General features: G+C 43.4%; 4 protein-coding genes across 11 annotated transcripts in view; 2 read left to right on the top strand and 2 right to left on the bottom strand.

Annotated features, from left to right (window-relative positions):
• Positions 1-485, bottom strand: part of LOC123428868 — a 6,209-nt gene extending 5,724 nt beyond the window's left edge. The window contains exons 1-2 of the mRNA XM_045112982.1: positions 330-485; positions 111-216 (exon numbers count right to left, since the gene is read on the bottom strand). Coding sequence (XP_044968917.1) covers positions 111-216; positions 330-485 — 262 coding nt within the window. The remainder of the gene's footprint in view (positions 1-110; positions 217-329) is intronic.
• A 3,157-nt stretch (positions 486-3,642) lies between these two features.
• On the bottom strand, positions 3,643-7,884 carry LOC123428182. 6 transcript variants are annotated; one of them, XR_006622507.1, is made up of 4 exons: positions 7,014-7,877; positions 6,564-6,669; positions 4,566-4,725; positions 3,643-4,061 (listed from the first exon to the last, which is right to left on the bottom strand). XR_006622507.1 is itself a non-coding variant. In XM_045112365.1 (4 exons), exons 2-4 carry the CDS (start codon positions 7,270-7,272, stop codon positions 4,630-4,632), a joined length of 444 nt encoding a protein of 147 aa, XP_044968300.1. In that variant the 5' UTR covers positions 7,273-7,602; positions 7,705-7,884; the 3' UTR covers positions 4,251-4,629. The 6 variants fall into 6 exon arrangements, 3 of the variants coding, with proteins under 3 accessions (XP_044968300.1, XP_044968301.1, XP_044968302.1); XR_006622506.1 differs by having other exon boundaries at positions 3,643-4,115; positions 7,014-7,876; XM_045112365.1 differs by lacking the exon at positions 3,643-4,061 and having other exon boundaries at positions 4,251-4,721; positions 6,564-6,656; positions 7,014-7,602; positions 7,705-7,884.
• A 40,375-nt stretch (positions 7,885-48,259) lies between these two features.
• Positions 48,260-54,477, top strand: LOC123428180 (probable cyclic nucleotide-gated ion channel 5). 3 transcript variants are annotated; one of them, XM_045112361.1, is made up of 8 exons: positions 48,260-48,438; positions 49,011-49,210; positions 49,938-50,511; positions 50,800-51,012; positions 51,457-51,755; positions 53,109-53,220; positions 53,296-53,532; positions 53,612-54,477. In XM_045112361.1, the coding sequence occupies exons 2-8, from the start codon at positions 49,182-49,184 to the stop codon at positions 54,293-54,295; spliced, it is 2,148 nt and encodes a 715-aa protein (XP_044968296.1). In that variant the 5' UTR covers positions 48,260-48,438; positions 49,011-49,181; the 3' UTR covers positions 54,296-54,477. The 3 variants fall into 3 exon arrangements, with proteins under 3 accessions (XP_044968296.1, XP_044968297.1, XP_044968298.1); XM_045112362.1 differs by having other exon boundaries at positions 48,994-49,210; XM_045112363.1 differs by lacking the exons at positions 48,260-48,438; positions 49,011-49,210 and adding an exon at positions 48,494-48,658 and having other exon boundaries at positions 49,937-50,511.
• Positions 54,478-54,583: 106 nt separating this feature from the next.
• On the top strand, positions 54,584-56,667 carry LOC123428181 (pentatricopeptide repeat-containing protein At1g80550, mitochondrial-like). The gene has a single exon (XM_045112364.1). It carries the CDS (start codon positions 54,778-54,780, stop codon positions 56,095-56,097), a length of 1,320 nt encoding a protein of 439 aa, XP_044968299.1. The 5' UTR covers positions 54,584-54,777; the 3' UTR covers positions 56,098-56,667.
• Positions 56,668-71,637: the final 14,970 nt, after the last annotated feature.

Here is a 71,637-nt window from a genome sequence, read left to right as displayed (position 1 = left end):
CTGCCTGGTCATGACATTGCCACTCTCTCTCTTCACAAACTTCTTAGACATGCTGGTTGATCCATTCATGTAATGAAGCTCTTGTGCATTCAGAAGTTGCTCCCTACGTTCCTCAGCCGCACCAATAGCATCCACAGCTGCATCGCCAACCAGATAGTGATTGTCAACCAGGTACTGCACGTACTCCAATTCCCAACGCCAGAACTCACAACTCACCTATCCCAAAAATACATGCCAAGGTCAAAAAAAGTTCAATCTTTCCATCCAAAACGGAATAGAATCCATGGACAGGACATAAATCGAAGAGATAAATCCATGGAAACACTAACCCCATGATTTTGGCACTTGTAGAAGACCCATCCATCGTGCTTCTCAGTGGTGGACACAAACATGCGCACTTTCTCCTTGCAGCCTGCGCAGCGGATCAGCGGCAGCGCCAACGCCCGGTGGTGGACAGCAGAGGAGGACGAGCTCGTGAGAGACATGACCGCCAGAGCTTGCGGGGGACAGCGCCAGAGCGACGGTGGTGGCCGAGCAGAGCGACGGAGGCGGAGTACAGCGAAGGAGGGTTAGGGATTTGAGGGGGACACCGCGGGTTAGGGATTTGAGGGATTGGGGATTTTGGTTCTTTTACAAAAAACCCCTTCATGAATCGTTGGCCGAATGAGAGACCAGTACGTGGCGGTCAACAATAGGTCAAACTAGGCCTGTACGCACCACATACGTGCTACAGTGACCGTACATTCACGTCCCATCGTATACAGTGACCGTAACGAGCGTATTCCAATGGCCAGTGACCGTATCGTGCTTTCGTCCCAAATACAGTGACCATGAGTGTATTTATCTCCTTTATTATTAGGAAGAGATTATAAAGGTAGAGATTATTTTATATACCTTACTAGCAAAAGGGCCCGTGCATTGCAACGGAAGAAAAAAACACCATCTTCAATGACGATGACCACATTATGTTAATATCCCATCCCACGACTTTGAAAATTTGTTCACAAATGCACAAAAATATTTCTTCTTTTAAATTTATTCACAATTCACAAGTTGAAACAATGTTCATATTTTGAAAAAAATATCATGGTTGTCAAAAAACTTGGTAAATCAAAGAATTATTCTGAATTTCAAGAAACATTATTTAAAATATACTATAATATTCCGATCCACCCGACAATTAAATCTTTAAAATTCACTCAGGTATATGATCAGAAAGACTCAGACGCATTACTGTTTAACTACATACATTCAATCATTGGTGAACATTTTTACAAATTTGGGCACATTTTTAAAATCGAGATTTTTTTACTATTTATAAATATACTTTTTAAAATTCCAAACAATATTTTATATTACGAACTAATTTCAATTATTTTTCTTGTAAATTGGCGAATAATTCATTTTTTGAATTATGAATCATTTTTTCATTGCATTAAAGAATTTGCTCAAAATGATAGACTTTTTTTGATTCACGAATGTTTTCTCCAAATTACGACTTTTTTAATATGCAAACATTTTTACAAAATCCCGAACAATTTTTGAACCTGCAAACATTTTATGTTTTATCAAACATTTATGTAAATATAATATTTTGAATTGAGAAAGTTTTTTTGATTTATTTGAATTAGAAAAAATAAAAAGCAACAGATAAATAATAATTAAAAAAACTAAAAAACAAGCCCCCGCCCATGGCCTGCCCAAACGGGCGTGCTTTTTATTTTCCAGCGAGCTGAGCGTAGTATAGCTGGTCCCTATACTTGCGCCGGCCCATGCGAAGATTCCCTGCAAAACGTTTTTTATAATTTATAGATGGCATTGGTGGGTAATATTAGACAATTTTGAAGGCAATTTTAATGACGTACCACAAAAGTAATATGTGCTTTATTAATAGGTAAAGATTACTAATAAAAAAAGGTGATACTTCCTCCGTAAATTAATATAAGAGCATTTACATAACAAAAGTAGTGATCTAAATACTCTTATATTAGTTTACAGGGGGAGTATTTTTTATTTCGTCCCGCCTAGGTGTAAAAACCAGCTTCAGATAGAATTTTACCTATCCAAGGTGATACTGAAATTGTGTGTTCCACTGAAATTGTGCGTGATTAGGCTTTGAAAAAAGCAAAAATATTAGTGTCCACAGATCAAGCGATTGCTAGGTCATTCGGCCATATGAGGGGTAGTTCAGTTGTAAATTATCCCTTTAATAGGGGTATTCTCATATTTGAAATGTTTCTTTTGTGGGAGTTACCAAAATCTTGATATTTTGTGAAAATCTAACTTTTGGGGGGTTTTGGATTGCATTAGGATTCTGTAGAATCCTCTTGAGATTTTGAAAAGCAAATCGAGTTCTTTTCACTCAGGATTTTTAAGGACGAGATTCTCCATAATTCACTCAAAAGAAATTCACACAGCATGTGATGGCGCCATCAAGAAAAAGGAGCAGAGAATTGTGTATCAAACTTCACAAGAACAACATCCCAAGTGGGCAGTTGTCGTCATTTTTCATGATGACGTGGGAAGGTACCTTGGGTCATCAGCAGGAGCCCTTGATAACTTTATTGATCCGGTTACCCTGGAATGTGTAGCATGTTGCAAGGCCTTTAGCCCTTGCACATGATCCAAATTTGTAGGAACTTGTAATCGCATGTGATGCATCCATCGTAGTAAGAACATCAACGGAGGGAGCATGTGCGCATACACCTCAATGCTTGTGAAATCAAGGAACGAGCAAGTTCCTTTACTTCAGTAAGGTTTATTCATGAGGGTGGAGTATCGAACTATGAGGTGCATAATCTTGTAAAGAGTGTTCTGTCCCTCGATCATGGTTGTTATATTTGCTTCTTTATCCATGGGATCCTTCTATTGTACTCCTTACTAGAGTATAGAGCAATAAATTAACCATGTGATTCTAAAAAAAGGACACCAGGATCGACTTGCCTCTAGCAAGTCACGCTACAACTTGGCCCCCTCTATCCGACGTCCATCATATATATATCCAATGGAAGGGATTGGCCCCCTCTTTCCGACGTCCATCATACATATATCCGACGTCCATCATACAATAACACACACTTCGCTGATTTGAGCATCAAATTTCTTATGAGAAACACATGGCAACACTCCGGGTTGCGCCGCCGGGGAGAGGGTTAAGGACGAGCGACCCAACGGAGGAGGGGGAAGAGGTTGGGTATGTCCAACCGTGGAGGAGAAGAAGGCGAGCATCACTGTCATTGGGGAGCAGTAGGCTAAAGGTTGCAAGATCGTGCCGTGGAGGGCCGACAATGTCAGGATTGAGGAAGGAGAGTCGGCACATCCGCGGATTCCATTCCTATTATCTGCCACACCGCTCGATTCCATTGTAAAGCCAGTAGCAAGCTCTTCATATTTAAGGATGTCAAATTGCATAATTTGTCAGTGCTTTCTAATCGTTAGTGTCGTGAAAATGGTTGGTGCAACAAGGATTGTGCCACCAAGTAGTCAGCTTGGTAAACTATCAACAAAAATTGCAAGCTAGTACTACAATTGTGCCACTATTCTGAATTTTTATGCTAAGTGATAAAGAGCTGCTATGCTAAATGTTTCTGAATTTTAATGACAGGTGCTATTGAATTATTCAGTTTTTGCTTCTTTAATATGTTCCTGCATAATGGGTTCAGTTATCCTTTTTATAATTTATTTTTGAGAATCTAAATATGAAGAGTGCTCAGTGCATAGCTTTTGTTGCCCGTGCTGTTGAAAACTACAAGTGCGGGCGTCTCTGCTGAAAACTGACAATCTGTGGGCTGTCTTACCCTTTGGCCAATTCCCTCCGTCAGATCTTGGACGTCAGATAAAGAGGTGCAAGCTACAGCGCGACTTGTCAGAGCCGCCGCCGCCTCCGCCGTTGTCTCCGTTGCAAGCGCCCCCTTTGATTCGGTGGAACTGGAGGGGAAGACACTTGACCCGTCCGCCGCAGGTATTGCTCCTTATTTATACTAGTACAAATGCCCGTGCGTTGCACCGGGCGAAAAATTCGTCCAACGAGCTCTTCCTCAAACCTCCATGTGTAGTTAACTCTACCGGGAGAAGGGGACACGTTATAAGCAGGTAAAACTTTGCTCTTCTACAAGCTACAACAAAAGATTATGAAAAGTTTATTAATCCAATTATTCAATAGAAGATAATGGTACAGTTGTGGGTAATGGAACATACACATTCTATATATTACCCTGATTTTTTAATTTGGAGGCAATTGACAAAAGAAATTTGAGATAAACATGACCATTTTGTGTAAGCAAAATAACACAAATAACAGGAAGAAATAGGATACAGAGATTACCACAATGTCAGTACACAATCTGACTTCATCTACCAAGACTAATTAGTTGTTCTCTTTTAGTGATAATCTTCTATCTGTGAGAGCTGCAGACTTGTTCGTAACAAAAAAAAATAATTTTTCTGAATCATTAATTCTATGCACCATCTATCATTCAAATAGGAATATGCAGCACTACGATTGAAGAATAGTGAACCTGCCCGAAAAGGTTGGATGAGTCAGAGTTTTGTTGGGGCTAGAGTACCTCCATGAACCCACATCATAACCATATTATGTCATTCAGTAATCGAGCAGTCTGGTTGAATCCATCATAATCGATGTCCTTGTTGTTGGGTCCATGCCTTCCCGCCTAGAGGGACCCCATCGTGATAGAAGTTTTCGCCGTTGAATTCATGCCTTCCTGCCTACACGACAACACGTTGATATGAAGTTCTGGATAATATACTCTTAGAGTGACATTTTTCTTTCAAAAATATTAACCAAGTAACCCTAAATCTAAATGCAGAGTTGCAGAATATACATAAACAAAGCATATTCTGATCACATGTCTATTTAAACAAATCATTTTCCATGTAAAAAGTCTACTTCAGTAAAATAACATTTTTTGCTCAGTACAATAGTAAAACCATCTTACAGTTTCATCAGTTGGCTATGGTTCAGCTGGCCATGCCAATATAAATATTATGCGGTATTTTAATGTTATAGAGTACCTCTTTAAGCAATTTGGCTTCATAATATATTTGTATTATGACATATTTTTCTCGAGCACATTTCATGGTAACACAAATTTTACTATATTAGTTCTAAAATAATGTTGCTAGCTTGATGTCATTCTCTAGTGCAAAATGATAAACCAGTGAACAACTTACACTTTACTCAAGAACAACAATAATATATAATGTATCATGTCCCACAGAAACACCCACTATGTTGTCTTCTTTATTGTGTTTTTCAACCAACACAGATTTAACTTTTCTCGGACTAAGGGCTAAATAATCCATTCCTTGTCTTAGGTTCTGGTACTTCAGAGTGTATTCAATGTCTGCTAGTGCATCAACACTGCCAATTGTCTCACTCTTGGATTTCATGACGCCCAACAACTTGCCACAAAGACAGCTAGTATCTTCAAGTAACGATAAGCCTTGCATCTGCAAGTTGTCCACTCTAGTGTGAAGTTCCAGGACAAGACGATGTGAGGATAAACTTAATCCATTCCCACTGCTTTGTAGACGGTTTAAAATCCCTATGTTCTCTTGCTGAAGAGACTCTACTTCAAGGTTACAGGACTGAATTTCTTTTCTCAGCTTTTGCTCAACTCCAGTAAGTCCCAAAAGTTCCATTTGCATCCTGGTGATGCTTTCGCTACTTCCAACAGATCTATTTTCTAATTCAACACTAAATCCTTGCCTGAGCCCATTTATTTTTTTTCCTGCTCATTAGATGCCCCTTGTAACCTTGCAATCACCTTGTGCAGTGCCCTACTGTTATCTTCTTTGGATTTTAAGCATTCTTGGATTTGGTCCCTTTCTTCTGCAGCTTTTGTAAAGCTATCATGCAACTCTACTAAGGATCTACATTCAGTTGCATATGGGTGGCTTCTAGGGGTGAAATCAAAATTAAAGAAGGCCCACTGGTGTTATGCGCATGATGTGAACATACAGGGTGAACTCAGGACTACTGACATAATATCTGGCAAGAAATGCCTTGCTTATATCTCATTCAGAACACAGAGCATTGATTCCGGCTCAACAAAAAGAACAGGGAGCACTCCAATTAATTTACATGAAAAATAAAATCCAAGAGACACCTTGGAATTATCAAGCCATACAAAAAGCATATCAATTTATAATTTGTTGCTTAATCGACCTTCATTTTTATTTTCTATTATTAGGCTACATGGAGAGGACCTAATCCAGTTAGTGTACCATGGATTGGATTCGTATCTTTCAAGCTATCTGCAACCTACTACCTATCCATCAAATGTACAGACTACAGAAGTACATGCTGCAACTAACATGACAATCATATGAACTGATCAACCAGGAAAGAAATGGAGGAAAAATGATGGAAAATGATCACTTGCTCTAGCAGATACAAAATTTTCACAGAAGTCAAGAGGACAAAGCATGTCCATTTACTTATGAGAGATGGCAATGGTGACCTGAATTTTGATTCTATAGTACAGAGTGCCTTATGGTAGCTGAAAAGAGAAAGACCACCCTTACTTCTAAGGCAGACTTACCTAATGGAAGTGATAGCCCAGCCCTCATAACCGCAGCTGGTATTGACAATGGGTCTGTGTTAACAAATAGCTGCTTCGGGACACCAACTTTACCTGCAAAAATCAACTGCACCGTGGTGATCAAATCAGCCTTTGAGAAGGTTCCAAGAACCAACCCATTATATCCAAGCTACTGACAGTGCAGGAAATAGTTGATGAAAGCAGATAAAAGTTCACTGCAAATTTAAGTGTATAAAGATAAAAGATAAACAATAGAAAAGGATCACAATCTTCAACAGTCATTGGTAAAGGGGTCAACATGAGAACAAATATGATAGCTCAGGTGACAAGAGAATAAAGGGCTCTTGACGGCCAAATGTACAGTAGAGTAGAACACATTGCCTAATACTACATTTAATAGCATATCATATACCCTTAACATATCCATATCACTGCTTTTGGTGTGCTCACCTTTAACTTTCTCCATCTCATCATTCAGTTGTTTGTTTTGCAATTCCAAACTTCTAATCTTGTTAGAAGCCTCAACTTGTTTCGATTCAAACAAAGTAACTTCTCTCTGAAATGACACATTCTGCTCTGCTAGCTCCATTACTCTATCCCGTAGTCGCTGTTCTTCGGCTTGAAATCTTGCCAGCCTGGCTGACCAATCATTTGACCTTCTGTCAAGCTCCCGTTCCATCAGTCTTCTCATTCTCCACGCTTCTAACATTCGCTTTTGAGCTTTTGACAATTCTTACAGAACTATGCCACGCAGGAACGCTGGTGAACAAGGCGGAGGACATGCTGCTCCATCGCCGGATCCTCGCCGAGTGCGCCGACCCCGACAACCGTCCCGTCTTCCACGTCTGATTCCTAAGGGTAAATTCATCCATCCATTAAACTCATGAAATCTTCCCTGCACACTGTCGCTTACTGTATTATCATGCTCCTCTGCTTCCTTGTGCAGTACCTTCAGCAGGACAAACCTCTGGCTCCAAATCAAAACAGTAATTGTGGGGGATCCCTGGTTTCCATGCTCACGTCGAGGTCGATGTAGTGGCTGCATCCCCGGTGGGCGCGGACACAGACAGACAAACAGAGAGAGAGGCGTTGGTGAGGTGAAAACGCGGGCGTGGACGGGGGGTGGGCGGAAAGGACGGACCTTGCTGGGAGGCGTTGGTAGTTGTCCTCGAGCACGCGGTTGAAGAAGGGGTCGGCGAGCGCCTCCTGGTTGCCGACGGCCCGCAGGCGGTCGTAGATCTCCCTCCTGACGTCGGACAGCAGCACCCCGCCGCCGCCGCCGTGGCCGGAGTCGGCGGTGGCGGGGGTCGGCCAGCAGCTCTCGCTCGCGCCCTCCCCGACGCCGCCGCCGTGGCCGGAGTCGGCGGTGGCGGGGGTCGGCCAGCAGCTCTCGCCCGCGCCCTCCCCGTCGCCGCCGTCGGCCATCCGGCTGCCCGCGCGCGGGGGGCTACGCGGCAGCCTTTATGGCCGAGAAGGGAGTAAGGGGAGACGGGGTCGAGGTGGATGGTGACGACGGCGACGTACGGCAGTGGGTTTGGGATGGGGTGGGGGTGGCGGGCGGGGCAAGGGGTGGCGCGGCGGATTGTCGGAGAGAGGATCCCGCGGTGGAGGACGGCGTGGATAAGGTGAGCTCGAGGTGTTTTTCTTTTTAATCAGTGAAACGTTTTTCTTCTTCACTTAAATCTGGATGGCGGGTTGAATACCAGAAAACATAAGGACTTTTTTGCAAAACCGCCAGCGACGGACGGCAGAAGCGTTGCGCGCTTTATTATTAGGGGAGATTGCCTGTTGGACGTTCGTCTTTTATTTCCCTGTCCGATCTTGTTTGTTTCCATGGAAGTGCTTGGTCTCTGGGGGATCAGTCGTCATCTAATTCGATCGTGATGATCCCTCTTTGGTAGGACTAGGAGTGGTGAGCGATGAAGGCGCGGCAGTTCATCAACGTTGTGATGCAGAGGTATCGCGGTGACAGCGGGTACACGTTGAGCCGCATCAAGGCCGCGGAGCAACTCTTCTACGGATCCACGGAGGAAGCACGGGCGGCAGAAAAATCCAGGGTCAATATGGACTGGCCATCATCAGCCATGGTGCCACCGTGGATGGACACCGTCTCACGGATTCCTCCGCCCAGGCTCAGACTCCAACGGTCAGTCTCAGCCAAGGAAAGAACGGATTTCCTGCCCTTCCATGAACGAAGCAGCGGTGCTGCAAGCAAGGTCCTCTGCGTGGACGCCGAGGGGCACACCGTGCTATGCGACGTGGACGCCGGCACGCTCCAGCTAATTCTATGCCTCAGAGCAAATACAATAGAGCTGACACTAGTGGGGACGAGGCCTTTAGCCCCGGCCCGTAAGGGGCTTTAGTCCCGATTCACCAACCGAGACTAAAGAGGCGGGACTAAAGGCCTAACCTTTCGTCCCGGCCCTCCTACAAGCCGGGACTAAAGGTGCTCCACGTGGGCGTCTCGTAGCGCCTTAGGGGCAGGCCCTTTAGTCCCGGTTCGTTACACGGACCGGGACTAAAGATTTTCAGATTTTGCTGGTTTTGGGTTTTTTTTTTTGAATGAAATTATTTTTGGGTTTTAGGGTTTAGGTGTTCAGGAGATTATGCCTCGTTTGATGTTCGGGAATTAGTTTTCATATGATTTAAATAGAAATAATTATGTATATATATATATAAGATTAACTTATCTTACAAGCGATCATATATATACAATTATATAGAGATCTGAATTATCGGGACTAGAGCCCGTCTATTCGATTACATGGACGAACATCAGTAATGACCCTTAGCTACACTAAATCGTCTTTTGTCTTCTATAGCTTCCGTCCTCAGAAATCCCGCAAGCTCCTCTGCAACAGCAATCGCGCGTTTCTCTAGTAGGACCTTCGTCCTCATGGCCGTGTGCTATATAAAAAGAGGAGATGAATATGAATATCAATCATGATAACAAAGAATGACGGGTAAAACTAGAGGTGTGAATGTTCATTGCTTACGTCGAATCTGTGATCCTTGAACTCAGAGGTAAACGTGTGAATGGTCTCGCAAACATAGTATCCGCATAGATGCGTTCCCCATGGCTGCTGGACGCACTTTACGAGAATAGAATATATATAATCAAAATAATAATCTAGCATCATAAATGTATTGAAAATTAATAGAAGTATATCATACTACTACTTACCTGAGCCGCTCTAAAGGTCAGCTTCTCAGGAAAGTTACCGGGAGTCACGCACTTGAACCGCTTCCAAACCCTGCCCGACAAGGATAATGATTTGCTAAGTTTTTCATTAATTGATATATCAGAAAATTATCGAAAGAGACCGATAAAGCGCAAGAATTATTAAAATTACCCTTGGAGCATGTCCTGCAGGCTTTGGAACTGTTCCAAGGGTCTCGATAATGGATCGAAGGCATCAACTCTTCCCTTATCAATTTGAATGTCCAACAGAATCCAATAAAAGCTGCACATGTATATATATATATATATATATATATATATATATATATATATATATATATATATATATATATATATATATATATATATATATATATATATATATATATATATATATCGTAACTTATCAATTACACTTATAAGTGAATGGACACAACAGAGTAAAGACCCTCACCTGAAGTTGTATGGAAACAGTATGTGGTCACAGAAATTTTGATCTATTAGAAACCTTAGAAGATTTTCCTCCGTCTCCTTGGATTTGTCAGTTAGCGTCGCTATATGTATTTTATTTGGGTCAATAAACCCAATATTTAGGATGCTCTTACTTTTACAATCCAGAATCTTCATTCTGCATAATAGAGTACAAGTTATATATAGACAATGAATTAAAATAACTAAACAATTTATATGTAGACAACGAATTGAAAAACTTACACACAATAGCAACTCATAAGCGATTTGTCAAGGGCGTCGCCATTGTACATCTGGAAGAGTTCATCAAAGTCGATATGGATTTCTTCGGAGCGGCCGTAGTACTCCCGTGGGACACTCAGCACGATCACCGTTCTCCCATTCTTTGATTCACTTAAGTACCATTTATGCAAGTAACGCATATTTGTTGGGAGATCATCTTTGCTGACCAAAGGCTCTCCCATGACAAACTGTGGCTTAGGGGCTACCACAGCCTTGGGTATCTTGTCGTTTTGGGAAGCCAGCAAATCTTCAACCGAGATACCACATTCAGCCGCCAACTCCTTTGCTCTTTCAAAAGCTTGCCCCTGCACCGGAGGGGGAACATTCTCGGTTAACACCTTGAGGGGTGGGATCGACTGTTTGGCCTGTTGTCCAAGCTGAGGAACGTCTGATTTTTTCTTGCTTGTAATTGAACTTGATTTGCTCCCACTTGCACTTGCACGTGAGCTGCTCTTTTTCACTTCCTTCTGCAATGTGCGTGTATAGTCATCAGGCTTATAGTGTAAGTCATACTATGATGGAAGGGTTATGAAGTCTTTTGCCCATGCTATTTGCTTCTCGGTGTATTCCGGGCGGGGCTCGGGTTCCTTCTTTTTCATCTGCGCATCATGTTGTTCCTTTGCTATCCTGGCGTTTTCCTTGGGGGTACGATCATAAGGTCTGATAGGAAGATTAGCATGAGGTACCTTTGGGAGGGGCGACAGTTTGCGCTTTGAGGAGCTCCGTCGCTTAGAAATCATCGACGGAGCGTTCTTGCTGGCACGCTTCCGCTTAGTATCATGTGCGGGCGGCGGCGGAGACGGACGACCCAAGTCCGGCGGCGATGATCGAGATGGACTCGTGTTGTGTTGGCCGACGTCATGTGGAGGGCTTGGAGGTAATGAAGGTGTAGGTGACCTGCGACGACTCGGAGGCGGTGTTGTCCTTGGGGCCGAGCCGGGAAGCTTGATGTAGTTCTTGTCCCATAGGATGACTCCATCCAGTACTTCTCCGAGTGTCCTCTCATCTTCGGGTCCAGCTATGTCGAGCTCTATATCATGAAACCCCGTCATGATTTCATCCACCCCGACTTTAGCAAAGCCAGCTGGAATCTCACGGCCATGCCAGCGTGCATCAGGGCCAGAAGGTAAAGCTTGTCCGACGACCACCTTCATGGATATGTTCTTGAATTTCTGATGGAGTTCACATGATGTTGACTCCTTGATTCCATCCACGGGGTAGCCGGGGCCGCCCTCTATCATTCTTCGTTCATCGTCGGGCGGGGCCTCAGATTCAGCCACGCTGCTTTTCCGCTTAGATTGGGCGCCGGTAATATCAAGTGCAGGATCTTCCTGGCGCGGTACTCCTCTAAGCTCATCAATCTGCTTCTGTTGCTCCTTAATCCTGGCAAGCAACTGGTTGAACTTGTCATTCTCCTCATCCTGCTGCCGCTTCTTTGCTCTCTCTCGGCTTTTGTAAGTGTCTTGTTCTCTGGCAAACCCAAGCCACCACGGGTAAGAAGGACCGAAGCCTCGCGTTCGTCCTCCATGTTCGTCATTGCCGAGGACTAATGTGAGCAAATCTTTATCTCTATCTGCAGTGAACTTTCTTTGTCCCTCCTTAATTTCTTTCACTATCCTTTTCCAATTCTCCCTGGGTATCCTAAGATCGTCATTGCAGATGAGGTCCCCTGTTGTTTCGTCGTACGACCCACCATGCGCAAGGAACCAATTTCTTGCTATCAATTCCCACTCATCACGGAGTGGTTCAGGTACGATGCCTTTATCTATCAGATCTTGCTCTTTCTTATCCCACTTTGGGATGGCAGTCTCATAGCCCCCTGGCCCCAGCTTGTGGTGATATTTCTTCTTGTCGGCATTTATCTTGTTCTTTTCTGATAATGCCTGGGCATCTTCTGACTCCTTGTACTCTTGAAATGCCTTCCAGTGATTCGCCTGCTTGGCTAGATACCCCTCGAATACTGGCACTTTCTTTGTCTTCAGATAGTTTTTTCATAGCTTCCTCTTCCAGCTACGGAACAGTTCGGCCATCTTCTTCAGAGTCCACTACTTGACTTTGGCCCTCAGTTTGTCTGCGGCATCTTCATTCTCATATTCTGGTAGGTTGAAATGTGACATGAGATCATTCCAAAGATTATCTTTGTACCTTTCGGCGACATAGTCACTATCGGCTGCCCCTTTGCGCTTGTTCCACTCCCGAACGCTGATCGGGACGTGATCCCTAACGAGAACTCCGCATTGCTCCTTGAATGTGTCAGCAGCATTATTAGGAAGCTTGGGTTCGCCCGTAGGAAATATCACCTCAAATGTGTAATGCGTACGTGCATCCAACTTTCTAGTCGGGCCTCGTTTCGTAGTTTTGCTCGATGTGGAGGCCTAAGAGGGAGAAACATTTGTCAAATGAATGTATATGTATACAATATAGAGCTATCTCCAATATTTTTCACATATTATAAGTGATTGTCGAACTTCATATGTATACCTCGCCGGACTTCTCCTCTTCACCGGCTTCTCCATCAGTGGAGCTATCACCTTCTCCGTCATTGGACCTATCTCCTACCCCATCAGCTTCATCTTCGTGTCGCTCGACCTCCATTCCAACGTCCTGGTTTAGATATGACGACGGAGATTCAGCTGGTTCAACGTCGGGGCCGTCTTTGATTATATCTTCGAGAAGTTCTTCCTCTTCGAGGTTCCTGATATGTGGATCCATAGTTCTGCAAAAAACGGATTCTCTTAACCTTTGTACCAAAAAAGAATTATTCTATCAGGAACTCCGTTCCAAAACAACTTAAGTCCCGGGTCGTGGCTCCACCCGGGACTCCTAGATTTCTGCATAGTATTCAAAGTAGGAGTACTTTTACAATTTGAGCATTCAATAAGCAAAACCAAATCGTAAAATAAAGTAGTATTCAAATTAGCATGCATTCAATTATAAGCTAATACATCATCACTTTTGTCCGTACATCGTCGAATATTATCACTAATACTCCTCGAATACTATCATACATATAGCATCACTGATACATCTAGAACCGTAGCGCCCGACGGGTATCGGCGCGAGCGGTGGACACCCAAAGAGAAGGAACCATCACAGGATCATAGCTCCAGTGAGATCCCCGAAGAACCTGCCAGGTATGCTCGAACCTGCCCTCCAACGCAACCATGTAGCGACGGACGTGCTCATCCTCCTCACTGACATGGTGACGTACCACCTCCGCGGTGTCGGGAAGCCTCGGCACCCTCACTAGCCCACGCGACCGCCATCAAACAAGGATCGGGTCAACGACGGGCTGGCTCCTCACCAACCTACGCCCCCCGGAAGGTAGCACCTCCCAATACCAGCCGGGCGGAGCCCAGTCCCGGACAGGGCCCCTCTGATCAAGCAGGTGTCGTCCGTCGAGTCGACGACGAGGATGCGGGATATGCATCATAAAATGAACTAAAAAAATAAACTAGTTCTATTAATTTTCTTGCTAAAAATAAACTATTAACACTTAAGCATATACAATAGCAAAATTAAACTATTAACAGTTAAGCATATACAATAGCAAAATTAAGCAATAATCTAAGAAACACTATTAACACTTAAGCATATACACTATACAATAGCAAAATTAAATGACAAAAAAATATATTTCTTCTTCTTGTAACCCTAAACTAATTTTTCCTCTTCTTCTATTTCTCCACTTCTTCTACTTCTTCTTCTACTTCTACTTCTCCTCTTCTTGTAGTACTTCTCCTCTTCTTCTACTTCTCCTCTTCTTCTAGTTTTCCTCTTCTTCTCCTCTCCTCCTCTTCTTATTCTCCTTTTTCTTCTTTTCTTCTCCTCCTCTTCTTATTTTCATTTTTTCTAATTTATTTTTTTATTTTTGTTCATATTTCTTCTTCTTGTAACCCTAACCTAATTCTAAATATTACTAACCCTAATAATCTAGCACAAACCTAATAACAATAGGAATTAAATGACAAAAAAACTTTTTCTTTTTCTTCTTTTCTTCTTCTTTTTCTTCTTTTCTTCTCCTTTTTCTTTCTTTCTTCTCCTTTTTCTTCTTCTCTTCTCCTTTTTCTTCTTTTCTTCTACTGGCCGGAGTGTTGGGGAGGAGGGGGCGGGGGGCTTACCGGCCGGAGGTGTCAACGGCGCGCGGCGAGGAGGGTGGCGCGCGGCGAGGAGGACGGCGGCGGCGAGGAGGACGACGGCGATGGCGAGGAGGACGGCAGGCGGCGGCGAGCAGGACGTCGGGCAGCCTGACGGCGTCGTCGATTTCGTCGCTGTGCCGCGCCGGGCAGGAGAACGAGAGGAAGAAGAAGAGAAATGGACGATTTGGGTTGGAATTTTTCAAAGTCCTGCTTGTATAGTTAGATCTTTAGTCCCGGTGCGTGGCTCGAACCGGGACTAAAGACCCCCTTTAGTCCCGTGTGGAGCCATGGCCCGGGACTAAAGCCCCTCGTTTCCCACCTCCTCGCCTGCCGAAAAGGGGTCTTTAGTCCCGGGGCGTGGCTCCAACCGGGACTAAAGGGGGTCTGTAGTCCTGGGGCGTGGCTCCAACCGGGACTAAAGCCCCTCCTCGGCTGTACGATAAGTTTAGTCCCACCTCGCTCAGTGAGGGGGACTAACACTTGTTTATAAGCCCCGTCGCAGCTTCTCCATCGAGCTCCTCTCTAAAGCAGGCTTACGGGCCTAAACTCACTGAAAATTGTAACTATATTTGAAATTATAGGGAAAATTCAATCTAAATTCAAATGAGAATTTAGATTGAATTTTCTCTATGATTTCGAATATAGTTTCAATTTTTTCTATTATTTGAACTCCATACTTTTTGTGTGCTCAAAATGCACCATTGAAAGGCACATCACAAAATTTCAACAATTTCTGACTTCATTTGGTATTCTTCATGCATTTACTTATTTTTTTGAGCTAGTTGAACCTGAAATTGAAAAGCAATACAAATGAACTCTGAAAATGTTGAAAGTTGGCATGCTATCATCATTTCATCCACATAGCATGTGTTAAAAAGTTGAGAGGGCTACGACAAAAACTGGATGCAGTTCGTGTACAAAACGGACAATCTCTCTCGAAGTAGGAGCGTTTCGAACGAGAACTCATCTCTTACAAAGGGATTTCATTTTTTTGAACTTATTTGAACTCCATAATTTTTGTGTGTTCAAAATGCACCATTCAAAGGAACATCACAAAATGGACAATCTCTCTCGAAGTAGAAGCGACCCCCACAATAAGAGACGACATTCTTCTTCTCTCATATATGATGGACACTAGCTCACCTGATTTTTCAACCGTCGATGATGGTCGCTACTCCTACTTCCCCTAGTGCATAACCAATATCTAGCACAAGGAGAAGAAGGAGAAGCGACCCCCACAACAAAAGTGGTTCCGCGGCACGCCACGTGGTTCCGCTGCACGCCACGTGGGACTAATGGTCTTTCATTTTTAAATGACTATTTTAATCAAAAACAGATCTGTTACAAAAGGGATTTCATTTTTTGAACTTATTTGAACTGAAGACTTTTTGTATATATATGTGGTTGAAATGCATGATACCATGAAGTTAGAAAGGGCTAAACCATTCAAAAGTAGCAAATGAAGTTAGAATGGGCTAAACCATTCAAATTTGGAAACTATAATGGCACAAACAGAAACTAGACATATATATAAATTGGTCCAAGAAGTACATGATACTAGTCCAAACAGTACATAATAATAGCTACCATAGATATATATATACAAGTGTTCGACGTTCAGAACACTACTCGTCTGAATCATCTAAATCAGAATGTCCACCTTCCTCGAGGTGACGCTGGCCATAGTGGACGACTCGAATCTTGCGGTACAACTCGTATGAAACGTATGCATCTTTTGCTGCATACTCAATGTTGATATCATCAAGTGGGCCCTTCTCCCAAAGTTTGTGCTGAGACTTTGGGAAACTGGTCTTCATATCAGCATATGAATCATCGATCAAGGAAACTGCCATATGAGCCATCGAAGTCCTGTCATGTCGAAGCCTGAATATCGTTTGGAGATCAATGAGGCAACCAGCTGGTATCTCAATACCGAAGCTGTGCCTCATCTTTAGCTTGTCGTTCCTTATGTCAACGGAAGCAAAAGTGATGCCGCTGCGAAGGAAGTCCATGAGTTCTGGACAATGCTTGTCACTCCTGCAACAGAAACAAATTAAAATGGAACAAATGTTACATACTGCTGCAATAAGGAAACATGTTTCACTACAACTAAAGAGAAAATTATCTTTAGGATTCAAATAGAACATATGCAATGGAACCTAGAGAGATCACTATAGCTATCCAATGGAACCTAGAGAGATCACTAGCTATATGCAATTTTCATGACTATGACATATCATATTGCTATCCAATGGAACCTAGAGAGATCACTAGCTATATTCAATTTTCATAACCTTGGATCAAAGAACACCGCATAAAATTGTATCACTACAACTATGATTTCAATGGAACATATTGAACCAATCAGATTTTTCAGATTGTGGAACACTATTCCAATCAGATTGTGTTCCCTTCAACTAATCAAAATTGTTTCACTACAACTATTTGAAGCGAACCAACTATGATTCCAATGGAACATATTAAACACTAGTTGATTCTAATACGATTTTTCAGATTATGGAAAACACTATTCCAATCAGATTGTGTTCCCCTTCAACTAATCAAAATTGTTTCACTACAACTATTTGAAGGGAACCAACTACGATTCCAATGGAACATATTAAACACTAGTTGATTCTAATACAATTTTTCAGATTATGGAACACTATTCCAATTAGATTGTGCTCCCCTTCAACTAATCAAAATTGTTTAACTACAACTATTTGAAGGGAACCAACTATGATTGAAACAAATAAACTTACAATGTCATTATCTTGGATCAAAGAAAACCTCAAAACTTACCTCGCCCATTGGAAGATCAAGACATGGCGTGCGAAGCATAGTTGGATGACGGCAACACCGCGTTGATCGGCCGTGTACTCCAGATCAAGCCCCAAGAACTTCTCATGATCCACTACGTTGTCAAACCATCGTTCCTTCAACTGTTGAAGAAAAAACGGCACCTCCCTGCTCAGGTTCGTGTACACGACATGGAGCTTGGTCGTGCCATGTGCGAGCACCTCATGAAAGCTAGTTGGCATGGTGGAAGAAGAGAAGGGAAGAAGAGAGGAGAAGAGCAGAGAGGGAGAGCGAGAGAGAAGAAGAAACAGAGAAATGGTGACTGTACGCTTCGGTTCGTGCTTTTCATCGCCCGAAACGACGCGGGATGCAAACCGTTTGGGTCTTTAGTCCCAGGTTGAGCCACCAACCGGGACTAAAGAGGTATACCAACGGTTGCCACCACTACGGCATGCCACGTGTTAGTCCTTTAGTCCCGGGTTGAGCCACCAACCGGGACTAAAGGGGGATACGAACGGTTGCCACCACCCCTGCCCACCGCGTAGCCCTTTAGTCCCGGTTTGGGACACGAACCGGGACTAAAGGCTCCTTACGGGCCGGGACTAAAGCCTCGAGGGAGGCATTGAGAATTGGGGCGACGTGGCCGGGCCTTTAGTCCCGGCCCAGAGGCAGGCCGGGACTAAATGGTCCCGGCCAAAGGCCCGTTTTCCACTAGTGTGAGTCAGCTGGCTATAAGAAATAAAGTAGTATATTTTTGCTTAGTTGGAGGAGAGAGAAGGTAAGTGGGCTCTTAGTTAAGAGCCAGCTCTAGCACGTGCTTCTAGGCACTTTGTGAGAATGAAAGGTGGGTCATATAATAAATAAGTAGTACACTATTCTAACCAACTATTGTACATGTTAGCTATAAGATGAGCTATAGGTGACATGACATGAGCTTACAGCCGGCAGTTGGCTCTACTATTGCACTTGCTCTCAGCAGTCCCAAGGGGAGCAGGCCCATCGGCTTCTCCACCATTGACGCCGAAGCCCAGGACCGCGAGCGCGCTGATGTCTTCTACGTCATGGGAAGGTTCCCTATCAGCTGCAATCCCTGCAACTTCGAGGCACTCATGTACAGTGACCCTTCCAATGGTGGGAGGTTGAAAGGCTGGCATTGGCACTCGCTACCGTCGCCACCACCTGCCTATGTTGACAACTTCCCAGTCGTTCGCCATGCGCTGCTTGACATGCATTGAAGGTGACTCCATCCTTGTCATATCCTCTGGTGATGAAAGCGTCGACACCTGCTGACTGCTTCAACACCACCAGTCGCAAGTGGTTTAAGGCCGTCCCCTGGAAACTGCCGTTCTGCAGCCGTGGCGTGCATGTGCCAGAGCTCGACAACCTCGTGTTTGGCATTGAAATTCATCAACACCACCTTTGTGCAATGGATACCTCCCACTAGTGGAAAACGGGCCTTTGGCCGGGACCCTTTTAGTCCCGGCCTGCCTCTTGGCCGGGACTAAAGACCCGGCCACGTCGCCCCAATTCTCAGTGCCTCCCTCGAGGCTTTAGTCCCGGCCCGTAAGGAGCCTTTAGTCCCGGTTCGTGTCCCAAATCGGGACTAAAGGGCTACGCGGTGGGCAGCCCGCATGTGCGCCACCTTTAGTCCCGGTTTGTGTCTCAAACCGGGACTAAAGTCCTCTGCCTATATATAGCACAGCCCCCCTCTCCCCTCTTCCTTGCATTTTTCTTGGATGGAGGATTGTGGGAGTGTGCTAGCTCTCCACTTTTTTTATGCACTAGAGGTGTTTGTTGAAATGTGTGTTAGAGCGATGCCGCTTCAGTTCACCGAACACAACTACGATATGAGATGCCTGAGCCACGCTTAAACCTCTTCCTATTTATTTCTACTTATTCTAAAAGGTTAGCAACTATATTTCCTCGTTTAGACCGTGCGGTACTAATTTTTAGGATCGTGATTGTATTTGATATACTGTCGTATAACGCAGATGAGCCATCCATGGATGTACGGTGATCGACGCACAACCGCTTACAGAGAAGGCGTGCATTCTTTTCGAGATGCAGCCGATGCGAACAAGCATGGTGGTGGCTATATATTTTGTCCATGTGTTGAATGTCGGAATGAGAAGGATTACACTTCCTCAAGAGTCATTCAGAGCCACCTGCTTCGTTCCGGTTTTATGTCGGGCTATAATGTTTGTCGTAGCCCTCTCAACTTTTTAACACATGCTATGTGGGTGAAATGATGATAGCATGCCAACTTTCAACATTTTCAGAGTTCATTTGTAGTGCTTTTCAATTTCAGGGTCAACTAGCTCAAAAAAAAAGTAAATGCACGAAATATACCAAATGAAGTCAGAAATTGTTGAAATTTTGTGATGTGCCTTTGAATGGTGCATTTTGAACACACAAAAAGTATGGAGTTCAAATAAGTTAAAAAATGAAATCCCTTTGTAAGAGATGAGTTCTCATTCGAAACCCTGATATAAGTTCAAAAAACCATATTATGAAATTAAATATTATCATTGGCGATTCATCTCTATTATGAAATTAAATATATCAAAAAACCATTGCAGAACATATGACCAAATTAATTCAAGTTCATCATCATATTAAAGCCAAAGAACAGTAGTGATCAAATGTTATTATTGCAAAAAATAAATACATAAAGTTCTCTCATAAAACAACATACAACTATGTAAAACATTTAAATAAAACAAAAAATGCGATCAAAATCGCAACTAAGGTAACAATTGACCCAACAACATAATGATACCAAGCCTCTTTATCAATGGCATATTTTCTAATATTCCTAATCTTCAAGCGCATTTCATCCATCTTCAAGCGCATTGCATCCATCTTCAATCGCATCGCATCGATCTTCATCTTGCGATCATCGATGACATCGGCGACATGCAACTCCAGTTCCATATTCTTATACTCAATTATTTTCAATTTTTTCTTCAAGTATTTGTTTTCTTTTTCAACCAAATTTAACTTCTCGACAAGAATTTCTATGTGGGTTGGAATTCCCGGTTCACATACCTCCTAGATTAAAAAATATATGTCACGTTGGTCGTCATAATTGTCATAAACACTAAATAAAACAAATAGTTATAAAAGATAATATATACCACATCCGGATCATAGACAGGACGAGGGCCGAAGGAGGCGGATACCAAAACCATCGCACTATATAATAACAAAAAATAATGAAAGTGAGTAATTTATACAAGTATGTATCTAAATCATACAAGTAAGATTTTTTTCTTTTAAAAAGAAGATAAGAACAAGAGGCTCACCACGGTGGTGCTCGCGACGAGATCGGCACGGGGCGATCGACAATGGTGAGGACGGGCACGGGATGACACCCTACGCATGTGCAGACTCTAAGAAGTTAATTTGAGCATTTGAAATGAGCTACACTAGCAGTGACAAATGAAAGGATGAAGTAGCTAACCTTTTAAAACACTTGTGCAGTTGGTGCACGGCCAAACCTAGACAAATATTAAGGAAAATGGAGCTTGGAGGTCGAGCTTGGAGAAGAGAAAGCTTAAGTAGAGGTCGAGCTTGGAGAGGAGAAACCATAAAACAGGGGATATGGTGGGCAGGGGCGAGGGTTTATATAGGCAACACTTTAGTCCCGGCTTTTGTCTAAAACCGGGACTAATAGCCTAACCTTTAGTCCCGGTTATTGCCACGCCCCGGGACTAAAGGCCCCTGCTTCCCGCCTTCTGGTCTGCCGAAAAAGGGCCTTTAGTCCCGGGTCGTGGCTCCACCCGGGACTAAAGGGGGTCTTTAGTCCCGGTTGGAGCCACGCAACGGGACTAAAGATCCACATGTATAAGCGGGAGTTAGAAAATTTCCAACCCAAATCGCATTTCGTTTCTCTTCTTCTTCCTCTCGTTCTCCTGCCCGGCGCGGCACAACGACGAACTCGACGACGCCGTCAGGCTGCCCGCCGTCCTGCTCGCCGCCGCCTGCCGTCCTCCTCGCCGTCGCCGTCATCCTGCTCGCCGCCGCCTGTCGTCCTCCTCGCCGTCGCCGTCGTCCTGCTCGCCGCCGCCTGCCGTCCTCCTCGCCGTCGTCGTCGTCCTGCTCGCCGCCGCCATCCTCCTCGCCGCGCGCCGTCCTCCTCCTCGCCGTGCGCCGTCGACACCTCCGGCCGGTAAGCCAACCGCCCCCTCCTCCCCAACACTCCGGCTAGTAGAAGAAAAGAAGAAAAAGGAGAAGAAAAGAAGAAAAAGGAGAAGAAAGGAAGAAAAAGGAGAAGAAAATAAGAAAAAGGAGAAGAAAGGAAGAAAAAGGAGTAGAAAGGAAGAAAAAGGGAAGGAGAAGAAAAGAAGAAAAAGGAGAAGAAAAGAAGAAAAAGGAGAAGAAAATAAGAAAAAGGGAAGAAAGGAAGAAAAAGGAGAAGAAAGGAAGAAAAAGGAGAAGAAAAGAAGAAAAAGATTTTTTTGTCATTTAGTTCCTATTGTTATTACGTTTGTGCTAGATTATTAGGGTTAGTAATATGTAGAATTAGGAAAAAGGAAAATAAGAAGAGGAGGAGAAGAAAAGAAGAAAAAGGAGCATAAGAAGAGGAGGAGAGGAGAAGAAGAGGAAAAATAGAAGAAGAGGAGAAGTAGAAGAAGAGAAAAAATTAGAAGAGGAGGAGAGGAGAAGTAGAAGAAGAGAAGAGGAGAAGTAGTAGAAGAAGAGGAGAAGTAGAAGTAGAAGAAGAGGTTAATAGTTTAATTTTGCTATTGTATATGCTTAAGTGTTAATAGTTTAATTTTGCTATTGTATATGATTAAGTGTTAATAGTTTAATTTTGCTATTGTATATGCTTAAGTGTTAATAGTTCATTTTTAACAAGAAAATTAATAGAACTAGTTTAATTTTGCTATTATATATGCTTAAGTGTCTGGGACTGGGCTCCGCCCGGCTGGTATTTTAGAGTTTAGGTTCTAGCCAAGACGTGGGACTAAAGGTCCTCCTATATAAAACGACACTTCGAAGTTTCCAACCCCTCTTATATAGTTTGTTAGTTTATTAGTTAATCAAACGTCCGTTTTTTGCAGAACTATGGATCCACATATCAAGAACCTCGAAGAGGAAGAACTTCTCGAAGATATAATCAAAGACGGCCCCGACGTTGAACCAGCTGAATCTCCGTCGTCATATCTAAACCCCTCCGGATAAGGAATGGAGGTCGAGTGACACGAAGATGAAACCGATGGGGCAGGAGATAGGTCCAATGACGGAGAAGGTGATAGCTCCACTGATGGAGAAGCCGGTGGAGAAGCCAGTGAAGAAATAATAAAGTCCGGCGAGGTATACATATGAAGTTCGACAATCATTTGTAATATGTGAAAAATATTGGAGATAGCTATATATTGTATACATATACATTCATTTGATGAATGTTTCTCCCTCTTAGGCCTCCACATCGAGCAAAGCTACGAAACGAGGCCCGACTAGAAAGTTGGATGCACGGACGCATTACACCTTTGAGGTGATATTGCCTACGGGCGAACCCAAGCTTCCTAAGAATGCTGCTGACACATTCAAGAAGCAATGCGGAGTTCTCGTTAGGGATCACGTCCCGATCAGCGTTCGGGAGTGGAACAAGCGCAAAGGGGCAGCCGATATTGACTATGTCGCCGAAAGGTACAAAGATAATCTTTGGAATGATCTCATGTCACATTTCAACCTGCCAGAATGTGAGAATGAAGACGCCGCAGACAAAATGAGGGCCAAAGTCAAGCAGTGGACTCTAAAGAAGATGGCCGAACTGTTCCGTAGCTGGAAGAAGAAACTATGGAAAAACTATCTGAAGACAAAGAAAGTGCCAGTATTCGAGGGGTATCTAGCCAAGCAGGCGAATCACTGGAAGGCATTTCAAGAGTACAAGGAGTCAGAAGATGCCCAGGCATTATCAGAAAAGAACAAGATAAATGCCGACAAGAAGAAATATCACCACAAGCTGGGGCCAGGGGGCTATGAGACTGCCATCCCAAAGTGGGATAAGAAAGAGCAAGATCTACTAGATAAAGGCATCGTACGTGAACCACTCCGTGATGAGTGGGAATTGAGAGCAAGAAATTGGTTCCTTGCGCATGGTGGTTCGTACGACGAAAAAACAGGGGACCTCATCTGCAGTGACGGTCTTAGGATACCCAGGGAGAATTGGAAAAGGATAGTGAAAGAAATTAAGGAGGGAAAAAGAAAGTTCACTGCAGATAGAGAGAACGATTTGCTCACACTGGTCCTCGGCAATGACGAACATGGAGGATGAACGCGAGGCTTCGGTCCTTCTTACCCGTGGTGGCTTGGGTTTGCCAGAGACCAAGACACTTACAGAAGCCGAGAGAGAGCAAAGAAGCGGCAGCAGGATGAGGAGAATGACAAGTTCAACCAGTTGCTTGCCAGGATTAACGAGCAACAGAAGCAGATTGATGAGCTTAGAGGAGTAGTGTGCCAGAAAGATCATGCACATGATATTACCGGCGCCCCATCTAAGCGGAAAAGCAGCGTGGCTGAATCTGAGGCCCTGCCCGACGATGCACGAAGAATGATAGAGGGCGGTCCCGGCTACCCCCTGGATGGAATCAAGGAGTCAACATCATGTGAACTCCATCAGAAATTCAAGAACATATCCATGAAGGTGGCCGTCGGACAAGCTTTACCTTCTGGCCCTTATGCACGCTGGCATGGCCGTGAGATTCCAGCTGGCTTTGCTAAAGTCGGGGTGGATGAAATCATGACGGGGTTTCATGATATAGAGCTCGACATAGCTGGACCCGAAGATGAGAGGACACTCGGAGAAGTACTGGATGGATTCATCCTATGGGACAAGAACTACATCAAGCTTCCAGGCTCGGCCCCAAGGACAACACCGCCTCCGAGTCGTCGCAGGTCACCTACACCTTCATTACCTCCAAGCCCTCCACATGACGTCGGCCAACACAACACGAGTCCATCTCGATCACCGTCGCCGGACTTGGGTCATCCGTCTCCGCCGCCGCCCGCTCCGGGTACTAAGCGGGAGCGTGCCACCAAGAACGCTCCGCCGACGATTCCTAAGCGACGGAGCCCCCAAAGCGCAAACGGTCGGCCCTCCCAAAGGTACCTCACGACCCTTCCATCACAGTATGACTTACACCATAAGCCTAATGCTATACACGCACATTGCAGAAGGAAGTGAAAAAGAGCAGATCACGTGCAAGTGCAAGTGGGAGCAAATCAAGTTCAACTACAAGCAAGAAAAAATCAGACGTTCCTCAGCTTGGACAACAGGCCAAACAGTCGATCCCACCCCTCAAGGTGTTAACCGAGAATGTTCCCCCTTCGGTGCAGGGGCAAGCTTTTGAAATAGCAAAGGACTGGGCGGCTCAATGGGGTGTCTCGGTTGAAGATGTTCTGGCTTCCCAAGACGACAGGTTACCCAAGGTTGTGGTAGCCCCTAAGCCACAGTTTGTCATGGGAGAGCCTTTGGTCAGCAAAGATGATCTCCCAACAAATATGCGTTACTTGCATACATGGTACTTAAGTGAATCAAAGAATGGGAGAACTATGATCGTGCTCAGTGTCCCACGGGAGTACTACGGCCACCCCGAAGAAATCCATATCGACTTTGATGAACTCTTCCAGATGTACAATGGCGACGCCCTCGACAAATCGCTTATGAGTTGCTATTGTCTGTAAGTTTTTCAATTCGTTCTCTACATATAACTTGTTTAGTTATTTCAATTCATTGTCTATATATAACTTGTACTCTATTATGCAGAATGAAGATTCTGGATTGTAAAAGTAAGAGCATCCTAAATATTGGGTTTATTGACCCAGATAAAATACATATAGTGACGCTAACTGATAAACCCAAGGAGACGGAGGAAAACCTTCTAAGGTTTCTAACAGATCAAAATTTCTGTGACCACATACTGTTTCCATAATACTTCAGATGAGGGTCTTTACTCTGTTGTGTTCATTCACTTATAAGTGTAATTGATAAGTTACTGACATATATATATATATATATACATGTGCAGCTTCCATTGGATTCTGTTGGACATTCAAATTGATAAGGGAAGAGTTGATGCCTTCGACCCATTATCGAGACCCTTGAAACAGTTTCAAAGCCTGCAGGACATGCTCCAAGGGTAATTTCAATCATTCTTGCGCTCTATCGGTCTCTTTCGATGATTTTCTGATATATCAATTAATGAAAAACTTAGCAAATCATTATCCTTGTCGGGCAGGGTTTGGAAGCGGTTCAATGCGTGACTCCCGGTAACTTTCCTGAGAAGCTGACCTTTAGAGCGGCTTAGGTAAGTAGTAGTATGATATACTTCTATTTTCAATACATTTATGATGCTAGATTATTATTTTGATTATATATATTCTATTCTCGTAAAGTGCGACTAGCAGCCACGGGGAACGCATCTATGCGGATACTATGTTTGCGAGACCATTCGCACGTTTACATCTGAGCACAAGGATCACAGATTCGACGTAAGCAATGAACATTCACACCTCTATTTTTACCCGTCATTCTTTGTTATCATGATTGATATTCATATTCACCTCCTCTTCTTATATAGCACACGGCCATGAGGACGAAGGTCCTACCAGAGCAACGCGTGATTGTTGTTGCAGAGGAGCTTGCGACCTTTGTGAGAACGGAAGCTATAAATGACAAAGGACGATTTAGTGTAGCTAGGGGCCATTACTGATGTTCGTCCATGTAATCGAATAGACGTGCTCTAGTCCCGATAATTCAGATCTCCATATAATTGTATATATATGCTCGCTTGTAAGATAAGTTAATCTTATATATATGCATAATTATTTTTATTTAAATTATATGAAAATAATTCCCAAACACCAAACGAGGCATCACGTTAATCTCCCGAACACCTAAACCCTAAAACCCAAAAATAATTTCATTCAAAAAAAACCCAAAAATAAGCAAAATCTGAAACTCTTTAGTCCCGGCCCGTGTAACGAACCGGGACTAAAGGTCCTGCCCCTAGGGCGCTACGAGGCGCCCACGTGGAGCACCTTTAGCCCCGGCTTGTAACAGGGCCGGAACTAAAGGTTAGGCCTTTAGTCCCGCCCCTTTAGTCCCGGTTGGTGAACCGGGACTAAAGCCCCTTACGGGCCGGGGCTAAAGGCCCCGTCCCCACTAGTGTCCCGTTTCTTCTTGAAAAGGGGTCCACCTTTGGTGTACAGTTGGCCATACCTCGATCTGCCTGAGGACTGGAAGATGCTAGATTGCAGCTTTGTCTACATGGGAGCTGGGAGGTTTTGCATCGCCCAAGTTTTTGAGTTTGGTTTCGACGAGCGCACTCGTGACACGACTGACATGGGTGTTGTGTTGTCTGGTTTGGAGGTAGTGCATCGTCATAAAAAGTCTGGACTCGAGATGGTCAACCATAGGTCTAAATTCTACGACTTCGGCCCTGTTTGGAACCATAATAGATTATGATAATCTCGATTATGAACATAGATTATATAATCTGATTTATAAAAATAATCCAGGTGGGTATGTTTGGAGGCCATATTATATAAACTATAAACCAGCTTTTAAATTGTATAATGACATGTTTGTCCTCTGTTTACAAGGAAAAATACGAAAGTGGCGGTGGCACTGCGTAATTCTCTTGAAGTTTACAAGGGTAACACGTCATTTGTAATCCATAATCTCATTTTAGCTGAGGTAGAGCAGATTATGAGATTATAATAATCTGGTCATCTAGTTTATAAAATCTACAATATAAACTGTCCTGTTTGGAAATACAATAGATTATAAAAACCAGATTATATAATCTGGGTGGTTTCAAACAGGGCCTTCGTATGGGATGACATCGAGTGTATCTTGTAATTAATGTAAGGGTAACTCGCTGGTGAAAGGGGAGCAAATAAAACTGTAATATTTCCTACAGGATTAATTGGAACCGTGCATCTTCCCCTTTACATTCCATTCGTACTACTAGGATGTCCGTAACGGAAGTATCATAAGGCCCTGTTTGTTTCAGAAGTCCCGAGACTTTTTCTAGTCTCAACTTAAAAGTTCCTAGTCCCTACCCATTTGTTTCCAGGAACTAAATAGGGACTAGAGATCATTAAATGACATGCAAAAAGACCATGTTACCCTTAGTAATGTAGTAGTAGTTATTAAATGACATGCTAAAAGTATGGGCATTGTTAGAAAAAGTGTCAAGAAAGTCCCAAAAAGGCCCTCCCATAGGGACTTCTCTAAATAGTCCCAAATACCCTCTTTTAGTCCCTAAAAGTCCCTCCTGTTTGTTTCACATGAGACTTTTTGGGACTTTTTTTAGTCCCTACACCAAAAAGTCCCTGGAAACAAACACCCCCTAAGTAGTATCATGCATGTCAACTAGGCAATTTTGATGTGTTAAAATAGAATTAAATGAAGAAAGAGAGGTTGAGTATCATATCATGATACCGTATCATATTAAATGATGTGCTACAATGTGCCTTGCATAGCAATAAATGAACTACCCTATGATACTAGCACATGATATTATGCATTACAAATGTGGTATCATACACTAATATCATGTATGATACTGGTATATACTCCATCTGTTCCTAAATATAAGTCTTTTAAAATGTTTCACTAGAGAGACTACATACGGATGTATATAGACATACTTTAGAGTATAAATTCATTCATTTTGCTCCGTATGTAGCCCTTTAGTAAAATCTTTAAAAAGACTTATATTTAGGAACGAAGGGAGTACAATAGTTCACAGCAACATGGATGTATCTTGTGTTCATTTCGTGCAGGATTTGGGGGGTGAAAAACCCTAAATCGGTGACACGCCCCAAGAATACACGCGCATAAGCTTTGTTGTTGCTCGTTGTGGATCCGGTTGTACTCTGCCGCTACCTTATGTGGTTTCGATTGTACTTCACGACCTCCACGCTACGACCATCCATGACTGCTCCTTGCCGGCGAAAGCCCCAACCTCAGCTAGACCCAAGCCCCGCCCTTGATGGTCTCCACGCACGACCCCTGCGACCGCCCCCAACTCCTGCCGCCCTTCTCGTTTGCTGCCCAACGCCCAGTCTGCCGGCCACTGCTCTCTCTCCTCTGGTGACCCTGAGTTTGCTCCATGTAGATAGTACCCCTGCTTTTTTCTTATGTTTTTAATGTGAAATTAGGTCAGTATCATTTCTATAGCCATGTATTAAAGCTGATTTTGACGTTGATGTGATTCTAATATGATATGTGTTGTGCTTGATATTTGATGTCAAATTGGCCATCAAGTCGTCGTACTACATGTGTGTATGATTTTTTGGCCAACGAGTTTGTTGAAATAATTCAAACATTCCTTATGATTACCAATGAGTTTGTTGAAATAATTCAAACATTTCTTATGGTTAAGTTAGTTTTCATGTACTAGGAATACATGTTTACGTTTAAGAGTTTGAGTAGTACTATGTTTAGTCTACTCTATGTCACGTTGGAGTTAGTAGTAGCCAGCGGTAATCAGCTTAAGAAAGTTGAGTCCGGAAGGTGATCAAACTTGCCGGTAATTAGATTAGGTAAGTCAATGTATGACTAGTTTAGGATAGTGATTGTGTTGGACTCCGGATAGGTTCTTTGGTGCGTCCTTGTTGAAAGTCTTGTATGAGTCGGATAGCTAGATGGTGCGTGAGGTCGTGTATATATACACTAGGTCGCGTAACTTTTGAACTGTATCGAGTTGTAAGGGACAAAAATATGACTTGAGAAAAAGAGAAAATAAAAAGATGAATTAGAGGGTACGAGACGCATCCTTGGTTAAAAGTGTTTATCCCATGTGTTTATGATATTTTGATGTAATCGATCCTGTGACGAAAAGTCAATAGAGTTGAGGCAGCAATTTATTGGCCGCAATGGATTTCCTGACCTTCCATGAACGAGGCAGCGGCAACGCTAGGAGCAAGATCCTCTGTGTGGACGCCGAGGGGCACACTGTCCTATACAACATGACGCCGGCTCCCTCCAGCTGATTCCATGCCTCAACAGTCTCAAAGGGAGCAGGCCCATCGGCTTCTCCACCATTAATGCCGAAGCCCACGACCGCGTGCGCGCTGATGTCTTCGGGCATTTTCAATAGTTGTATGATCATTGTTGATAAAATTATCATATAAATAATTTTGATAACATGGCATATAATAAAAAAAATGAAATCGTATGAACTTGAAGCAACGGTTCAGGCGCAAGCTCTGAGGCAAGTATGGTCATTTCTTCAACATCTAATGAAACCGCTTAGTTATTTAACATACGTTTAGCATATACTCCATTAAAGAGCTTGTATGGTATGTTGTTGGCTGTTGACATGGACACTTATACCAATGATTGAACATACAGACTGTTGGAGATGTTCTTATATATGGAAGGGTTCCCTTCCAGCTATGATCCCTACAACTTCGAGGCACTCATGTACAGTGACCCTTCCAATGGCAGGAAGATGAAAGGCTGGAACTGGCACAAGCTACCGCCGCCATCTGCCTATGCTGACAACTGCATTGTCAATTTCCAATAATGTAGATCAACAATAGTCATACCATAGTTCAAATGGAGATGAAGGGAGGAGTTCAGACTTTCGCTTCTCTGATTGCTGCGCATACCAAGAAAGAATCCATCTGAAAGATATGACGCTGCCCATAGTGTCTTCTTTCTGAACATCCTGTTAAGCCACTGTTCAGTTTTAGCTGTCTGCCACCTAACAATGAAAGCGTTCCATCTCTTCCCAAAGTTGGTTGGCGAGGTCGCATAGTAAATCAGTGATTTGAACTCCATAAATGATTTGTGATAAAGGGGCCTCTGCATTTTTTTCTCCACATGCCATGAACAAAGACGATGGAAAATATCCGGAAGAACAGTACGAATGGCTCGAATCATTGAAGCGTCTCCATCTGTGATTATTGATTTCGGTTTTACCTGACAATTTGCTTTCAAAAAGGTCTCGAGAAGCCACACATAGGTTCCTTCGGTCTCGTCAGACACAATGGCGCAAGCAAACACGGTGGTGCAACGATGATTGTTAACACCGACGAATGGGATGAACGGCATGCCGTATCTGTTCATCTTATACGTGCTATCAAACACAACCACGTCTGCATAATCCTAATAGTGTCGCCTAGACTGTGCGTCACACCATAACATGCTCTTCAATCTCCCCTCTTTATTCAGCACGTACTCAAAAAAGAAGTCCGGATCTTTATCCTTTCTACTCCTCATTATACCAATCGCCGTGTCAGCATCACCTTTAGCAAGGAGCTTCATTTTCTCTCTGCAACATAGGTTGTACACATCACGTCTCACAAGTCCGCATTTGTCATACGAACCGTATCTGCTGATAAAGTTATCAACTATGATGTGCTTTCGTATCCCCTTCCCCGATAGCGCAAAAATCTCCGCCTTCTGGAAATCATCTAACCGTCTATGTGACCATAAAAATGGCACCTCATCGGGTCGAGCAAGGTCATGGTTGTGCTCATCTAAAAATGTCGCGACGAACCAAACTTCACGGGCTTTATCCAGTTTTACCACCAAGTGCGCACCGCAATCACAACGAGTCCCCCCCCCCCTTAACCCGCGGGTGCTGCCATCCATGGTTATGAATTTCCTCCGCCGTCTTCCTGCTCTGAAGCAAACAAACCGCATGAACCTTATAATTCCTGCAGGACCTTTTCCTCGTTTCACCTTCTCTTTCCTGATGCCGAACCCACGCTCTTTCGTGTGATTGTTGTAGAACATGTATGCATCCTCTTGGGATTTAAATGTCATTTTCATAACCTTACAATGCGTATCCAACATCTTTTCCAGCTTCTCAGTCTCCACAATGTCAATCTCTACTTCACCGTCATCATCGATACAATTATTTATGTCCTTCTGAAGAAATACATAAAAAACCATGAGAGTTATGCTCTATCATAATCTGGTTCACACTATTTGCTACCGTACAAAAATGATTGAGCATACCTGATTTACGTTATCGTAGAAAGAGTCATCCTTATTATTTTCCGCATTCTCAATATCCACATCTTCCTGTACAATAAACACACACATGAAATAAACATTGTATTTTACAAATTTAAAGATCTAAATATATGTCACTTACGTTTTCAGTGCATGTATCATCTTCATTATTTTGAAAAACCTCCGAAGGTAAATTATCATATGAAGACCATGATTCATTGGCGCTATTATAATCATCATCACTAATAGAACTGTTATCAGTTGCATCGACGGTATCTATATCATACTCATCCTGCGAATAACCAGTGTCCTCCATTCAAACACACCTCAAACACTATACAACAATAAAGATATAAAAAATTACAATTAATATTTTGTATAAGACTCAGTTTTATTTCAACAGCTTAGGTCGCAAACCTACGATGACTCCGGCGGCAGGGGATGATCCTCGACGGGGCGGCGGCGTGGTGATCGGGAACGAGGTGGCGGAGTGGTGGTCGGGAACGGGGCGACGTCGTCGGCGGCGTTTGGTAGACGTTCGGTAGCGGTGAACGTGGACGGGTCGGCGGCGTGGTGATCGGGAACGGGGGCGGCAGAGTGGTTGTCGGGAACGGGGCGACGTCGGCGGCGGCGATGGGGTAGACGTGCGGTAGCGGTGAACGTGGACGAGCCGGCGGCGGGGTGATCGGCAATGGAGCGACAATGTGGTGGTCGGGAACGGGGCGGTGTCGTCGTCGGCGATGTGGAGGATGTGCGGCGGGCTGATCGTGACGGGCGTCGGCGGCGACGAGGTTAACTGCGGGCGACGCTGAATTAGGTCAAGCGACGGGCTGACCCAGCATGCACGACGAGTCAACCGGGTCGGGGGCGTGGCGTGCGGCGTGACGAGGCGACGGTTTTCCACGTCAGCGGTGACGACGTGGCAAGGCGGGGCGGGGCGGACCGACGTGGCGCGTACGTATATACTGTACGCGAATACGTTTCAAGGAAAATGACATTCCTATTCTTCTACGCTTTATGGGAGGGGGGTGTACCGAAGCGGGGCTCCCGTGCACCACGGACGAGCTCGCCGCCGACCACAAGGCCAGGATGCGCACGATGTGACCGTCTTCTAACGCCCGAAGAGCTGCGGCTCGGTGAGTGCCGGACCACGGCGGAACCTCGCCTAGTTCGTGCTAACCATGCCCTAGCTACCCTTATGGTGTCTTTTTTTCAATTTTACTACAGCTCTACTTGGGCCGCAGCTCGTGGGAGTGGAGCTGCTGATCCTTGGTAGTGAGGTCGACAAGCAGTCAACCACGTACGTACTATGCATGAGCGCTCATCCAGACAGGGCTCAACCTACTTGTGTCCTTGTCGTCACGGCCGTCCTCATCGGCGTCTACACGATTTATTCCGAGTATTGGTCCACCAAAGCAATTCCCTTTGTGAAAAAAAAACAAACAGTGGGATCGCACATATACTGCTCCCTCCCAGTAGTGGTATAGGGTACCGTAAAAAAACTCATAAAGTAACAACTCACAAGGAGCCAGCAAGTTTTGCAAACGGTAATCATTGAAAAACTAAAACTTATAGTATCATCTGGTCATATTTAGGGCTCCAGATCAGTGGATGGCTGGAGGAGGCTAAGGGCTAGCTTAAGCAACGCAGACACTGCTTTCAAGGGAGGAGCGCGCTGCTGAGTGCTTCACGCGTCTCAAATGCTGCTCTGATGATCTTCAGAACCTGTTGAGATAGCACAAGAAAACCAGTGAGAACTTCATAACATCTAATGCTCAACTCCCTCCGTAGCATGCATGCATTGTATGCCGGCGATGGAAAAAAGATAATACCTGGGTTTTGTTGAGCGTCAGTTCTTTCTCCACAAGCTTATTCTTCGGAATGTTGGATGCGTGCAGGAGCTGGATGGTGTTGGTCAAGGACAACGGCATAATCTGGGGATCGTTGGTCACCATGAAGTTTACGGGGCTACCTTTGATGTAGGTTCTATCAGTACTATCGCCCTGGGATCTGGGATTAATCTCGCCCAAGAGACAATATTCGCGTGGTGGTAATTCTTCTACCTGCAGTACATTGCTGCTGCACCCAAAGAAAGGCCCAACCTTTGGGGACAGAAGTACACCTTGGTATTTTTCGTTCACGCTTCCGGCTACACTCCTGTAAAGATTACCGATGCATCCCTTCTGAAGCAACTGACTAAAAGTCTTCATTAGAGCTCCAAGTGGGATGCAGAGGAGTCCAAAGGCAAGATCGACGAAATCTTGCCCAACCTCAGCGTACAGCACAGTTGAATCATCCTTGGTCTGAACAAGCCTCACCTTGATGGTTTTGAAGTTAGGATCAGCCTTGGCTGCTTGCTCTGCCAACATATTCTTAGGAAGCTTACAAAGTTGTGTACCATTCGGCCCAATAGCAACATTGAAATACAACCCGGTTAAAGGCTGCTTTGTCAGCAGTGCTCTCCTAAGCAAGCTAGCCATCTGGAAGAAATGCAATATATACAACCATACTCTATTAGTGCTGACAAGAAATAAGTTTGGCAGAGTAATCTGCACGTGCGGTTTGAGAGACAGACCTTGGCAGAATTGAGTTGGATCAGCTTCTCCTCGATGCTCCCATTTCCCGGCATCCCAAACTGGTCGAACAGGCAGAACATCACCCTTGTGGAAGCAAGAGAAACTTGGAGATCATCAGTTATGATGAACTTTGAGCCACCGATGACAAAAACCCCATCCTCATTGCTGTCTCCAACAGCAGCAGGATGTTTACTCTCTGGCCATCGACCGAAGTACTGCATAACATTTCCACATCTGCAAACAGCATCAGGGGCTGAGCTACACGCGAATTAGGCGCACATGTTATTTTTGCAGCGATACACGGGGTTGCTGTCGTCAACTTTCACTTGAAGCAGGTCGCAATGGGATGCTGCAGCATTCAGCGGCGCAAGAAGCATCGCCTTGCACACCTTGGCATGGAAGTGACCTTCAGCGAGGCTCTCCACGCTCTTGTACAGCTCGTCGAGGCATCCCACCTGAGACTGCTTGTCGAAGAGACGAACGATCCTGCCGAGAGGCATGGTGAGGAAGCTGAAGAGCACGTCGACGAACTCCTTGTCGGATTCCGCGAACAGCACCCTTCTCTTCTCCTTGTCGATGAACAGCTTCACGGCGACAGTTGGTCCGCCGTCGCTCGACATGCTCGACGACGACATGTTCGTAGGTGGGGTGTGGAGACCTGTAACTTCTGAGGAACTGGTGAGATAGAAGAGGAGTCGAGGTGTTGCATATACCAATGGCTTCGCTGCGGTGACCAGTATTGATAACCTATAATAACGGCAGAGACTCAGTAAATGGTTGGGGTGGAATCTGAAGGGTCTAGGCTATACATTTCCCAGAAGGAAGATGTTAAAAGCCTCAGAATAATTGCTCATCGGATGTTGCAGCCCTCATGGCACAGATGGTGACGACTGTGACCAATTGGCACGGATGGCTTTACTGCATGCGCATGCGAGGTCCCCAACCTTGGAGGTCATGGCCAGCGGGTCAACAGCTCTTTATGCCACATGTTTGACCTGAATTGGAAGAAGTACTCCACTTTAATCAAACTTATAGAAAATATCATCAACATTCACCATGCCAAATCAATATTGTTAGATTATTTATGAAATGTAATTTCATAGTGTATATATTTGATATTGTAGATGTTGATGTTTTTTAATATAAATTTGGTCAAACTTTGCAAAGTTTGACTTGATCAAAATCTAATACGCAGAGTAAAAAGGACCGAAGGGAGTACGTTGTATTAGGCTGATTGTAATGGGTAGTATCATATACTCCCTCCTTTCCGGTTTATAAGGCTCAAATCTAAAATCTCATCAATCAAAGTGAATTGTGAGTGGATGGCACTAGTTTAAACTAGCCAATGAAATATTTCTCACATATTCAATTTCCAAGGCAATAAATGTAGCATCCTTCCTTTCATTGGACTTGCATGGTGGATGTAGAAAACGATGCATGCATAGGCCCTGTTTGTTTCAGAAGTCCCAGGACTTTTTTAGTCCCAATTAAAAAGTCCCTAGTCCCTACCTGTTTGTTTTCATGGACTAAACAGGGACTAGAGGTCATTAAATGACATGCAAAAAGACCATGTTACCCCTAGTAATATACTAGAACTTATTAAATGACATGCTAAAAGTAGGGATAGTGTTGGAAAAAGTGCCAAAAAAATCCAAAAAAGACCCTCCCATAGGGACTTCTTCCTTTAGTCCCAAATACCCCCTTTTAGTCCCTAGTCCCTCATGTTTGTTTCATATGGGACTAAAAGGGATTTTTTTAGCCCCTACACCAAAAAGTCCCTGAAAACAAACACCTCCATAGTCACTCATCTCCTTTCTCTAAACTCTATGAATTAAATATGGCGTAAAACTCAAAACACTTTAACTCACTTAGACTCAAAATGAGCCTAATATAATGGAAATCTGAAAATTTTAAGATGAGCCCTATAAACCGGAAAGGAGGGAGTATGAATTAAATATGGCGTGGCACTCAAAGCATTTTAACTCAATTAGATCAAAATGAGCCTAATATAATGAAAATCTAAAAATTTTAAGATGAGCCCTATAAACCGAAAAGGATGGAGAATGTTACTATCATAAAGTAATTCATTTATTATCATATACTAGTATCATGCATATGATACTAGTATATGATATCATATTAGTAATACATCATTTAATATGATACGGTATCATGATAATGTACTCAACCCTTTCTTTCTTCATTTAATTCTATGCCACCTCATTGAGATTGCCTAATTGGCATGCATGATACTTCCTCTGTACCGTAATATATGTCGCTGGAGTAGCTGAACTTTAGCTACTCCAGCGACATATATTACGGTACAGAGGAAGTACTACCTATGATACTCCCATTACGGACAGCCTTATGATATGTTTGGTAGGATGCATGTGTCTAAAAGTTTCCTTTCCGATCCATTTTGAGATGTTTGGTAAAATTTATGAAGGATGCTTGAGTTCACCAGGTCCGAGCCTTTGGGATGCAACATGCAGCCGCACAGGGCCCATCAGGGGCCTCCAAATCTATATGCAGCAATACTATTTTTTGGGCCTAAAAAAACCTTTTGGGCCACTGAAATTTTTGGGGTCGAGGCCTAGCCAGCAGCCCTCGATCGGGAAGTACGTGCAGCCGCTGCCTCATCCAATGACAAGCGAAGCGATCAGGTACGTCTGTTCGTCTTTTCATCTGGTGGCACGGTGACAGGTCCAACCTTCTAGGTTAGTCATCCTCCGATGACCGATCCTCTTTGCTCACAATTCTCGTGGCTCCACTCCTCTCCAGCAATTGCGTTTCAACTTTTTAGGATTCAGGTGATAGCAAAGGCCCTTTTCAGATTCGGAAGGGCAGGAGGAGCGGATCACCTGAATCTGAATTTTTGAATGACGTGAAAGGCAATGAAAGTTAAGCTGTTCAGGCCAATCTCCTGATCACTGAATTTTTAAGCTTCGCCGCGATGTCACGTCAATAACAATGATCTTGTGAGCCCTTCACTTTTAATCTCAATTTTTGTCAGCTATTTAGTTCTTCTAAAATTGTATAGTTAATTTTATTATGAAATTTAGTTATGTTTATTTAGTGAAATAAGGCCCATTTTAGAGTTTTGCATGGGGCCTCCGATTTTGTCGGCTCGGCCCTCGAGTCCACACTAGCTTAACATAAATACACCAACCGAAACTAATAATTATAGACTAAAGCAACCCCTTCTTTAGTCTCGGTTAGCCACGAACCAGGACTAAAAGTGCCACCACATGATCGACAGCTAGCGCGCATCAAGAGTCAGAGACTTTTAGTCCCGGTTGGTGTCACCAACCAGGACTAGGGCTTTAGGGTTTAGGGGTTTAGCCTTTTTGGGTTTATGGTTTATTTTTTCTTTTTATTTTGTGTTTTTTATTTTTTTATTTCAAACATATTTTACACTACTACATATACTGTACACGCATATATATCATATATCATATAATTTCTCGTACGACCATGTACACACACACATATATATATAATTTTCTTCTATAATTTGCAGATTATTATAGGTAGACAGTAGGTGTAATGCTATTCTCCGTCGGGAGATATGACCTGCTCAATAAAAAATTCCGCAATTTCTTTTTGAAGTCCCCGTATGCGGTTCTTTGGTAGGAGCCTACCCCGCATCTCCGTCATCTTTAAAAAGGAGGCCAATATGAATATATTAGTTATGTTTATATATAGATCATGATAAAAGAATTGTGAATAGTGTTTACGTACCCAACGATGTCTTTCATCTCTGTGTCGTTCGGTCATAAAGTGAATATTCTCGCAAACGTAGTATGCACATAAACTAGTCCTCTGTTCCTGCTTCATGCACTTTACAAGAATAGAATTCAATCAGATAATAATCAAGCATGATAATGGTATTAAAACTATAATTTAAAAGATGCGCGAACGTAGCTAGTACCACTTAATTAGCAGCTTGGACCGTCGCCATTTCAGCTTTGGTTGTCATGCACCGACTTCCTCTTTGATGAGCTTTGTCCAAACCCTATCGACAAAGAAAATGAATCAACTAATGAGTTATTAATTACATGATATTAGGAAATGAACTAAAGGGTGATAGTGATTGAAATTACATGTCGAGCATCAAAACGAGGCTCTTGTATTCATTAGGGTCTTTACCTAGTGAGTCAAGTGTTTCAGCACTTCCATTGTTAACTCTAATGATTACTAAGATCGAGTGGAAACTGCCCACACTTTATATAAGTGGGCATTCATAACTCATCAACTATACTTAACATCGAGTAAGCAAAAATAGAATTTGTAGTACAAGATAGTAACACTCACTTAAAATGTTATAAGGAAATAGTATTTCAGTTTTGGTATTTAGTTCCTTAAAAAACTTAGAAAGTTATGCTCTCATTCTTTGGCGTGGTTTTTTAACGTAATTTCATTAAAGGTATTTGGGTCAATGAACCCAATGTCATGGACTCTATCTCTTTTGTATTCAAAAATCTTCATTCATAATAACACACAAAAGTATACAGTAAGGATAATTACACGCAATGAACGAGCTGAGCTAGAGACTTAAATTATAGAAAGAAATTACTTATAGATAATAGTATCTGACTATAGTACAGAGTGCGTCTTGATTGAATAACTGAAAAGGTTCTCAAAACTCAATCCATAGCTCCTTTGCATGAAAGTAATACTCTTGCTGGACTTTCACCATGGGCCACTGTCGGCCGCCTTACTTCTCTCAAGTACCACTCATGCAATTTTGTGCATTTGTGTTGATAGAAGTGGGACCTCCTCAGGCCTGATCAGAAGTTTCCCGGGGACATATTTCCATGCAATTTTTGTAGCAATGGGGATTTGCTCGATGCCTAGGAGTTGATCAACACTAAGACCTAATTGTTTAGCAAGAGCGTCGGTTGTCGCCTTATCGGTACTCACCTTGAGCGCGGGGGGGGGGGGGGGGGATTGCACTGCTTGTTCTCCAAGCTGGGAACAATTTTCCCACTTTTATTACTATTTGTAAGGCTCGACTATTTATGTTTCTTTGCGTGAAATGAATTGCTAATAGATCATTCATAGTTGTCATATAGCCTTGGTGACGGGGGTCGCTCTAGATTATGCAGAACGAGATCTATGGTTTCCTCTGGTATTTTCTCCTTTGGCGGTTTTGGTGCGAAATGGGCCTTCACTTTCGCATCCACTATTAACCTGTTTTCCTCTTCAATCGTCTCGTAAGCCAATTTCTTTTTGGTAGGAGGCTAGGTTTTGTTTTCTTCTTTGGTTCTCTCTTCCGCTTTGGAGTCCGTGGATGTGACAAAGATCGATATTGCGGACTCATTTTCAAAAAAATGTTCTCAATTTTAATTTTTTTCAAAAAAAGTGTTCTCATTTTCAAAATATGTTCTCAATTTTCAAAAAATGTTCTATATTTTTGAAAAATTGTTCTCAGTTTCAAAATATGTTCTTAAGATTCAAATTTGTTCTCGGTTTCAAAATTTGTTCTTAAAATTCAAAAAATATTCGTGCTCTAGAAAATTGTTCGAGCTTCCAAATTTGTTCAAGATATTTCAAAATTGTTCTCGATTTCCAAATTTGTTCTCAAAATTCAAAACATGTTGTGTTTTAAAAAATTGTTCGCGTTTTCAAATTTATTCTGGGTTTTTCAAAATTATTCTCTGTTTCGAAATTTGTTCTCAAGATTAAAAAATTGTACGTGCTTTCAAACTTGTTCACGATTTTTCAAAATTGTTCTTCAAATTCAAAAAATATTTGTTTTGCTTCAAATAGAAAAAAGAAATGTTCATGCTTGTTCTCATTTTTCAAAATTTTTCTCAAGATTCAAAAAATGTTCGTGCTTTAAAAAATTGTACAGGATTTTTCAAAATTGTTTTTGGTTTCAAAATTTCTTCTTAGAATTCAAAAAATGACCGTGTTTTAAAAAATTGTTCACACTTCTAAATTTGTTCATGATTTTTCAAAGTTGTTCTTCAAATTTGAAAAATGTTTTTGCTTCAAATACAAAAAGGAAAGGAAAAAAGGAAATAAAAAACAAACCAAAAAAAGTGTTCTCATTTTCAAAATATGTTCTCAATTTTAAAAAAATGTTCTGTATTTTTGAAAAATTGTTCTCGGTTTCAAAATATGTTCTTAAGATTCAAATTTGTTCTCAGTTTCAAAATTTGTTCTTAAAATTCAAAAAATGATCGTGCTCTAGAAAATTGTTCGAGCTTCCAAATTTGTTCAAGATTTTTCAAAATTGTTCTAGATTTCCAAATTTGTTCTCAAAAGTCAAAAAATGTTGTGTTTTAAAAAATGGTTCGCATTTTCAAATTTATTCGGGGATTTTTCAAAAGTATTCTCTGTTTCGAAATTTTGTTCTCAAGATTTAAAATTTGTACGTGCTTTAAAAAAATGTTCGTGCTTTCAAATTTGTTCATGATTTCTCAAAAATGGTCTTCAAATTCAATTTTTTTTTGCTTCAAATAGAAAAAAGAAATGTTCATACTTGTTCTCATTTTTGAAATTTGTTCTCAAGATTCAAAAAATGTTCGTGCATTAAAAAATAATACAGGATTTTTCAAAATTGTTTTTGGTTTCCAAATTTCTTCTTAGAATTCAAAAAATGATCGTGCTTCAAGAAATTGTTCACACTTCTAAATTCTTTCATGATTTTTCAAAGTTGTTCTTCAAATTTGAAAAATGTTTTTGCTTCAAATACAAAAAGAAAAGGAAAAAAGGAAATAAAAAACGAACCAAGAAAAGTCTTCTCATTTTCAAAATATGTTCTCAATTTTAAAAAAATGTTCTATATTTTTGAAAAATTGTTCTCGGTTTCAAAATATGTTCTTAAGATTCAAATTTGTTCTCGGTTTCAAAATTTGTTCTTAAAATTCAAAAAATGTTCGTGCTCCAGAAAATTGTTCGAGCTTCCAAATTTGTTCAAGATTTTTCAAAATTGTTCTTGATTTCCAAATTTGTTCTCAAAATTCAAAAAATGTTGTGTTTAAAAAAATTGTTCGCGTTTTCAAATTTATTCGGGGTTTTTCAAAATTATTCTCTGTTTTGAAATTTTGTTCTCAAGATTAAAAAATTGTACGTGCTTTAAAAAAATGTTCGTGCTTTCAAATTGATTCACGATTTCTCAAAATTGTTCTTCAAATTCAAAAAATATATTTTTTGCTTCAAATAGAAAAAAGAAATGTTCATGCTTGTTCTCATTTTTGAAATTTGTTCTTAAGATTCAAAAAATGTTCATGCTTTTATAAAAATGTTCTCAAGATTCAAGGACCAAAAAAACCTTCATGCTTCCAAATTTGCTCGGGGTTTTCAAAGTTGTTCTCCATTTCAGAATTTTATTCTCAAGATTCAAAAATTGTTTGTGCTTTCAAAAATTGTTCGCGGTCCCAAATTTGTTCAGTATTTTTTAAAATTGTTCTTGTTTTAAAATTTGCTCTGAAGATTTAAAAAATATTCATGCTTTAAAAAATTGTTCGTGCTTTCAAATTTGTTCTTTGATTGATTTTTTTTTCATATTTTCAAAAATGATTGAGAAATTCGATGTTTGTTCTTTTTGATAAAAAAAAGGAAAACTAGAAGAGAAAGGAGCCAAAAAATTAATAAGCAGAAAACAAAAAACAGTAAAAATGAGACAATTATCCGATTTTTGTAGAAAAGAAATTGGGCCAATCCAGTTGGTGCCCCCGTGTGCGTCAGAGCGACCCCTTGCGGCAGCAACTAGTTAGCGAGCGCTCTTTCGGAAGTCTCCCAGCGATCGCTCCCGCGCCACCACTTGGCGCGTTCTCAGCTGCCGTCACGTGTCGCGTTCTGAGCGTTCCTTCGTATTTTGCTTTTTTATTTTTTCGCATGTGTTTTCGGCATTTTAGAGTGATTTTTTCGCACGGATGTGCCTCTCGGAAAGAGAAAAAACATTTTTTTTTCTCTTTGTTTTCCCGCGAGAGGCACAATTTTGTTATTCCGGGAGGCACGGCCGTGCCGCTTGGAAAGAAAAAAAGTTGTTCTTTTTTTTCTGCTAGAGGCACGGTTTTGCTTTCGCGAGAGGCACGATTTTGCTATCATGAGAGGCACGGTCTGCCTCTCAAAAAAAAACCCTGCATTTTCTACTCTTTTTTTTTCTGCGAGAGGCACGGTTTTCGTTCCGCGAGAGGCACGACCGTGCCTCTTAGAAAAAAGAAACACATTTTCTACTCTTTTTTTCTGCAAGAGACACGGTTTTGCTTATGCGAGAGGCACGAGTTTGCTATTGTGAGAGACACAGTCGTGCCTTTCGGAAAGAAAAAAACGCGTTTTTTTGCTCTACCTTTTTTCGTGAAATGAATTGCTAATAAAGCGTTCATAGTTGTCATATAGCCTTGGTGACGGGGTCGCTCTAGATTATGCAGAATGCGATCTATGGTTTCCTTTGGTATTTTCTCCTTTGGCGGTTTCGGTGCGAAATGGGCCTTCACTTTCGCATCCACTATTAACCTGTTTTCCTCCTCAATCATCTGGTAAGCCAATTTTTTTTTGGTAGGAGGCTAGGTTTTCTTCTTTGGTTCTCTCTTCCGCTTTGGAGTCCGTGGATGCGACAAATATCGATATTGAGGACTCACGCCGGGCTCGGTACTGGAGTTGGCTCACGTGGCGAAGATCGACGTGGACTCGCGCTGGGCTTCATGATACCGACGTGGGATACTCGAGTCGGCTCACGCGGTGGAGATCAACATGGACTCGTGTTGGGCTCCATGATATCGATGTGGGGTACTGGAGCCGGCTCACGCGGCGGAGATCGAGGTGTATTGCTACTCGGGGGAGTCGGTGGCCTTGGCGCCGAGTTTGGAAACATGATGCATTCCTTTCTCCATGAAATGACACAATGTGCGACCTCTCCGAGTCTCTCCTCCCCTTGACCTCCACGAATGTCAAGCTCTAGTGACTCATATCCCGGTAGAACGTCATCCACCCTGACGTTAGCATAGCTAGCTGGAATCGGATTGCCATGGATGGTTGCTCGAGGTCCACTCGATAAAGCAAAGCCGACCGTGACCTTCGTGGATATGTTCTTCATTTTCTGGTGTAGCTCACAACTTGTCCTCTCTTTGATATCATCCACGGGGTAGCGAGCCAGGAGTGCATCATCGGCCAGGACCCCCGTGGAACCCACGCTGCTTTTCCACATAGATGGGAAGGCACTAACATCCAATGATGGATCTTCTAGCTCCAACCGTTGAGATGCCCTTTGCTGGCTAATTGTGTCAAGTTGCTCTTGTTGCCGCTTTACTATGCGGAATAACTCCTAGTTACTTATTTCTACCCTTTGAATCTGGTTTGCATCCTACATCTATAGGTGCAATAGATCGACAATTGGAGGTAGGGGATATCTTTGTGCCGGCCACATTGGGTGACATTTAGATAATCCTCATCTCTAAGATAGCCCACTTTAGGTAAAAATTTGGTGCTTCCAGATTGTTGGCTGGAGATGTATGGAAAGTAATACAATCGTGGATAATAGATTTGGAACACCATTTTCCTCACTAATACTCTGATATTGACAATATAGGATGGTTTTACATCAACACAAGTGAACACAATATTTTATCGGGCTTGGTGAAAATTATTTGTTCCAATGCATAAACACTTAAACAACTTATAACATCACTTCCATCATCCTTCTTTCTAGCATACAGACTCACAGCAACGCGTGGGGCATCATATGGTTATTATTAGTAGATATGTTCATTAGTTTGTTCGACGATGCTTCAAAACTTCTTTAGTGATGCCACAAACATATATGTTCGAAAATGTTAGGGCTAAATAATCATCCATATATTTAAAGAATAACCATCTAGGTATTTCAAGATTGTCCGCTCATACATATTCGAACCTGTTAGGGCTCATCTCTTCACAAAATATATGTTCTACCTATAAACTTTTTAGCATATATTCACAATTCCATTACCACCACAATGGATGGCAAGCTTCAAGCGTGATCTCTTTGTGATGCTCTACTTGGACTTGCACACCGCAATCTTGATGATGAACACCGCTTGATGTCATATTCCATGGGTCATATGAAATCTCCCTCTTGAAGCAAGCCCATGGAAACATACCTGACCCCCACACAGAACTCATATAGACCATGAGTCAGTACACAAAGTGTACCTCTCGATACATCTTGTATGCTTCGTGTGTTGATCAACTTGATTCACGCTTTGCCACGCTGACACTGCTCATCGTACTCCCACGCAAACCAGGCCTCCAATCCGGGAGAGTCTGCAACATACACGGTGTTGCGCCGCTGCTCTGGCATCAGCTGTTGTCGCCAACGCCTCACCTCCTTCGCATTCGCCCGTGCCGCCGCTACAACGCCGACACTGGGATCGTCTCCGGATCCAAATGCCAATCGTGCAACAACGTGACGTCACAGTAGGGGAGGGGGACGTGGTGTTCTCGGTGGCACCTTGCCTGGTGCACTGGTATGCTGACCCGATGCCGAGGCGGACGAGAAGATGCCGACGACGGGAGCGCACACACAAGGAAGCAGAGGACTTGCCCTTGTCTTTTGCCAGAGGATGAGTCGGAGAAGAAACCCATGATGGTGGTTAGGGTTTGTCGCCGGCGGGGGAGCAACGGTTGGCTAGATGGGGATGGGGACGACTTTTGGAAGAGGATGAGCCCCCCCGCTTGGATTAAAAAGCCCCCCCCCGCTTGGATTAAAAAGGAGGCCTAGGGTCGCTGACGCGTGTGCCCGCGGTGGGCGGACATTGTTAATAAAGATGACACCCGTTTTGATCGGACGCCATGTGTGGACGGGCGCGGACATGAGAAGGCACGCGCCGCGTCCACGCCGACGCATTTCAACCCCAAATTTAGGCCTGAAATGTGTTAGCGTGGACGGGGAGCATACACGTTTTGGAAATGGGTCGGCGCGTTGGGCCTTCACTTTTGTGTGCGACGAACCAAATGAACCGCGACAGACAAAATGAGTCGCGTGGCTGAAATTGCTTTTAAGCCTTGTTCGGTTCCATGACAAATGAACATAATTGACAGGGATTAAATCCCATTAAGGACAAATTCCTCCCAAATCTCCTCCAATCCACTTCAATTCACTTGGGAAGTGAGTGGCTTAACCGAAGATGTGCGCAATAGGATGTTTGCTTCTTTCTTTTTCGAGAGACGAGAGAATCAATAGTGTGTTTAGTGGAAAACCCTATTCGCCGCTGTGTGTCGGGGCTTCGCACACATCGGGCGGGGGGTCGATTCCAATGGGCTTGCCCATTTAGCCGGGTTACAACACCTGGTTTTGGGAACCTTATAGAGATTTTCAACCGATTTTTTCCGGTTTTGGGAAACTTCTAGAAGGTTTCAACCTTTTTTTCTTTTTTCTTTTTCTTTATTCTTTTCTGCTTCTGTTTGTTTCAAAATATGTTGATATCCAAAAAATGTTTTTGGTTTTAAAAAAAATGTTCTTTATTAAAAAATAACATTTTGTATTTTTGATAAATTGTTCTCGGTTTCAGAATTTGTTCCTAGTTTTAAAATTTGTTCTTAAAATTCAAAAAATGTTCGTGCTTTACAAAATTGTACAGGATTTTTCACAATTGTTTTTGGTTTCAAAATTTCTTCTTAGAATTCCAAAAATGATTGTGCTTTAAAAAATTGTTCACGCTTCTAAATTTGTTCATGATTTTTCAAAGTTGTTCTTCAAATTTGAAAAATGTTTTTGCTTCAAATACAAAAAGGAAAGGAAAAAAATAAAATAAAAAACGAACCAAAAAAATTGTTCTCATTTTCAAAATATGTTCTAAATTTAAAAAAAATGTTCTGTATTTTTGAAAAATTGTCTCGGCTGTAAAATATGTTCTTAATATTCAAATTTGTTCTCGGTTTCAAAATTTATTCTTAAAATTCAAAAAATGTTTGCCCTCTGGAAAATTGTCCGAGCTTCCAAATTTGTTCAAGATTTTTCAAAATTGTTCTCGATTTCCAAATTTGTTCTGAAAATTCGAAAACTGTTCGTTTTTTAAAAAATTGTTTGCGTTTTCAAATCTATTCGGGGTTTTTCAAAATTATTCTCTGTTTCAAATTTTTTTCTCAAGTTTAAAAAATTGTACGTGCTTTAAAAATTGTTCGTGCTTTCAAATTTGTTCACAGTTTTTCAAAATTGTTCTTCAAATTCATAAAATATTTTTCTTGCTTTAAATAGAAAAAAGAGATGTTCATGCTTGTTCTAATTTTGAAATTTGTTCTCGAGATTCAAAAAAGTTCATGCTTTTAAAAAAATGTTCTCAAGATTCAAGAACCAAAAAAACCTTCACGCTTCCAAATTTGTTCGGGGTTTTCAAAATTGTTCTCCATTTCAGAATTTTATTCTCAAGATTTAAAAAATGTTTGTGCTTTAAAAAATTGTTCGCGGTCCCAAATTTGTTTAGTATTTTACAAAATTGTTCTTGTTTTAAAATTTGTTCTCAAGATTTAGAAATATTCATGCTTTAAAAAATTGTTCGGGCTTTTAAATTTGTTGTCTGATTGATTTTTTTCTCATATTTTCAAAAATGATTGAGAAATTCGATATTTGTTCTTTTTAATAAAAAAGAGAAACCGGAAGAAAAAGGAGCCAAAAATAAATAAGCAGAAAAGAAAAATAGAAAAAATGAGAAAATTGTCCGATTTTTGTAGAAAAGAAATTGGGCCGATCCAGTTGGCGCCCCCGTGTGCGTCAGTGCGACCCCTTGCGGCAGCAAGTAGTTAGCGAGCGCTCTTTTGAAAGTCTTCCAGCGATCGCTCACGCGCCACCACTTGGCGCGTTCTCAACTGACGCCATATGTCGCATTCTGAGCGTTCCTTCGTATTTTGCTTTTTTATTTTTTCGCACGTGTTTTCAGCATTTTTGAGTGATTTTTTCGCACGCACGTGCCTCTCGGAAATAGTAAAACGTGTTAATTTTTTCGCACGCACGTGCCTCTCGGAAATAGTAAAACGTGTTAATTTTTTCGCACGCACGTGCCTCTCGGAAATAGTAAAACGTGTTTTTTGTTTTTTTTTCTTCTGTGAGAGGCACGATTTTGCTATCACGGAAGACACGGCCGTGCCTTTTGGAAAGAAAAAAAATGTTATTTTTTTCCGCTAGGGGCACGATTTTGCTTCCGCGAGAGACACGATTTTGCTATCGTGAGAGGCACGGCCTGCCTCTCGGAAAAAAACCCGCATTTTCTATTTTTTTTCTATGAGAGGCACGATTTTGGTTTCGCTAGAGGCACGAGTTTGCTATCATGAGAGGCACGGCTGTGCCTCTCAGAAAAAAGAAACGCATTTTCTACTCTCTTTTTTTTGCGAGAGGCACGGCCGTGCCTTTTGGAAAGAAAAAAAATTATTAGTTTTTTCGTTAGAGGCACGGTTTTGCTTCCGCGAGAGATACGGTTTTGCTATCGTGAGAGGCACGACCTGCCTCTCGAAAAAAAACCCGTATTTTTTTTATAAGAGGCACGGTTTTGGTTCTGCGAGAGGCACGAGTTTGCTATCGTGAGAGGCACGGCCGTGCCTCTCCGAAAAAAGAAACACATTTTTTACTCTCTTTTTTTTTTCTGTGGGAGGCACGGTTTTGCTTCCGCTAGAGGCGTGAGTTTGCTATTATGAAAGGCACGGCCGTACCTCTTGGAAAGAAAAAAGACGCGTTTTTTGCTCTACCTTTTTTTCGCGAGAGACACGGTTTTGTTTCCGCGAGAGACACGATCATGCATCTTGGAAAGGAAAAAAAAACATCAGTTTTTTCGTCCGATTTTTTTCATGATTTTTTTTTTGTCAAAATCTATCAAATGAGTAGTTTTGAAAATCTCGACGTGGGAAACCTAACTATGAAAACAGTTTAAGATTTGAACGTACGGTTTAGGGTTCTAGAAAAAAGAAAGAACTCTCAAGTCACGATAAACGGTACACATGTAGTACGTCACTGACCATAATCCAGAAAGGTGAAAGTAATCGTAGAAAGATGTACTCGTTAACCCATGATTTTGCCTGCGGCAGGTAGGAGTTCCCGTGTATGCTGGGCACAGCAGGCGCCGGCCATCGCCGCGGTTACCGGCCCATCACTCGCTCTCCGTCACCCCACTCACTCACGGGCCAACCGCCAGCCCAGCCGCTGCGGCCAATCCGCGTGCGCGCCTGCTCCCTCCCCGCCCGGACGGACCCAGCAGCAGCCACACCGGACCAGACGAGACCGAGACCGAGACCAGCAGCAGCCAGCAAGCAAGTAACCCAAGCCGCATTGCAGTTGCAGCGAAGCCAAGCCTCGTTGACTCCTTCGCCTTGTCCTGCCTACCACCCTCCCTCCTCGCCTTCCCCGAACCCGTGCCTCCGCCCTCCGCTTCACCTTCCCCTTCCCCTTCCCCCAACTCCCCTCCATACCTCGCCGCCGGCCGCCTCCTCCCCCTCCCCCCTCCCCCCGCCGCGCCGCCCGCAGGTGAGCCACAACCGTCCCCTCCCGCCTCGATTCCTCGCTGCTCCTTTCCCCCCTGCTTACTGCCGCGTACAATTCGACGCTGCCATGGCCGTCCCCTCGATTCGATCGCCGCGTTCCGGGAGCTCCCCGCCCGGGCCCGTAGATCTGGATCAGCCCAGACAGCGCGGGACGGGAGGGACGAAGGCCGGCCAGTGGACGGATTCAGTTAGACAGCGCGGGGGTGGTACTGCTTTCGCTCTTCTGCTAGCATACTACCCTATCGGGAAATGGGGGCGTGGTCTCCGCTGGCGCGGCGCCTAATTCGGACGGAGGCTGCATACTTTCAGCGCTCAGCCACTTTGCTTGCTAACAGTACCGTAGTAGGCTGCTCCACTTTACTGTATGCCTGTATTAGGATTCTACCCATTCCCTAAATGTACCAGGCTCCCCAATTCGAGTGCCCCCGTTCCATTTCCGTGTGCCACTACCGCATTTGTGCTGCATCTATATGTATGACGAGGCTTACCTTGCAACTTCCTTTTTGTACTTAACGCTTGCCTTTCGTTATTCATTCAGTGTGGTTGATCAAACAGATCAGAGGACTTTGTGCAAGGACGGACTGTGGGTTGCTTTTGGCAGCTTCAGCTAAAGGGTCGATTGATTGATGATTGATGGCAGTTATTGGAGCTGTGGAGGATCTCTCGCCAGCTTTGCTCTTCCTTTGACCTAGCCATATGTTTGATTGTGGTTAGAAAGCTCGATACATGGACAGACACAGAGAGGACTTTAAGAGGTTGGTCGTTTCTACTTCAAATGGCACTCCTGCTATCCTTTCATAACTCATATGGTCATTTACTTAAAGGAGCAATGTTTTCCTTTTTCTTTTCGCATGTCACGATTGTCAATTCTTAAGCCTGAACATTTGTACTAGTTTCGCTCTGTGACACCTTCCTTCCTGTAGCCTTGGTTCTCTCCTGTATATAGTGGTAATCCTATTGCCGAAACATACAATGTTGTTGCATACTCCATGACCACAACAAATATTCATGAGTTCTTCCCATGGTACCCCCTCGCCCGACACCTGTCATCTTTCTCCCCGTATTTTGTAGCTTAAAACAGGTCTTTGGCTCTTTGATTGATAACTGTTTGACCTTCTGGTTTTACCTGTAAAGAGTTACCTCATGTTAATTTTTGGAAGAAACCGACAAAGCCAGTCATTTGGTTTACATTTTTCCTTAGTGTTGAACAAATAAACTGGGTTTGACCCATTTTGCTGTAAGAGTTGTGACATGTTTGTTTCTAGAATAAACAGAGAAGCAGCCAGTTTTTTTCTCCATTTTCCTCCATGCTGCAGTGATGATGTAGAAAATAAGGGAGAAATCTCAATCATAGCACTCTATCAGACGCGTTGTATGTTTTGACTAGTCACTGTGCACTGTACATACACATATGTATGTTACTTTTCCTTAACGGTGGGCTGTTTTAAATATGGTTTAATTATATATCAATACTCTATGCAGGCTGGATGAGTTTAGCCCTAGATCATCTGTACAATCTGAAGCGGGAGGGAGGAGCAGCCTGAGGTTCAGCATGCCTGCGTTTGGTTATGATTCGTTTAACCCACTAAGATCATTCATGTCAGGGTTGAGAAAGAGTTCTGGAAGACTCAAATCACTTAGACAGCCCAATCCATCTGGTGCTCCTAAGACAGCTTTTGCGGAAGATCTTAAATCTTTTAAGAAGAATATATTTGATCCCCAGCAAAAGTTCCTGTTGAGAATGAATAGATTTTTCTTCCTGTCATGTATTTTCGCTGTTGCAGTTGATCCACTCTTCTTCTTCCTACCCATCATCGACAACTCAAATTGCATCGGTATAGATAAGAAATTGGCAGTGACATCAACAGTAGTACGGACTATTATTGACTCTGTCTATCTTATCCGTGTGTTTCTTCAATTCCGCACTGCTTATGTTGCTCCATCTTCTCGAGTGTTTGGAAGTGGCGAGCTTGTGATCGATCCAGCGCTAATTGCGATGCGTTACATTAAAACTTACTTTGTAATGGACTTCTTTGCACTGTTACCACTTCCACAGGTACTTCTTTGCATTCATGTTCTTCAATAATATGAAGGTTATTTTACTGTCGCTTAGTCGTTATCTGAAACAATAAGCCTTTTGTTTTATATAAAAACAATAAACCTTTTAAGTGCTTTTACACTTTAGCGTTTGATATTTTTATCATTTCACTAGCTGCACAGTTTTGCTGCATTAAATTTGCCGCATTAGTTTGATATGAGTATCCAACCATCCTGAACTAGGATTACTGTGTACTTAAATACATTTTTCATATTTTCCTTGAATGATCTTGTTGGTTTTGGACAGATTGTTGTTTGGAGGTATCTCCACAGTTCTGATGGTCCAGACGTGCTGGCTACGAAAGATGCATTGGTTTGGGTTGTCCTGTGCCAATACATTCCAAGGTTGCTAAGGATATTCCCTGTGACCAAAGATTTGAAAAGGACAGCTGGTGTTTTTATTGAAACTGCATGGGCTGGTGCTGGTTACTATCTTCTCTGGTTTATGCTTGCTGGCCACGTAAGTGTTTGCTATGCTATTTATTGCTTATCCATGCCATGTGCATCTTCATCTAGAGAGCATTATCACAGTTACCTCCATTAATTTTTACATTATGATGAGTGCCTCGAGTAGAAGATACATTGAGATTCCTTGCATATGTGGTAGCTTTATAAATTTTGCTATCTGAACTCTTCAGTTATCCTGTCAGATATGATAGTTTAAAGATTTCGTAGCACTTATTGTGCATAATACACTACATTGTAGGCATTGCCAATATGTCAACTAATTGGCTACAGTTATGATTAGATGATTTATGTTAGTTAACTTCTCATGGTATCCTTTTCTCCTCGCATATAGTTACTGTCTTATGTCGTGTTAAGCATAATGCTGTGAACATTTGTCATAGGTGATCACTTTTACCTTGACTTACGCTGTACTTTTTTGATACACTGTTTGTTGCAGAATGTTGGTACTCTGTGGTACTTCTTAACCATAGAGCGCGAAGATAGTTGCTGGCGTGTCAATTGTGATCCCGCAGCTGGTTGTAACACCAACTACTTGTATTGTAATGGCAGCCATGTCGACAGTGACAGCTATAAAAATTGGAGTACGAGTACCCAAATATTTAACGTGTGCAATGGCACTAATGATTCTTTCAATTTTGGTATCTATCAGCAAGCATTGGTGTCTGGAATTCTTGGTCCAGGAAACTTTATCTCTAAAAGTTGTTATTGCTTCTGGTGGGGATTACAAAATCTAAGGTAATAGAAAAAATACATATGTTCGTTATTCTATAATATAGTAAATCTCCCATTGTGCGCAAGAAAATATATTTGAAAAACTCTGTATTTAAACAGTTCCTACAAATTGAGGCATTTTTTGCCAAAACAGAATTTCTCTCATGACAGGAGTGTGTACTGTGTAAAGTCCATTTTACTCCCTGTCTCGGAAAATAAATTTTGTTAGATACTTGGATCTGCACGATGGCCACTCCAGACTAACTGTAGTATTGTGTAGGAACTCGAAAGCAACAAACAGTGGATCTTAGAGATCCGTAAAGAAACTTCCTACCTTTCCTAACTTTGTATGCAGTGGCATACATATAACTTGTAGAGATTATGTTTGTATGATTTGAAAGAGTATGCCAGTTAATATTGGTTGTTCGAATTGTCTGAAAAGCCAACACGTTAGAGCCAAATTGCTAGTGTATATGCCAGTTAAAATATTGTATATGCTGTGTTATCCTGTTAGTAGAACCTGGACTTGCTGGTGTCAGATTAGATTTTGTTTGGAAATAACAGTATTATAACATAGCTCACCAATTCAAATATGATTGCCGTGGTAACAAAAAGTTGTACCCAACTTTCTAGCTATTTAAGCTGGCCTTCTTTCCAGCAGTACACCTTTTGATTATTGGGGTTTAGAGTACTATAAAGAGAACTAGCCAGTGCCGGTTCCGGGTTTCCTCTTGTACCAGCTCAGTACACTTGAAAATAGGGTGGTTGTATCTCATATGCTGTTTTTAACAGAATGCATATACCACTAGTCATTCAAGATAAAGGGAACAGAAGATCTTAAGTTCCTTGCAACAAAAATGGCAGGCCAGGAAAGAGGCAAAAATCAACCTGTTCACAGTTTCCTGGCTTAGGTCATGAAATCTAGCAAAAGCTATTTTTGTGAACCCTGATCCTAATTTGGACCTGGGTCCTTCTTCTTGGGTGTCAAATTTGCATTCTAACTGTTGCTGTGTTATAGGAACCCCTATCATTGTTTCGGTACTTCTTCCAATTTCAGATATATAGTGTTCTAGAGACTGTACTGGTCAAACATTTATAAAGACTAATGGACATTCGGTATATAGAATTTTTATATGGCGCCATGGAATTCATTTTACTAAATCTTTTGTGAATGTTACTTCCATGATAGATTATTTTTGTGACCTAAAAAAATATTATGATAAAAAGCTGTCTTATATTGTGGGATGGAGGGAGTAGCAGCCAATATGATAATTGTTTGTCTCCACAATGACCATTCTTTGTAACCAGAGAGTACACTACTTTCCATATCTTATATTTGTGGTTCATTACTATGCTTAACTCCTTTCCATTTAACAGTACCCTTGGCCAAGGGTTTGTGACAAGCACATATCCCTGGGAGGTGTTATTCTCTATTGCAATATGCATCCTAGGACTGATTCTGTTTGCACTCCTCATCGGTAACATGCAGGTAGAATGATAATGTATCCAAAACTCTCTTTTCACCCTGTTTTGCCTGATATTAAGTTCTAACCTTGTCTTTCAGACCTACCTTCAATCAGTTGCTATACGCCTTGAAGAGATGCGAGTTAAGAAGCGTGATGCTGAGCAGTGGATGCATCACCGTTCACTGCCACCGGAAATCAGAGAACGAGTAAGGCGGTATGAACGATATAGGTGGTTGGAGACCAGAGGAGTAGATGAAGAAAATTTGGTTCAAACCCTTCCAAAAGACCTTAGGAGGGACATCAAACGCCATCTCTGTTTGGGTCTAGTAAAAAGGGTAGGATATATATTTGGTCAGGTATCTTTGAAATCCTTTGAGAATCACACTGATTTCCTCTTGTTTTGCTGCTGAATAGGTACCTTTGTTTGAGAATATGGATGAAAGGCTACTTGATGCAATATGTGAGCGATTAAGACCTGCACTCTACACTGAAAATGAATACATTTTGAGGGAAGGTGATCCAGTGGATGAGATGCAATTTATTCTCCATGGTTCCTTGGAGAGTGTGACTACTGACGGTGGCCGAAGTGGATTCTTCAACAAGGTCCAGCTAAAGGAGGGTTCTTTCTGCGGCGACGAGTTGCTCACTTGGGCATTGGATCCCAAGTCTGGTGCGAACTTCCCGGTCTCGTCCAGGACAGTGAAGGCTCTTAGCGAGGTCGAGGCGTTCTCCTTGCGTGCCGATGAGCTGAAATTCGTGGCCAGTCAGTTCAGGAGGCTGCACAGCAGGCAAGTTCAGCACACATTCCGGTTCTACTCCCAGCAATGGAGAACCTGGGGAGCCTGCTTCATCCAGGCGGCCTGGCGCCGATACTACAAGAGGAAGATGGCCGAGCAGCGCCGCAGGGAAGAGGAGGCCGCGAACCGCCAGAGCAGCAGCAGCAGCAGCGGCCCGAGCCTGGGAGCGACCATCTACGCGTCCCGGTTCGCGGCCAACGCGCTCCGGGGAGTCCACCGGCTTCGGAGCAAGGCCGCTCTCCCCATTGTGAGAGTGCCGAAGCCCTCGGAGCCAGATTTTGGCGTCGACGACGCGGACTAACGAAAACAGACCACACTGGGAAAAAAAACCCTGTGCTAATTAATTAAGATGATACTTCAGGCGTGTAGATTGTGTACAAAATTCAAAAGACAGCCGCACACGACATTCTGATGATGATTGTAAAAGTTTTACTGCTCCAAGGAGCATAGAAGATGCAAATGTATAATGCTTCAGTTTTGCTACTTGCTGGTTGCCTGAAACTTTTGATGCCTCTGCCACAAAGTTGCACATCACTGAGCCTGAAAATCTCGCTCCTGAAAATCCGCAAGATTGCGACTACATCGAAATGTTGCCGCGACGATGAAATGGTTCGATGTTCGACAAAGATTTGAAAATGTGGTTTGAATTTAATCAGTTTGACTCGGATCCGCTGAGATTTGGAGAATAAGTTTCAGGTCAGGTCAGGGGGGAAAGAGGTTTCAGGATTCAGGCGTCATCGCACGGTCGCACTCGCACCACACTCGTCTCTGCTGGATTGCGGGATGCTCTCCCTGGCGCGCCGCCGCCGCCTCCTCGCCGCCCGTTTCTCCACGCTGCCGGAGGCCGCGCCGCCCACCCCCCTCGACGCGGCGGCGGTGCAGGAGACGCTCTCGCTCTACACCAACGACTGGCGCCGCGCGCTCGACTTCTTCCACTGGTCCGCCTCCCCGGGCGGCGGCAACCTGCGGCCGACCCCGTCGACCCTCTCCCGCGCCGTCGACATCCTCGGCAAGCACTTCGAGTTCCCGCAGGCCACGTCTCTCCTCCTCGCGCACCACGACCCCACGGACCCCGCCTTCCTCCGCCCGGCCCTCCGCGCGCTCCTCAACCGCCTCGCGGCCGCCAACCTCGTCGACGACGCCGTGCGGGCCTTCGAGTCCACCGCCGCCTCCGTCGGCCTGCGGGACGAGGCCTCCTTCCACCTCCTCATCGACGCGCTCTGCGACCACCGCCGCGTCGACGAGGCCCACCACCTCTGCCTCGGCGGCCGGGCGGCGGCCCCGCCGCCCTTCCCGCCGGGGACCAAGACCCACAACCTGCTCCTCCGCGGCTGGGCCAAGGCGCGCGCCTGGGCTCGCCTCCGCCAGCACTGGCTCGACATGGACGCCCGCGGCGTCGCCAAGGACCTCCACTCCTACTCCATCTACATGGACGCCCTCGCCAAGTCAGGGAAGCCCTGGAAGGCCGTCAAGCTGTTCAAGGAGATGAAGCAGAAACGCCTTCCGGTCGACATCGTCGCGTACAACATCGCGATCCATGCCGTCGGGCTTGCGGAGGGTGTCGATTTCGCCGTTCGGATGTACAGGCAGATGATTGAGGCTGGATGCAGGCCGAATACCGCCACGTTCAACACGATCGTCAAGCTGTTGTGCAAGGAAGGGAGGTTCAAGGAAGGCTATGCGTTTGTGCAGCAGATGCACAAGGCCGGATGCGAGCCCAATGAGCTCACTTACCATTGCTTCTTCCAGTACCTGAGCCGCCCGCAGGAGGTCCTTGCGCTGTTTGAGAAAATGCTCCAGAGGGGCTGCCGGCCAAGGATGGACACATATGTCATGCTCATAAAGAGGTTTGGGCGCTGGGGTTTCCTTCGCCCGGTGTTCTTTGTGTGGAAGACGATGGAAGAGCAAGGGCTCACTCCGGATGCATTTGCATACAACACACTCATCGATGCGTTGCTGGAAAAGGGAATGGTGGATTTGGCAAGGAAGTATGACGAGGAGATGCTCGCGAAGGGGCTCTCGCCCAAGCCAAGGAAAGAGCTAGGTACTCAATTGCCAGGAGCAGAGTCTGACAGTGATAATGCCTTGAGTGGCGTGATCTGAATTCTGGCAGCTGGACAGTAAAACTGGTATTAGCATGCTCATTTATCCACTGGTTGTCATTGGATCAGAGTGTGACTGAAACAATAATGTCATGATGAGGCTTTGCATTGATGGAGGTCTAATGTGACTTTGTGCGCTTGACACTGAAGGAAGCATAGTATGGGTAATGTGGCACTTCCTGTCAACTTTCATGCAGCTGTTCCCTGAAAAAACATGCCGAAGTGGAGGGATTTGGCTCAGATGTTTGGCGCAGAATGTGCTTGCTGATTTGTTGCTCAAAAGCCTGTGGGACTGTTGCCAAGTTGATGAAGGATCTGAGTGCTGAGTTGGGCTGTTAGCCTGCTTCAATGTTTGTATACTGAATAGCGTATTCTGAGAGCTGGACAGGAAGATTAGTAATATAGGTTAGATGAGTCCCTTTGCTCCGTAGTTTTACCATATGCTCATTCTGGATTTCTGACCACCTGAAGCATTGCTGCCTTTCAAGGCAAATAAACTTGTCTTGAATGGGAATTCAATCATACATTCTACATTGAAGTGAATTGAAATCAGTTATAGTGGTCTTTCTCATATTCTCACTGAGTTCTCTGAGGAAATCATGGTCATGAAATCTCATGTCACGACAAAAGCTTAAGAGTGGCAGCATACCATGCCCGGAAGGTTCATGAGCTGTTTATACAAATTACAGGTAAATGTACTCAACAGTTCTTGTATTGCAGTGAAGTTTCCATTCCTTTGAATCTTGATTCCAGTACTATGCTATGCTTGTATTATTGTTGCATTACAGACAACGAATCCAGTTCTTTGTTCATTCGTTTTCCTTTCTACTGGTTTTTGATGTGGCAATTGTTTTCAAATTGACTTCTCACCCAGCTTGATACAATATGAAATGGCCACGTATATAGCTTCTTAAATATATTTTTTCTCTAGTGCATGTTGCACTTTATCTAGTATCCTTGTACTTATCTTCCTTTGACGTATAACCTTAAGCATAATTAAAATTATTGTGAGACCAAGCTGGTGGGAAATGTTTCCTCTCTTAATTTTAATTTGTAATAGAAAATAATCGAGTGTTACCTTCAGGTCTCATTACACTGTAAGCTAACCAAATGTGAAAAATGGGTAGTATAATAGTCAGCTTGAGAGGAATGTATTGATCATCTCAGATCCAGGGCGATCTTCTGCTTCGCCATATTATATTTCTGGCATCCATGGGTTTTGAATGCTTATCTCTTGCTATATGGTCAGAAGCTTAAAACCCTGTGTTGTTGTTTTCATTCTGGCATCCATGGGGTTCGAATGCTTATCTCTTGCTATATGGTCAGAAGCTTAAAATCCTGTGTTGTTGTTTTCATTCTCAGGGTCACTGTTATCTGCTTCTTGTTTATTTCTTATATAGGGTTTGACCAACAATACACCATGCTGAACTTGCCTAGAACTTGGACATACCAGCTAGGTAACAAAAGGTGTCTGGATTATTAGGTTCTGAACTTTTTCTCGGGTATTTGAAAACTTCATGTTTACTGTAAAACAATCTTCAAACTATTGGAACCAGTGATAATCTGTATTAACTTGTACGAGGTGTAACTGTCCCAACCTGAGGGGAGTTTGCCTCAAACTCGTTAGATGAAAATAGCCCCGAGGGGGTCCACGTACTAGTGGTTGCCTATTGAGAATTTCCTCAGTGTGGGCAAGGAACACCTGTTGTATGAAACACAGATTAATAGTCTTTTCCTGCGCTGTTCCTCAACATGATAAAAATGAACTGTCAAGTAAATTTTTCGAAGCAGGAGTCCTTATGGATCCATAGGCCAGCATCTGCTTGAACATGTTTGCAGTTTGTGTCCACTATGTTTATTATCTAGGGAGCCAGTGCAATTTTTAAGTATTTGAACCTGGTGTAGGAACCTGCTATTCTCAGTTAAATTTTGTATGGAACCACAGATATGAGTGCCCTCAACCATAAGATTAGGATTGCCCATATAACCTGCATGTAAGATCAAAATGTCACATGGATTACACAAGCATCACTGACTTGTTACTCAGTAAATGCGGATCATGTAAATTATCAAGATATCTTGAACTGATTTTTTAGCTTGATCTGTAGTAGCATTTTGCTCAAAGCATTGGTTTGTAAACTATATTTGTTTTTATCGTACAAGAATTTTTTTTTTCTTATTAAAGGGTCCGCACACACCCCCATTTTTAATAAAGAAAATGGAGTTCTCTACATCATCCTCGTACATCCATACAGCAAACCAAGCTAGTACAGAGGAAAACCACATATGCCTACCAAAACGAAAGAAACCAACCAGGATTTTGGCTGAGACCAAGAGAAAACCAGTAGCCTTACTAAACTATAAAGAAGCCATAACCATCATAACCAGTAATAAGAACTTATTTTTCTGTTTGTCAAGTTCATTGACAGATCCTCAGTGCTCCGGGTGCCCATTTGTAGCCGTGCTCCTGTCAAATACCTTGTGTGTCACTAGGACCAACTTCTTTGACACTAGTCGCAGCATTCTTTGCACCCCTCTTCTGTAAGAAAGAACCTGTTAATCTTTTTTACGAATTATGTATTTTGTACATGCCGTGGGTCCCAGCCTTCAGGGTCAATGGAACTATTTCCCAGTAATTTATCATCTTGACTAGAGTTTTGGAGTGACCTGAGCGTTGAATATGTGTGGTTGCACACATCTGGAAGGTAATGAACGTTGCTGTCACTTGTAGAAATGAAGCAACTATCACTTGAATCAGGTCATATTTTTATACAGAGTTGAGACTGTCGAATATAAGCAACGGGAAGAAGTTACAGGATCTTGGTGAAGGGTCAAGGGTGTCCACTGATCTACCGAAAGGAACAAGATCATGGCTGCATAAAGAGGATACTGTACACCGATAATTGCCCGCGGCCGATATCAGGGTATATGGTTATTTTCGAGTACCGAAGCTGCAGCTTTCATGACAAGATATATGCATGTTTTACTAGCGGTGAATGCCGGGGCGGCGGCCCTAGAGTTGTTTGTCTTGCCTTGGTCTTGTGTTGTGTGCCGTTGTTTGTGAGGTTTTTGATCCGGTTTTTCTTATAAACTCGATAAACTCTTTCCTTTATGAACTGCCAGCGCACCTGGGCCTTCGGGTTATGAGAAGAAGAAAACAAACAGCCTTGTATAAATTTTAGAAAGCCGGAGTTGGGACTGGGTCAGGATTCACTGAAGTTGCACTTGCAAACGGAAGGATCAAGGATGATTCTCAAGTAACGAAGCAAGCTGCAGCCTTCATGAGAAGATAATACTTCCTCCGTTGTTCTTAGATATAAATCTTTTTAGAGATTCCATCACGGACTATATAAACACATTTTAAAGTGTAAATTCACTCATTAGTTGACAGGGAAATCCTTAAAAAGCTTATACTCCCTCCGTCCCAAAATAAGTGTCTCAACTTTGTACTAGCTCTAATATAAAGTTGTACTAAGCTTGAGACAGTTATTTTGGGACGGTGGGAGTATTTAAATAAGGGAAAGTATATTATATGCATGTTTCTCACCTTCCTGTTCAAAATCCTAAAGAAAGAAGAGAAAACTATGACCGGAGCCTGGTATGACCTATCTCTTCCCCTTGTTTGTTTGCATGTCTAGTCTCAAGCTGTGATGCATGTACGGCTCACCTACCTTTCAATGTGAACCTGAGACAATGATGATCCATATGATCCTCAGAGTACAGACAACTGTCCATATACTAATTAAATGTATGGTCATGCTGGGCCGTCCAACTTTTTTTAACACGATACAAACGCAGATGCCTACATACGCACACGTACCCTCATCTTTGTAAATACATACATCCATATCTTACCCCTATGAATACCTTTAAAAATCTGAACCGACACAATATTTAAGATTAACGTAAACACCATCGTACAAGATGTGAACGTCTTCTCCTACTGAATGAACATTGCCGAAAGACTCTCCTTTGGGTGCACTATCGTTAAGTGTAGGACCTAAACCTTGATGAAGGTTCCACTATGAGAAACCTAAGCATCCGAATTATGCTCGGTTCTCCTCCTAAATACCTAGCTGAGTCATTGATCTCGGCAGATAACCTGCTCACCTGTAGTAAATGCATGCATCGTCGCGTATGTTCCATCTGAGACTAATGCGATTCGCCATGTTGCTTATCCATCCATACTGCAGATACAGGAGGAGAAGCTGCTGGTGGTAGCCGACTGCCGACAGCCTCACCAGCATGCATGTCTATTCCTGCCGTCTCCCACGTTCCCCGTACACTAAACGACTAGGAGTACTCTCTCGTTCCTAAATATAAGACCTTCTAGAAATTACATTATAAATTACATACAGAGTAAAATGAGTGAATCCATACTTTAAAATATGTCTATATACATTCGTATATAATTCATAATGTAATCTTTAAAAGGTCTTATGCAAACGCGTACACACCGGCCGGCAGCTGGCCACGCACTGCTGCCTGCTGGTTTCTCTTGTCTCCGTTGGCCGGCCGGCCTGGTACAGCGACGTTGCCGTGACGAGACGAGACACAGTACATCGGTGCAATGCATGCATGTACGTTGGTGTGACTACATACACACTGTACGTGGCATGTGTACCGTACGTCGACGTGTGTGTTGCGCCTGAAAGGAAAATCAGATGTGTCGATCTCAGCACGTACGTAAGGCGCGTCAGGCCGCGCGGCGTCTGGGGCCGTACGTGCCGTGGCCGTGCCGTCCGCGTCGGCCCATCGCACTCCTCCAGCTGGGACGTCGACGTGGTAGAGTCGTCGTCCGGGCGGGGACCGTACGTACGTACGTATTCATGTGGTGGCGTGGAGCGAGCAGGGCGGCAATGGCGGCACGTCGCTGGCCGGCGACATGTCGTCGACAGGCCGAGCCCGGCACGTCGCCGCGGATGGCAACCGTTCGAGTGCCGGCAGGGCGGCGTGCGCCAGCGCCGCTCGACCAAAGCCGTACGTCGGCCGGCAGCAGAGCGGTCGCGTCGCCGTCGCCGTCGCCCGTACGTCCGTGCGGTAGATCGCTCGGCTGCACGGTTTCCGGACCGTCAGATCAGATCGGCGCCGTACGTGCCATTTCCAGCCAGGCCAACGGGGGACGGCCCCACGCACGCCCTCCCGACACCTTCCCTCTGGCGGTCGGCGCCGCGGCAGTCATGCATGGTGGCGACGCCGCCGGCCCGACGAAAGGGGCCGGCCAGAGTATCCTGCAGCATAGCGACTACAGCTTGGCCGCCGGCCGGTGAGCGATCGCTGTACGTAGAGCCGATCGGCGCCGTGGGTTGTTTGTTGCGCCGTGCATGCATGCATGCCCAAGTAGTCGCCGAGCAGATCGATCGCGGCCGGCGGCCGGTAGCGGGGATCGCAACGGATCGAGCCACGGTTGCGATCGGTCGCTGTTCCTGTTGGATCGCGCGCGTGGCGACCGGTCGACAGGATCACGCGCTCGACCACGACGCTTGTGCGTACGTACTACGTACCTGCCGCTGCCGGAACCGGGTCCAACACCTGGGCTCCTCGAGCTGGCGACCCATCATCCATCAATGTTGGGCTGATTTATTGGGTCCTAGTGCTCGCGTTTTCATGTGATCCGGTGATACGATCGACCGTCTCACGTTTTGTCAACAGAGGATTCAATGGTCATGGACAAGAAGGGAGACTCTGGAGGGAGGGAGGGAGGGGTCACCCCGATTGACTTCGTGCCCAAAATTCCATGTCGTCAAATTACATTCAAAATTGGATAGTACTCCCACGGCAAGTTTAATTTGAAAATATGAAATGGAGGTACATGATAAGATTAACCAACCACCTCCTGGACGGCGGGCAACTTTTTTCCCTTTTAAAAGTGCATCTAGGTGAGGTGACTGGGGCGATGAGAGGGGCAACAACGACGGCCGGGGCGACTATGGACTAAAGCATCAGCATCAACGGTTTGTGTTGGAAGAGCCAAGCATGCATTGAGTTTGAGATGGCGAGGACACCGTGCAGAGGCAATGTGGAGTTTTGTGTTCATGGTGCAGGGTAAGGTTCGGGGTGCGACACTAGCACTCGAGAAGAAAAATGCGCCTCTAGGGAGTTGGGAGGGATTGATGGCTTGAGGCAATAGCAAGACCGACATTGTGGGTGGTCAAGTCGGGGAGGCGAGGCGGTAGTGTTGTAGACCATGGACGAGTGAGATAACCACAAAGACAGGGGAGGAGGATAAATTGACCGAGCGGAAGAAGAAGGTGCTGAAAAGTCGACTTTAATTTTAGAAAGAAAAACAGTTTGGCGGAGCTAAATCCGACATATCTCGAGGTGGGTGATCCGGAGCTAAGTGTATGAGTATGATAGTAATAGAGACACAATGTTTTACTCGGTTCCGGACTCTCCAAAAGATAATACCTTGTGGCATGCTTGTGTTTATTGCATCGGATTGAGTACAAAATACATATGGCTACCCTGAGATTGTAACGTGTCCTCTACGACCCCGATCGCACGGTTTATATAGATACCCGCAAGGGGTGGGGCTAGGGTTACAAAATACATATAAAGAAATCGAAATCGAGGCTTCGACGAATCCAGCATCTTAGAGTATCTGACAAGTCTCCGAAGCCTTCTACTTGCGCGTCATGGGCCGACCAATACGGCCCACTCCTGAACCGATAAAGGGGATCCTCCACTTGGCCCGCGAGGGCCCGACGTGTTGAGAGCCCCTCTAACCAGGACAACATTAAGGACAACAAAGTATGGTTTTCGAAGTAATATACAGCCAAGTCCTAGACTCAACAACACAAAAATGAGTTGTGCCACCGTTCAGGTTTATTAGGACCCTCTTATTTTAGACTAAAGTTTGAACTATTAATTAACAAATAAAATGTAAATTATATGTTGCAATAATTATGCTGCGGTAAACCTCACTCAAATACATATCAACCAATATATGTTTTGTAGCATGTATTTTGTAATTTATGAGCCGTATGTATGATTAAAATATGATCTAAAATACAAGCGAGGGCATTAAATCTGGATAGAGGAAGTAAGAATTATGTTTGCGGGTTGGATATTAGAAACACTATTTTGAGTTTCTGTGTGGCAGTAAATCAGCTTTATTTTATGGGTATGTCTAGTTCGCATTTAGATGAGTAATAACTAAGTCTTATCTAGCTTCTACATCATTTGATTTTCCAAGGAGATTCATGTGGATCGTTTTCTTTTATTTTCTTGCTTGATTTAGTACAGTGTGTCAGATTTAGATGAGTCTTAGGACATTCGTTTATCATTTTACCCGATGTCTGTAGTTTTGGTGTCATGTTGGTTAGAGCAACTTCAACCGATCGATTAAAACGGACTCGTTTTTCGTTCATTTGGGTCGTTTGTTAGTTCTGTGTCCGTCCGGTCTATGATTTGGGTCGGCAACGCGTCCAACGTGCCGACCCATATTTGTCCGCATGGTCGGCTAGCCGTCGGTTTTTAAACACAATCATTTTGCATTTTTTACAAAAGTAAATGAAATAGCATAGTTTCATAATTGAAATAAAATATAGCAAAGGTTTACAAGCCCAATATAAATTAAATTGTCTAAAAAAATACATCTATTGGTTGTCAACATGATCCCATATATGCTCAATCAAATCATCTTGTAACTGAATATGAGTTTCCCAATCACGTATTTCATGATAAAATTGGATGAACTGTGCAAACGATGCCGCTTCTCCGCCATGCCGAGGCACCACATTGTCACCCTCAAACTCAAATCCTTGATTGTGGAAACGTTCCGGACGCTCATCCTCTACGATCATATTGTGCATGATATAAGTTCTCACAACTTCTTGGTGCTCTAAGTTCTAGCAGGATACCGAACTATGCCCCATCAAGATTGCAAAATACCAAAGGCACGCTCGACATCCTTCCTAGCACTCTCTTGCTCCTGGGCAAATCTTTTCCTCTTCTCTCCGACAGGGTTGGAAATTGTCTTCACAATAAAGGTTCAGTGTGGATAGATTCCGTCAGCTAGATAGTATTCTTTGTTGTAATTGTGGCCGTTGGTGTTAACATTGACCGACGGGCTGTTGCCTTTGGCAAGCCTTGCAAACACCAACGATCGTTGAAACACGTTGATATCATTGTGCGATCCGACCATGTCAAAGAAAGAGTGTCAGATCCAGAGATCTTAAGAGGCTACAACCGTAAGTATGACAGTGCAAGCCTTGACATGACCCTTGTACTGGCCTTGCCAAGCAGAAGGGCAGTTCTTCCACTCCCAGTGCGTGCAGTCTATGCTGCCAAGCATCCCTGGGAAGCCCCGGCTGGCATTGGTTGCCAACAAGCGGGTTATGTCTGTAGCAGTCGTCTGTCTCAAGTACTCAGGGTCAAACACTGCAGCCACAACCTTGCATAATATGTACAATGACTCTAGGCACATAGACTCACTCATACAGACGTACTCATCGATAAGATCATCGGGCACTCCGTAAGCAAGCATCCTGATAGCTGCAGTGCATTTTTGATAAGATGAGAAGCCAATCTTTCCAATGGCACCCTCTTTGCACTCGAAGTAGTCACCGTATCCGACCAAACCCTTCTCGAATCTGGTTGAAAATATGCCTAGCCATACGGAAACGATGCCGGAATTTCTGATGTTTGAACAACGGATTGCTTGTGTCAAAGTAGTCCTTCCATAGAAGGAAATGACCGCTCTATCGGTTGCGATTCAACGTCCAAACATGCCCCGGAATCGAGCCCCAGAACAACGGCCGCTGCCTATTAAGGTGGTCATGGACCAACACGGCAAGCATCATCTCCTCATCGTCGGAGTCACACAGAACATTATGGAAAAAGAACTCGTCAGCGTAGTCCATTTGTACCTTGAGGCAAACTGTCGAACAACTTGCGGGCCTGGACGACGAAGCTGACCGACGACGGCGGATTGGGTTCGAGGAAGCTGCCGTGGCCCGGCGGCGATGCGGCCAACGGCTGGGTAGGCGCTGCGCAGATACGTGAGGAGGCGCCGGAACTGGGCGACGGTGGCGACGGGATCGGGTGAGGCGAGGGCTAGCTGTCGACGCTGTCGGTAGGGGCGAAGAACGACCAATGTGCCACCGACTAACGGACCAAGGGATGAAGTACACGTGCGTAGTTCGTGTCCGCTTTGTGTCAGCGTCGACCAAAATCAGGCTCAAATTAGGGTCGAAAATGGATCGACAGACGAACGAAAAGCGGACGCGCATCCGTTTGAATCGACGCGTTGGACCGACTTTTTCTGTCCGCACCGATCTAAAAAACGACGACGAATGAAATGGATCATCCATTGAAGTTGCACGTCAAGTTGGATAATTGGTGATGCATCATCCATGATCATGTGCTGCCTGCCCCCACGGGCACGAGGCCCCTGGATCTGACGTCCAGTCCGGCGCGCGTGAAAAAGGCGAGCGGCGCGGGTCGACGTACGTGTCCCGTCCCGACGCCTTGAGCCAAGTGGCACAGTGCAACGACCGTGAAAAGCAATGCGGCTTTCTTCCTCCCTAGCTCGTCCGGCGTTGCACGATCCATGCATGCATTCCCTTTCGGCATGGAAGCTAAAGCTAGCCCTGTCGACATGGGAAGAAGGATGTATATTCTCCCTCCAGATTTGATGGATGGACCTTTTTGACTGCTTGCATGCACACCTTCCCTTGATCCCTTCCGACTTGCTCATGTATATCCTGCATGCATGCTAATGGACATTAAAAAAAAACATCTGCAACCAAATCTTGGTATCCGCCTCAAACATTTGGACAGACCGTCCGGTCATTGATTGATCATAAAAATCAACCCAATCGGATTCCTCATATCCATCTCAAACGTTTGAATTGACCGACACCCCTCATATTCATCTCAAATATGAGGATGATATGAGGACTCGCGAACTTGTCCGATTACGCCCAGTCAGTCCGTCATCTAGGACGCAACCCCATCATGGATCACATTTTCTCTTTGTTTATTCATTCTTTTCTCTCTCTTCTTCTTCATCAATCAGATACAACTGACCGGACATACAAGAAAAATATATAAGAAATGCTTCTGTACAGATGAAAATATAGAGGCTCAAAACGGATATGTCCGATCATTGATCGGACGCGTCTACGGACGTTTGAGGGGCCGCTGTAGATGCTTTTATTCTGCAAATGTACACACTGACCGCCACTAGTTACGTTCACAACAAATTGTTGAGTCTCGCCAAGTCCGGTCAGGTGACGGCATGCCGTGCGTGCTCCGTCTGAGTTACACGTACTGCGCCACCTTTCGTGCGTGCGTGCGTGCGTGTGCCTGGGGCCTGGGCTTTGAACACACCGGGCATCTGGTCAAAGCTGGCGCCGCGCGGCCGAGATCTTCCACTGAGCTGCGCCCCCCTGGCGCACGAGAGCTTTGACGAGCCTAGCCATATGATATACTACTACGCCTACATATGTACATGATGCATGGCCGGCCCCGTGGCCAAGTTCCAACACCCCCCAAACTCCCACGCCCACCTGCACCCGGGCACCTGGCTGGCCCTGGCCATGCATGCACCTACCCTACCTCCCAATTATCTGGACTGGCTTCTACTCTTACAGTACGTCCAACATGTCTTAAGATAAGCAGCAGGGCATGATCACCACCATCAGGGAGGGGACACGGGGGGTCCTTGTTCACGCCAAAAGCTTAAAGAAAACTAGTGCAAACTGGCAGGCTAGCCACTGCTCGTACGGCCGTGTACAGTTCAGGGCCAACATTATTCCCTCCTCCTTGTGCGTTACGGCGGTCGAAGTAGCTAGGCTTGGCCTCAAAAGAATGTATGATCTCCGATGTATGCCCGGCCACAGGAACAAGATCTAGTGTGCGCAATATTCTAGTGCTTTTGATGCACTAGGTGTGGGATCCTTAGCTGGTTTTAAATTGGCACTCCTGGTACTAGGTTAGCACGTAGTGGAAATTTGATTCCTTGCATGCATGCTCTGGCCCGAGAGACATGGGGTGGTGCCGACGGATAACGACGGACCGGCCGGCCGGGCGGTACGTACGGTGCTGGGATCAGTACGTAGCAGCAGGCATATGTTCGGCGTATCGACGGCATTGACCTGACCTCGTTGGAACTCGGGAGATTTCTCTCGGGGACAAGACAAACTCGTTCAAACCTGCGTACATTCGCCGCTCAAAAGTTTTTCAACTTCTTCGGGCTCGTGCAGTACAGCGCCGTACCACAGGATCGGCATCCTGTTGCGGTTTGTGTCGACAGAAAACCATTTGTCCATCGACCATGGGGACAAATGCATGGAGAGAAGCTAGCACGGAAGTATGATGGCAAGTAGTTGGATCCCATTCTTATTGACCGGGGAGCCGATCTAAATTTACACAGTAGCTATACCCTTCTTTTTGAGGAAATAGCTATACCTTCTTTTAATACTCCTTTCGTAACAAATTGTAAGACGTTTTTCATGCCCTACGCAAGACCAAAAAATGTTGTACATTTTGATACAGATGTAGTAATATAGGGGATGTTTATCATTATCGCATCAAGATATTACAAGCATCACAAGCACACACCCGGTCTCTATATAATTACAATGCACACAATCAACACCATGTAAACATAACAAAATAAAATAAAATAAAAACATGACCCAAAAGTCCCGTTGAAGCAAACTACAACATGTAGCAACAACCAAAGAGGTAGTAATATAGAGGATGTTTTTATCGCATCAGGACATCACAATGATCACAAGCACACACCCAGCCTCTGCGATGCACACAATCAACACCAACACGCAAACATAAAAAATGCAAAATAAAATAAAATAAAATAAATGACCCAAAAGTCCCGTCAAAGCGAATTACAACATATTGCAACAACCATCAACTTCAGCCACGACTGATAAAAACACCCGACCATGGAAAAAGTGCTTAAAGAACGATGCCTCAAAGAAGAAAACGACTGCGAGTGTCGTCGTTGGCAGAACCAACAAACAGAGATCATGTCTTTGATTTTCATTATGAAGAGAATGTAGTTGATCTGAGTTTACAATAGTTGTAAGGAGTATATATTTTAGTAACCATTCCAGTTAACTAAAAAATAATGATTATCACAAAATTAAAATTAAAATTAGTGAGACTTTATGAACTTATATGGGTTATCTAGATCTAATAAATCGTTTGAGATTTTTCTTATGTTCTAAGTCGATGCTCTGCATTTTCTTGTAGCTGTAGGAATCAAGATCAGATCAGATGGCTAGCACCATCAACCTATACTTATGAAAATCTTGTAGGGTTTGGGTCTTTTCCAGATGGCCTACCAGTTTCCATGAAAACATGATAAACTTATGCGCTATTACTTCCTGCTTTTGGGTTTACAACTTTGTTAAAGATACACCAAGCCATCCTTGATTTTCCATTTAATCACATAAGTTTCACTTTATTTAGCCAGTTTGAGGACCATGCTCTAATTGATTGGGTGTTGCATGCGTTGAGCTCACAATGTGCTGAACAAAGACTATTTAATGAGAAATACATGAAGTTTTGGGAAAGTAGGGCCGTATGAGGCCTTGTATTTGCAATATTTTTTTTTTCAAATTTTGTTAGAGACATTTTAAAGGCAAATACAATGCTAACATGTCACAATAATTAAAAAAGGTTAGTCTAGAGGAGAGAGAGAGAGTAATACGTCTCAAACATATTTATAAATTTTCATTGTTTCATGCTATAATAATATCACTTTTAACTATTTTATAGCATTTTATATTATCTTTCTTGACCAAGTTATTAATTCAATGCCCATAGTCAATTTTTCTTGTCTAACTCTCTTTTACTTTTCAAAAATCCTTATATATGGAGGATTAAAAAATTAAGGATTTAATACTTTTTTGGATCATGAAGATCCCAGTAAGTGTTGGGACCTATCGGAGGGCCATCTAGGGGCCCACGCGGTCAGGGGTGGACCTGTGCCACTAGGCAGCATGGCCCCCCTGTGCATCGCCTTTCTTCCATTCTTTCACATATTAATCCTAAAAATTGTGAAACACTACATAAAATTTTTCTTTATTTTTTTCGCCGCCACAAATCCTATCCGAAGAGATTCAATCTGGATGCGTGTTCCAGCACCATGTTGGAGGGGGAATCAACCATCAGAGGCTTCTTCATCTACCTTGCCACCTCCAAGACCATGTGTGAGTAGTTACTTTAGAACTTTAGGGTCCATAACAGTAGCTAGATGACATTCTCTCTCCCTTTCGATGCAATACAAAGTTCTCATGAGATGCCTCACATGATCGGGATCCAAATGATGTAATTGATGGTGTGTTTGTTGGGGTATGATGAATTGTTAGTTAATGATCAAATTGTTCATTGAAATATATTGAATATTTTGAAGTTTTTTTTGTTGTATAATTAAGTATTTATGTATTCTCTCCAATCTATTTTTTATCTTTAGCCAAAATTTATGGGTAGTTCATCAAAGGGAGTGGGGTACAGTAGTGGGTTCAATTTTGCGATGAATCATCCGACTGACTGAAAGGAAATAAACATGTATTTTATTGTTGCCACTAAGGATAAAATGTTGATTTTTGTACCACAGATAGATGATAGTTTTACGATTTCAGTAGTTATCGTTCTTATTGAAATGCTTTATTTGTCATAAACTTAATACTTCGAGATGCATGCTGGATAATAGTCTTGGGGTAGAGTATTGGTTATAGATGCAGTTGGATAACATTTTACATATAGCAAACATAATGCATATATGAGATTATACAATGAAGGATCATAGTCATAAATACAATTATTGCAATTTAATTGATCCCAACTGTGTGCTTGGAATGATGCTACAGGTAAACCTATGGCCATGGGATCTATTTTCCTTCACTGAAAACATCACCAGAAATATTATTATTCTACCATTTTATTTATTTACATATCTATCAATTCCTACCACACCATTCGATTTAATCTCGCAAGTAACAGGACAAGAAGCTTGACAACCTTATTCAAGTGTTGGGGCAAGTTTATATTGTGTTTTGTGTGCAAATACCCATGCCTTCTTTGCTGGGATAACTCCTTCTGGTTAGACAAAATTTGGTTCTCTAATGAGGAAAATACTTATTTCTAGGTTACTTCAACTTTATACTTGGGGTTTACTAAACTACTCTTAGGAGAAAGAAAGCAACGAATTGTATGTTAGTGGATTTATGTCTCATACCTCTTTTTACTATGCAGTGTGTCTAATGCTTAGATCCAATGTGACATCTCTCACTATGTTTCTCTGGTTTGGTTTCTCCATAAATAGGCCACAATTTTTAGATGCACACATGATCTCTAAATTGATTAAATGCAATATCACTGAAATACAACACCTAAAATGCAATGCAAAATTGTTCTGGCCACCTAGGATGATGTGTTAAAAGCCATTGCATTGTGAGTGCCCTAAACACAAAAGGAGGGAGTAATATATAGGCAAAGCTTTGCCTATAGAAAATATGTTGGTTGGTAAGATATTTTACTCTTATATAGTTTTTTGTGAGTATGATTTTGTTTTGATAAATTGTGAATTTTATTGACTCAAAGTGAAGCATCAAGAGGATACAAACACAATGAACACACCCCGGCCTTGTACATCTAGGATGCACACAACCAACACCATGTCACACACATAAGAACACGTCGGCAAATAGAAAAGTCATATAGGACCAACGCTAGGTGTAGGAGATGAAGAAAAAAAAACCAAAATGATCATATCGGCGATGGAACAACTAGAAAAACGACCATATTTATCACCATTCATCTCATGACACCACACGAACAACGTGATTCTTTAACATGCGCGACACTTGAGCGTCTCCATTGATACGTCTCCAACATATCTACTTTTCCAAACAGTTTTGCTCTTATTTTGAACTCTAATTTGCATGATTTGAATGAAACTAATCCGAACTGACGCTGTTTTCAGCAGAACTACCATGGTATTGTTTTTGTGCAGCAATAAAAGTTCTTGGAAATGGACGAAAACTTTTTGAAGATTTTTTGGACGGGGGTACCTGTTGGTGCCAAATCAACAGGGCGCGCGCACCTCCTGCGCGCCGTGTTGGCATGGGACCACTTCATGGCTCCGTAGACCCTACTTCCAGTCCTATAAATTGTTGGGGAACGTAGCATGGGAAACAAAAATTTTCCTACGCACACGAAGACCTATCATGGTGATGATCATCTACGAGAGGGAGATCGGATCCACATACCCTTGTAGATAGCTAAGCGGAAGCGTTAACAAACGCGGTTGATGTAGTGGTACGTCTTCACGATCCGTCCCACGAACCGTCTCACGATCCGTCCCGATCAAGTGCCGAACGGACGACACCTCCGCGTTCCGCACACGTACAGCTCGATGATGATCTCCACCTTCTTGATCCAGCAAGAGAGACGGGCATGTAGATAAGTTCCCCGGCAGCGTGACGGCGCTCCGGTGGTGGTGGTGATCTATTCCTGCAGGGCTTCGCCTAAGCACCGCAGAAATCCGATCTAGAGGAAGAACTAC

This window comes from Hordeum vulgare, chromosome 2H, assembly GCF_904849725.1.
Source record: "Hordeum vulgare subsp. vulgare chromosome 2H, MorexV3_pseudomolecules_assembly, whole genome shotgun sequence".
Taxonomy (NCBI): domain Eukaryota; kingdom Viridiplantae; phylum Streptophyta; class Magnoliopsida; order Poales; family Poaceae; genus Hordeum; species Hordeum vulgare.
This window is presented reverse-complemented; position numbering and strand designations above follow the sequence as displayed.

Bases quoted from the DNA above. Each gene is read 5' to 3' on its own strand.
- LOC123428180 (XM_045112363.1), top strand. From the start codon at position 48,523: ATGGCCGTCCCCTCGATTCGATCGCCGCGTTCCGGGAGCTCCCCGCCC. The intron at 51,013-51,456 runs GTAAGTGTTTGC...TGTTTGTTGCAG, and splicing joins GGTTTATGCTTGCTGGCCAC to AATGTTGGTACTCTGTGGTA. The intron at 53,221-53,295 runs GTAGAATGATAA...CTTGTCTTTCAG, and splicing joins TCCTCATCGGTAACATGCAG to ACCTACCTTCAATCAGTTGC.
- LOC123428181 (XM_045112364.1), top strand. From the start codon at position 54,778: ATGCTCTCCCTGGCGCGCCGCCGCCGCCTCCTCGCCGCCCGTTTCTCC.
- LOC123428182 (XM_045112365.1), bottom strand. From the start codon at position 7,272: ATGTTAGAAGCGTGGAGAATGAGAAGACTGATGGAACGGGAGCTTGAC. The intron at 6,657-7,013 runs GTGAGCACACCA...TGATTTTTGCAG, and splicing joins TGAGATGGAGAAAGTTAAAG to GTAAAGTTGGTGTCCCGAAG. The intron at 4,722-6,563 runs GTAAGTCTGCCT...TCGTGTAGGCAG, and splicing joins TGGGCTATCACTTCCATTAG to GAAGGCATGAATTCAACGGC.